At 45.6% G+C, this 72,089-nt stretch overlaps 2 protein-coding genes across 5 annotated transcripts; both read right to left on the bottom strand.

Moving 5' to 3' along the window:
* Positions 1 to 44,554: 44,554 nt before the first annotated feature.
* On the bottom strand, positions 44,555 to 50,618 carry LOC109774968 (receptor-like protein 4). Of its 4 annotated transcripts, none has more exons than XM_020333730.4 (9): positions 50,334 to 50,594; positions 49,173 to 50,249; positions 48,860 to 49,004; positions 48,197 to 48,268; positions 47,169 to 47,237; positions 46,411 to 46,479; positions 46,227 to 46,304; positions 45,504 to 45,712; positions 44,555 to 45,150 (listed from the first exon to the last, which is right to left on the bottom strand). In XM_020333730.4, exons 1-9 carry the CDS (start codon positions 50,416 to 50,418, stop codon positions 45,029 to 45,031), a joined length of 1,926 nt encoding a protein of 641 aa, XP_020189319.1. In that variant the 5' UTR covers positions 50,419 to 50,594; the 3' UTR covers positions 44,555 to 45,028. The 4 variants fall into 4 exon arrangements, with proteins under 4 accessions (XP_020189319.1, XP_045090514.1, XP_073365972.1 ...); XM_045234579.2 differs by having other exon boundaries at positions 49,173 to 50,244; positions 50,334 to 50,556; XM_073509871.1 differs by having other exon boundaries at positions 44,630 to 45,150; positions 48,860 to 50,249; positions 50,334 to 50,618.
* Positions 50,619 to 55,391: 4,773 nt separating this feature from the next.
* LOC141042634 (uncharacterized) lies at positions 55,392 to 56,582 on the bottom strand. The gene is made up of 2 exons (XM_073511485.1): positions 55,982 to 56,582; positions 55,392 to 55,804 (listed from the first exon to the last, which is right to left on the bottom strand). Exons 1-2 carry the CDS (start codon positions 56,580 to 56,582, stop codon positions 55,392 to 55,394), a joined length of 1,014 nt encoding a protein of 337 aa, XP_073367586.1.
* Between the last annotated feature and the right edge of the window lie 15,507 nt (positions 56,583 to 72,089).

The raw sequence follows: 72,089 nt of genomic DNA, 5'->3' as shown, positions 1-72,089 counted from the left end.
TATATCATCGAATGTCTCACAACCACCAATATTCACACATACACATGTATATATATATATACAATTAGGTACATATACAATTTCTCCTACATGTTGCCTTGGTGCCTTCGGAGCATAATGACAGTTGGGAGTGGTTCATGGGGGCGGTAGCGGGTAATGGTATTCTCCTTTGGGATCTATGACCTGGTCGAGCAAAAATCCTGTTATTTCCTCTTGAAGTGCTCGTATGCGCTCCGTTGGTAGGAGCTGCTCCGGCACGTCTTTGAACTGTTAAGAAGGAGATCAATATGCATGTGTATTAGTTGTGTGACTAGATACCGATAATCATGTAAAAATTATGAATAGTGTTCTGTCAAACGTACCCATTGCTGTCTATCCGATTTGCTCCTTTCGGATGCCATCATGCGAATATTCTCGCAAACGTAGTATGCACACACTTCAGTCCCCGGCGCCTGCTTCAGAGCCTTTACGAGAATAGAATTTAATCAGATAATAATTAATCAAGCATGATAATTAATTAATGGTATTGAAACAAGAATTAAAGAGATGGTAGCTAGCTAGTACTACTTAATTACTTACCTTGGGTCGATACCAAAACAACTTTTGTCGCCATTTGCCTGGAGTCACCTTGATGAACTTTGCCCAAGCCCTGCCCGCCGGCAAAGAAAATGAATAAAGGGGTTATTAAATAGTTGATATCAGGAAATGACAAACTAAATAGGCTGAGATATAGTTAATAATGATTGAAATTACCTGTCGACTATCCCCTTCAAGATGGTGAAGTCACTTTCTTTTTTAAGTACTGAGTCCAGTACTTCAACTGCTCCTTCTTCAACTTTAATGATTAACAAGATCTAGTGGTAACTGCATGCGCACACGTTTGTATGTCTTAATTAAGCGGGCATGTGCATAACACTAATCAACATCTAGCTAGCTAGTAAGCAAAAACAGAATTTGTAGTACAAGATAGTGTGACTCACAAGAAGTTGTAAGAAAGTAGTATATCTTCATTGGTATTGAGGCGCTTCAAGAACTCTAGCATTTTATTCTCTACATCTGCTTTATACCAATCCAATTTCCATGTGTGTTCATTAATGGTATTTGGGTCAATGAACCCAATGCCATAGCGTCCAGCTTTTTTCATTTCATACATCTTCATCCTGCATAATACCACAGAAAAGAATATGGTGAGGATAATTACAGGTAATGATCGATCAATGAGCACTACAGCTAGCTTGAGACTTCAATTACAAAAAGAGATCACTTACAGACAATAGCAACTGACGAGAGATTTGTCGAGTGCTTCTTGATTGAATAACTGAAATAGTTCTGAATACTCAACGGACAGAGCTAGCTTATGGAAGTAATGCTCTTCCTTGACGTTCACCATGAGGGACTCTCGATTGGAACTCTTGGTAATTTTCATGTACCAACCATGCAATTCATACATTCTCGTTGGGAGGTTCTTGAACTCCTCAGGCTCGACCAAAGGTTGGCCGCGGACATATTTCTGTTTTATGTCCTCCTCTCTAAGCGGAGACATGGTCTCGATCTCGAGGAGTTGTCCAACAGTGATACCGAGCATTTCAGCCTGCCTTCTATGCTCGTCGGTTATTACCAGCTGACCGGCGCCGGTACTCTCATGTGTTGGTACAACAAGCGGGGGGGTCGATTGCGCCGCCTGTTCTCCCAGCTGGGGAACGGTTTTCCCGCATTTTTTGCCAGCTGCTTGGCTCGAGCTCGACTCCTTCTGCAGTCGTGCTCGATGTGCCTTCCTGATTTAGCGCTCATAGTTTGAGTCAACAGGCTTGGGAGCTGGTGGTCTAGCCATACGAATAAAGTGGTCAATCTTTTCCTCAGGCACTTTCTCCCTTGGCGGAGGTGCCGGTTTCGGTCCAAAATGGGCGTCCACTTGGGCCTTCACTATGGCTGCGTTTTGCTCCTTGGTCATGTCGTAAGGCCTCTGAGGAAGAGGAGTGAGGCTTGGACCATATTTATATCACTTGCCTCCGCCTGTACCTCCTGTACTACCTCGACTCGTACCCCTACGCACCATAGCTGCGGCGGCTCTCTTCCCCAATTGCTGAGGCGGCGGAGACGGCTGACGTGGCTCAGTTGGAGCAGGAGGAGTGGCCTGACGTTGTGCCGGACTTGAAGCAGGAGGAGTGGTCTGGCGCGGTGTCGGACTTGAAGCAGGAGGATGGTCTGACGTTGTGCCGGACTTGAAGTAGGAGGAGTGGTCTGACGCTGTGCCGGACTTGAAGCAGGAGGAGTGGTCTGACGCTGTGCCGGACTTGAAGCAGGAGGAGTGGCCTGACGCTGTGCCGGACTTGGAGGAGGAGGAGTGGCCTGACGCGTTGGTGGACTTGGAGGAGCGGGAATCTGCTGACGCGGTGGCGGACTTCGAGGAGGAGTCGGCTGACGCGGTGTCGGTGGCCTTCGAAAGATGATGCAATCCTTTCTCCATAGGATGATACGATGTTTGGCCTCTCCCAGTGTGTGCTCGTCATCACCTCCAGGAATGTCAAGCTCTAGCCCCGAATATTGGTCCACCACCTCATCAACCACGACACAAGCATAGCCGGCTGGAATCGGGTTGCAATGGAAGGTTGCATCGGGGGAATTTGTATAAGCAATGGCGTCCGCCACCTTCATGGATATGTTCTTCATTTTGAAGTGTAGCTCACAGTTAGTGCTCTCCATGATGTCATCCACAGGGTATCTATCCAGCAGTGCGTCGCCCGGGGCGGAACCAACGCTGCTTCTCGGCATGGATGGGACGGTGCTATCCAATGCTGGATCATCCGCTAGCTACTGCCACTGCTGAGACCCCCTTCCTGGCTAAGTGAGTCGATCTGCTGCTGCTGCCGCTGGAATTTGAGTGCCAAGTCCGCGTGCGCTAGCCATGACGGAGAAGATAAAGGGCTAGCCATGATGGCAAGGCAAGCAAACGGAAAAGAGAGGGCGAATAAAACGGCAAGGGTGAAGTGGGGGAGAGGCAAATGGAAAATAATGTAATGCGGGAGATAAGGGTTTGTGATGGGTACTTGGTATGTTGACTTTTGCGTAGACCTCCCCGGCAACGGCGCCAGAAATCCTTCTTGCTACCTCTTGAGCACTGCGTTGGTTTTCCCTTGAAGAGGAAAGGGTGATGCAGCAAAGTAGAGTAACTATTTCCCTCAGTTTTTTAGAACCAAGGTATCAATCCAGTAGGAGGCTACGCGCGAGTCCCTTGCACCTACACAAAACAAATAAATCCTCGCAACCAACGCGATAAGGGGTTGTCAATCCCTACACGGTCACTTACGAGAGTGAGATCTGATAGATATGATAGGATAATATTTTTGGTATTTTTATGATAAAGATGCAAAGTAAAAATAAAAGCAAAGTAAAAAGCAACGGAAATAACTAAGTGTTGGAAGATTAATATGATGAAGATAGACCCGGGGACCATAGGTTTCACTAGTGGCTTCTCCCAAGAGCATAAGTATTTTACGGTGGGTGAACAAATTACTGTTGAGCAATTGACAGAATTGAGCATAGTTATGAGAATATCTAGGTATGATCATGTATATAGGCATCACGTCCGAGACAAGTAGACCGACTCCTGCCTGCATCTACTACTATTACTCCACACATCGACCGCTATCCAGCATGCATCTAGAGTATGAAGTTCATAAGAACAGAGTAACGCCTTAAGCAAGATGACATGATGTAGAGGGATAAATTCATGCAATATGATAAAAACCCCATCTTGTTATCCTCGATGGCAACAATACAATACGTGCCTTGCTGCCCCTACTGTCACTGGGAAAGGACATCGCAAGATTGAACCCAAAGCTAAGCACTTCTCCCATTGCAAGAAAGATCAATCTAGTAGGCCAAACCAAACTGGTAATTCGAAGAGACTTGCAAAGATAACCAATCATACATAAAAGAATTCAGAAGATTCAAATATTGTTCAAAGATAAACTTGATCATAAACCCACCATTCATCAGTCTCAACAAACACACCGCAAAAGAAGATTACATCGAATAGATCTCCACGAGAGAGGGGGAGAACATTGTATTGAGATCCAAAAAGAGAGAAGAAGCCATCTAGCTACTAACTATGGACCCGAAGGTCTGAGGTAAACTACTCACACTTCATCGGAGGGGCTATGGTGTTGATGTAGAAGCCCTCCGTGATCGATGCCCCCTCCGGCGGAGCTCCGGAACAGGCCCCAAGATGGGATCTCGTGGGTACAGAAGGTTGCGGCGGTGGAATTAGGTTTTTGGCTCCGTATCTGATCGTTTGGGGGTACGTAGGTATATATATAGGAGGAAGAAGTACGTCGGTGGAGCAACAGGGGGGCCACGAGGGTGGAGGGCGCGCCCCCCTACCTCGTGGCTTCCCTGTTGGTTGCTTGACGTAGGGTCCAAGTCTCCTGGATCATGTTCGTTCCAAAAATCACGTTCCCGAAGGTTTCATTCCGGTTGGACTCCGTTTGATATTCTTTTTCTGCGAAACTCTGAAATAGGCAAAAAACAGCAATTCTAGATTGGGCCTCGGGTTAATACGTTAGTCCCAAAAATAATATAAAAGTGAATAATAAAGCCCAATAATGTCCAAAACAGAAGATAATATAGCATGGAGCAATCATAAATTATAGATACGTTGGAGACGTATCAAGCATCCCCAAGCTTAATTCCTGCTCGTCCTCGAGTAGGTAAATGATAAAAACAGAATTTTTGATGCGGAGTGCTACTTAGCATAATTTCAATGTAATTCTTCTTAATTGTGGTATGAATATTCAGATCCGAAAGATTCAAGACAAAAGTTCATATTGACATAAAAATAATAATACTTCAAGCATACTCACTAAGCAATTATGTCTTCTCAAAATAACATGGCCAAAGAAAGTTATCCCTACAAAATCATATAGTCTGGCTATGCTCTATCTTCACCCACAAAATATTTAAATCATGCACAACCCCGATGACAAGCCAAGAAATTGTTTCATACTTTTGACATTCTCAAACTTTTTCAATCTTCACGCAATACATGAGCGTGAGCCATGGACATAGCACTATATGTGGAATAGAATGGTGGTTGTGGAGAAGACAAAAAGGAGAAGATAGTCTCACATCAACTAGGCGTATCAACGGGCTATGGAGATGCCCATCAACAGATATCAATGTGAGTGAGTAGGGATTGCCATGCAACGGATGCACTAGAGCTATAAGTATATGAAAGCTCAACAAAAGAAACTAAGTGGGTGTGCATCCAACTCGCTTGCTCACGAAGACCTAGGGCATTTTGAGGAAGCCCATCGTTGGAATATACAAGCCAAGTTCTATAATGAAAATTTCCCACTAGTATATGAAAGTGATATCATAGGAGACTCTCTATCATGAAGATCATGGTGCTACTTTGAAGCACAAGTGTGGTAAAAGGATAGTAACATTGTCCCTTCTCTCTTTTTCTCTCATCATTTTTTTATTTGGGCCTTTCCTTTTTTTATGGCCTCTTTTTTTCGTCCGGGGTCTCATCCCGACTTGTGGGGGAATCATAGTCTCCATCATCCTTTCCTCACTTGGGACAATGCTCTAAAAATGATGATCATCACACTTTTATTTTCTTACAACTCAACAATTACAACTCGATACTTAGAACAAAATATGACTCTAGCTGAATGCCTCCGGCGGTGTACCGGGATACGCAATGAATCAAGAGTGACATGTATGAAAGAATTATGAACGGTGGCTTTGCCACAAATACAATGTCAACTACATGATCATGCAAAGCAATATGACAATGATGAAGCGTGTCATAGTAAACGGAACGGTGGTAAGTTGCATGGCAATATATCTCGGCATGGCTATGGAAATGCCATGATAGGTAGGTATGGTGGCTGTTTTGAGGAAGGTATATGGTGGGTGTATGATACCGGCGAAAAGTGTGCGGTATTAGAGAGGCTAGCAATGGTGGAAGGAGGAAAAGTGCATATAATCCATGGACTCAACATTAGTCATAAAGAACTCATATACTTAATGCAAAAATCTACAAGTTATCAAAGCAAAGTATTACACGCATGATCCTAGGGGGATAGATTGGTAGGAAAAGACCATCGCTCGTCCCCGACCGCCAGTCATAAGGAAGACAATCAATAAATAAATCATGCTCCGACTTCATCACATAACGGTTCACCATACGTGCATGCTACGGGAATCACAAACTTTAACACAAGTATTTCTCAAATTCACAACTACTCAACTAGCATAACTCTAATATCACCATCTTCATATCTCAAAACAATTATCAAGCATCAAACTTCTCATAGTATTCAACACACTCATAAGAATTTTTACTATTCTTGAATACCTAGCATATTAGGATTATTTAAGAAAATTACCATGCTATTTAAGACTCTCAAAATAATCTAAGTGAAGCATGAGAGATCAATAGTTTCTATTAAACAAATCCACCACCGTGCTCTAAAAGATATAAGTGAAGTACTAGAGCAAAAATTACATAACTCAAAAGATATAAGTGAAGCACATAGAGTATTCTAATAATATCCGAATCATGTGCGTCTCTCTCAAAAGGTGTGTACAGCAAGGATGATTGTGGTAAACTAAAAATAAAAGACTCAAATCATACAAGACGCTCCAAGCAAAACACATATCATGTGGTGAATAAAAATATAGCTCCAAGTAAAGTTACCGATGGAAGTAGACGAAAGAAGGGATGCCTTCCGGGGCATCCCCAAGCTTTGGCTTTTTGGTGTCCTTAGATTATCTTGGGGGGTGCCATGGGCATCCCCAAGCTTAGGCTCTTGCCACTCCTTGTTCCATAATCCATCAAATCTTTCACCCAAAACTTGAAAACTTCACAACACAAAACTCAGCAGAAAATCTCGTGACCTCCGTTAGCGAAAGAAAATGAAAGACCACTTCAAGGTACTGTAATGAACTCATTATTTATTTATATTGGTGTTAAACCTACTGTATTCCAACTACTCTATGGTTTATAAACTTTTTTACTTGCCATAGATTCATCAAAATAAGCAAACAACACACGAAAAACAGAATCTGTCAAAAACAGAACAGTCTGTAGTAATCTGTAACTAACGCAAACTTCCGGAACTCCAAAAAAATCAGCCAAAATAGGAAGACCTAGACAATTTGTTTATTGATAAGAAGAAATTGGAATCAATATTTTATCACGTTCTGGTGATTTTTAACAATTGTTTTCGTGAACAGAAAGTTTCTGGAAATTTCTGCAAGATCAAATAACTATCATCCAAGAAGATCCTATAGGTTTAACTTGGCACAAACACTAATTAAAACATAAAAACACATCTAACCAGAGGCTAGAATAAATATTTATTCCTAAACAGAAGCAAAAAGCAAAAAACTAAAAATAAAATTGGGTTGCCTCCCAACAAGCGCTATCGTTTAACGCCCCTAGCTAGGCATAAAAGCAAGGATAGATCTAGGTATTGCCATCTTTGATGGGCAATTATTCAATAAGACATCTATCATCCGTTAGAGTTTCTTTCTTTCTATTAATTATCAAACTTTTAGGAACAAGATCGAAAAATTCATTTGTAGCAAATGGTTCCTTAATGATAGCAAAAAGATTGGGATGAATACTTATAGATTTAAGATCCGCAGTTTCTTTACTAGAGGATTCACCCTTATTTTTAGGAACATACATAAGCTTGGCAATTTTAGTTGGAGGATTTGGAGTATTCTTTACGGAAGAAAAAGTGGTTCCCAAGTTGGTAATGATACCCTCAAGTTTATCGATTCTAGTGGAATCTTGATTTATTATTTCATTAACTATGGGTTCCTTCTCCTTAATATTTTTCAAAGTGACTCCTACCTTAGATCCATATTGGGTAGTTTGGTTGTGGATCTTTTTATCAAGATTTTCAATTAACTCTACGGTAGCAACTTTGTTTTCAATAATTTCAAGTCTTTGCATTACATGCTCCAAAGTTAACATAGTTCCATTAACCAAGAGAGATGGTGAGCCAAATAAATCTATCATAGCATTATAAGAGTCAAAAGTATGGCTACCCAAGAAATTCCCTCCGATAATGGTATCAAGAATATATCTATACCAAGGATTAGCGCCTACATAAAAATTGTGGATAAGAACGGAAGTAGATTGCTTCCTGGTAGATCTATTTTGAGCATTGCAAATTCTATACCAAGCATCTTTTAGATTTTCTCCCTCCCTTTGTTTAAAATTGAGAACTTCATTTTTGGGAGACAATGGAGAAGATAAAGGGCTAGCCATGACGGCAAGGCAAGAAAACGGAAAAGAGGCAAACGGAAAAGAGAGGGCGAATAAAACGGCAAGGGTGAAGTGGGGGAGAGGAAAATGAGAGGCAAATGGCAAATAATGTAATGCGGGAGATAAGGGTTTGTGATGGGTACTTGGTATGTTGAATTTTGCGTAGACCTCCCCGGAAACGGCGCCAGAAATCCTTCTTGCTACCTCTTGAGCATTGCATTGGTTTTCCCTTGAAGAGGAAAGGGTGATGCAGCAAAGTAGCGTAAGTATTTCCCTCAGTTTTTGAGAACCAAGGTATCAATCCAGTAGGAGGCTACGCGCGATTCCCTCGCACCTACAGAAAACAAATAAATCCTCGCAACCAACGCGATAAGGGGTTGTCAATCCCTACACGGGCACTTACGAGAGTGAGATCTGATAGATATGATAGGATAATATTTTTGGTATTTTTATGATAAATATGCAAAGTAAAAATAAAAGCAAAGTAAAAAGCAACGGAAATAACTAAGTGTTGGAAGATTAATATGATGAAGATAGACCTGGGGACCATAGGTTTCACTAGTGGCTTCTCTCAAGAGCATAAGTATTTTACGGTGGGTGAACAAATTATTGTTGAGCAATTGACAGAACTGAGCATAGTTATGAGAATATCTAGGTATGATCATGTATATAGGCATCACGTCCGAGACAAGTAGACCGACTCCTGCCTGCATCTACTACTATTACTCCACACATCGATCGCTATCCAGCATGCATCTAGAGTATTAAGTTCATAAGAACAGAGTAACGCCTTAAGCAAGATGATATGATGTAGAGGGATAAATTCATGCAATATGATAAAAGAAACATCTTGTTATCCTCGATGGCAACAATACAATACGTGCCTTGCTGCCCCTACTGTCACTGGGAAAGGACACCGCAAGATTGAACCCAAAGCTAAGCACTTCCCCCATTGCAAGAAAGATCAATCTAGTAGGCCAAACCAAACTGATAATTCGAAGAGACTTGCAAAGATAACCAATCATACATAAAAGAATTCAGAAGATTCAAATATTGTTCATAGATAAACTTGATCATAAACCCACAATTCATCGATCTCAACAAACACACCGCAAAAGAAGATTACATCGAATAGATCTCCACGAGAGAGGGGGAGAACATTGTATTGAGATCCAAAAAGAGAGAAGAAGCCATCTAGCTACTAACTATGGACCCGAAGGTCTGAGGTAAACTACTCACACTTCATCGGAGGGGCTATGGTGTTGATGTAGAAGCCCTCCGTGATCGATGCCCCCTCCGGCGGAGCTCCGGAACAGGCCCCAAGATGGGATCTCGTGGGTACAGAAGGTTGCGGCGGTGGAATTAGGTTTTTGGCTCCGTATCTGATCGTTTGGGGGTACGTAAGTATATATAGGAGGAAGAAGTATGTCGGTGGAGCAACAGGGGGGCCATGAGGGTGGAGGGCGCGCCCTGGGGGTGTAGGCATGCCCCCCTACCTCGTGGCTTCCCTGTTGGTTGCTTGACGTAGGGTCCAAGTCTCCTGGATCATGTGCGTTCAGAAAATCACGTTCCCGAAGGTTTCATTCCGTTTGGACTCCGTTTGATATTCTTTTTCTGCGAAACTCTAAAATAGGCAAAAACAGCAATTATGGGCTGGGCCTCCGGTTAATAGGTTAGTCCCAAAAATAATATAAAAGTGAATAATAAAGCCCAATAATGTCCAAAACAGAAGATAATATAGCATGGAGCAATCAAAAATTATAGATACGTTGGAGACGTATCAGGGCGCGCGTAAGCTCGTTGTTCTCTCTGTTGGGCATGAACACCCCCTTTCGAGCATCTTCTATTGCTTGAAGTAACTTATCTTCGGCTCCTTCTAGACTTGCCTTCTTCGAAACCAGGCTTGTCTTCGGGTCCAACGCCCCCCCATGCGCATAGAACCAAGTTCTGCACCTAGGGGGCCAGCTCCTAGTAACAGGAGTGACCTCTCCATCCAGCATCTCTTGCTCAGACTTATCCCACTTAGGCATTGCCACCGCGTAGCCACCTGGCCCCAGCCTATGGAACTGCTCCTTTTTTGCGGCATTGGCCTTGTTTTTTCTCGATCATTCCTTAGATAATTCTGATTCCTTGAATTTCACGAAAACGGGCCAGTGTTCTCTTTGCTTCTCCAGTGTTCCCTTGAATTCTGGAGTCTTCTTTCCTCCTTCGACGTACTTGACCCATATAGTTTTCTTGTAGGTGTTGAATGCAATTGCCATCTTCCTAAGAGCAGCGTCCTTGACTTTCTCCACATCTGCATCAGTGAAATGATCTGGTAGGGTGAAATGTTCCATGAGAGATTCCCAAAGCGGTTTTTTTGCTCTGTTGTCGACCCAAGTAAGATCTGGACGTTTCTTTGTTGGCTCTTTCCATTCTTGAATGGAGATCGGGAGTTGGTCCCTCACAAGAACTCCGCACTGACGAATGAACTTGTTCGCAATATTCTTAGGCGTGCTTGGTTCGCCATTAGTTTTGATGGCATCGATGTTGTACTTTACACCTTCCTTCAACTTTTTGCCCGGGCCTCGCACTGTCCTGCTGCCTGTAGAAGCAGATTTGCTCGATTCGGAGGGCTGAAAGAAGAAAGATCGATTCGTTAATATATCTTCAAATCAAAAAACATGTGATGATCACCAGATGCCTGCTTATATAAATATACCTCGCCGGTCTCGTATATTTCAAGATCAACATTGTCGGCGTCATCATAATCATAATCATAGTTCATGACTTAATCAATTCGATCGTCGTGATCGAATATCATATCATCACCCTCCCCGGTATTGTTCAGATATTAGGAGACGTCATCTTCTTCATTCTGATCATCTGGCCCGCGAGGGCTGCGTATGATCTCGAACAGGGTCTCTTCTCCCTCTCTGTCGGTATTGTCTGCCATAGCTTTTATTTAACTAATCCAGAAGAAATATTAAACAATTTAGTATTCAAATTACAATGCATGGATGCAATCAATAAGGAAAAACTGAATCATAGTACATAATATGCATCGTCTTGAATAATATATAATCTCGAATACATCATCTCAAATAATATATAATCTCGAATACATCGTCTCTAATAATATATATAATCTCGAATACGTCATCTCGAATATTATATAGTGAGTACATCACTAGCTAGCTAGCTAATAAAGATCGAATACTACAGAAGAATCTAGGCCACTCGCGGTTCCTGAGGCGCGGGCGGTGGACACCCAAAGAGAAGGAACCATCACAGGATCATAGCTCCGGTCATCTCTCCAAAGAACCTGCCAGGTATTGGAGAACCTGACATCCATAGCAGCCATGTAACGACGGACGTGCTCGTCCTCCTCCCTGACATGGCGACGCACCACCTCCGGCGGGGCCGGCTCCCTCTGCACCGAACGGTATCGGTGTACAAATAGAGGGGTGCGTTTTTGTACCCCTTTTACCTGTGCACGGGCAGTCGGAGCCGCGCCTACGGTCACGCTAAGCAGAACAGGGGAGGTGAGCCAAGGTAAGACCGAAGCCCAAGATGATCAGAGCAACGCCAAGACCAAGACCACAAAGAGCAGAGGGACGAAGCAGGTTCCCCCGGCAAGACCCTTGCCGGGGGCAGCCTCAGCAGCCCCGGCAAGACCCTTGCCGGGGCAGCTCGCCCCACACCAACAGTGCGAGCCACCCTTGAGCCCACGGACCCCAATGCCATCATCCACGTGGGGCCAGGGCTCGGGAAGACGCCTCTGTGGCGGCATGCAGATCTTTGTGAAGACATATTCAAGATCAGACGAGGATTAGAAGACGAGGATCCTCAGCAAGATCCTTGCCGAGGAAGGCCACCAGACCCCCGGCAAGACCCTTGCCGGGGACGACAGCGCGCCACGGCAAGACCCTTGCCGGGCCACCCAGCAAGGCCCTCGCCAAGGACGCCAGCAGGGCCACCGCCAGGCCCACGTCAACCAAGCTTCCACCGCCGATCACATGCAGCTGCCAGCCCAACCAGCTGGGCGGGCACCTGCGTGGCAACATGCAGCTCCCCAGGCCAACTCATCGAGCGCCTGCGTGGCGGCATGCAGATCTTCGTGAAGGCTCCACCACCGCGCCACCTCAGCTGCCTGCCTGCCTACATGGCACCGCACGCATCACTGGCCGAGGTGCGTGTCGAAGCGAGGAGGAGCGGCGACGGACGGGACGGGCCTCGCCCCCATCCCCGATAAAGCAAGGGGACACCTAAGCTACGCATTAAATGCGTCTTGTCCTATAATACGAGTGATAAGCTCAGGGCACTGTACGCCTTTCCACCTCCTGTGTGCCACTGTGGCAGCCCCTTCTGACTACAAAAGGAGGCCCATGGCATACTGGAGAAGGATTCGTCTCTTTCGAACCACGCACTCACCACAGCTAGTTCGAGAGCTTAAGAACTCTCTGAAATACACCCACCAAAGCAGGACTAGGGTTTTACGCATCCTCGCGGCCCGAACCTGGGTAAACGATTCTTGTGCTGTCTACTAGCCCTGCTCTTCTCGCAACCCTGCGCCCCGGCAATTGTAGTAGGGATTCTTGTGATCCCATAGGTGTCGTTCCACACCGACATCTTTGGCGCGCTAGGTAGGGGGCGCAATTGTGAGAATCTGGTCTAGTAGTTAGCCTAGCAGTTCTTCGCCGCCCTTGGCTCCTGAGAAGAAGGCGGCCGGAGGAATGACGCCGGCTCGGCAACAGAAAAGCTAAGTTATTCAGAGCTTTGAGTTATTTCCTCCTTTACCTAAGCTTATTGTCCTCGAAGATCTCGCCTATGTATAGGAAACCTGCACGCAAAGGGGCCCTCCCGTGATTGGCAACGCCCTTGTTTTGTTTCGAGTCCGCTCAACAACTCAAAGCGGCCACGTTGAGAGTGGCAGGTAGCCTTCCGCACTTGGCAACGCTCCCGACTCTAACTCGAGTCAAGCTCGACAGTTCGGGCGGCCACGCTAAGGGCGGCAAGGTGGTTCGCTCGGCAGCAAGCACACCCGGCAGGCCAATGGGGATACGTCCCCATGATGCCGCCTTGGGTTTACGCGCCAGCGAGCCTACCCAGTAACGTAGGGTGGACATACAAAGAAAAATCAAACAGGAAAATAACATGCATAATACTGAAAGTGCTGCAGAGTTATATTACATCAAATTGTTGTTGCGGTTCTAACTAGAGATAGCGATTGTCTTGGTTGTGAACCTGTAGCGGCAATAAAGAACGGGATGCCTAATCCCGGCGCTGGCCCTCCACCCTCAGAATTCCGCTGACACGGCTGATGATGGGCTTGATGCGCTCCCTGAGCGGCGCGTGTCAGTACCCTCCGGCAAGCTCTCCAGCGCGGTGTCGAAGTCGAGGTCAGGGTACCAGTGCGCCACCTTGGTGAGAACCTTGGTCATGGCACCCTGGCAAAGCCTCCGGGACTCCTCGTCCAGTGAGGCCGCCCGATTGGCGTGGCGCCGCTCCAGGGCGCCGACGACCTTTTCAAAGAACATGGTCAGGCTGCAATTGGCGCTCACGCTCCGCTCCGGGACATACCTCACGTCCGGCATCCCCATGATGGCCAGCTGCGCGGTGGCTTGGTTGGTGATGGTGGCAAGGCGATCGAGCAAACGGTTCTCGCCCGCCACGTGATCCGCGAAGTTGACGCCCTCGTTCGTCCGCAACTGCTTCTCGGCCTCCAGCTCCTTGGCCAGGATCCCCTCACGGGTTTTGGCCTCCGACAGCACCTTCTCGAGACCCTCCAGCTTCAGCTGGAGGTCTCTGATGGAGTTGTTGGCCTCGGAGAGCTCCCCGGCCTTGCTGACGACCGCGCCCTGCGCCTCTGTTAGGGCACTGTTAAGCGTGTCCCTCTCCTGGGACAGCTTCAGGGCCTGCTCCTTCAGCCCGTCGCGCTCCGCCTCCAGCTCCTCCACCTTGCCGGCGTGAACCTGGGCCTGGGCATTGAGTGCCTCTTCGTGCCTCTGCTCCAGCTCACTGGTCCGCTGTAAGACAAGCTTCTCCACCTCTGCATCCTTGCCGCGAAGCATGGCGGCGAGCTTCGCCTCCCATGCGGCAAGGTCCTCCTCCTGGGAGTTCAACGTGGCCTCGCGCTGGGTCCGAGCGGCTTCGGCGGCCGCGGCCAAGTTCTTCGCCGCCTCCTGAGCTTTCTCGACGTCGGCGAGCTTCATGGTGAGCTCCACGTCGCGCTTGGCCTACTCACCCTGGGCAGCCTTGAGCTCCTTGTGGGCCTCGCGGAACCAGTCCTGCGCCTCGGCAACGCGCTTCTGGAGGTCCGCCTCCGCCTTCTCCACCACCGCCGTCCTGGACTTAGCCTTGTCCAGGCGGCCGCGGTGGAGCGCCTGGAGCTTCCGGAAGCTGGCGCCCATGGCGTGGAGGAGCCGCTCTTCCTGCGAACCGTCGCTGCCAACGATCGGCTCGTCGACGACTTCAAGCCCGACAGCGGCAAGCACCTCGTCGTCGAACACCTCTCCCTCAACGGGTGTCCTGGTGCTCGACGCGCCTGAAAGGTGGACGAACAAGTCATCGCTCACCCTCAGGTACTTGCCGGAGCCGGAAGCAGCAGAAGAGGAAGGCTGGTCATCAGCCACCTGCTCCTCCTCCTCGGCAGCGCCCCCGCCGGCCTCTCCGGCAGGCCCCTTGCCGGTCTCCTCAACGGCAGCCTTGCTGGCCTCCCCGGTAGGCCCCTGGGCGGCGTCCTCGGCAGCACCCTTGGCAGCCTCCTCGGCGGCGATCTTCTCGGCGTCCGCCTCGGCGGCCTTGGCAACGTCCTCGATGACAGCGTCCACGTCCTCTGGGTTCACCGAGGAGGAATCTGGATGCCGAAGAAGGGGATGAGGCAAGGCCAGGACCAAGAGCCGGAAAGAAAAAGAAGCAGGGACGAACGGCGGACGACTTACCTGTGCCAGTACCCGGCTGGGAGACGGAAGTCCCCTCCCCGCCAACATTTGGCGTCGAGGCAAAGCCGCCGGCGCCCAAGTTCTCCTCCTCCTCCTCCATGTGCGTGGGCCTGGTGCTTGGTGCCCTTGCCGGGGACGCCCCTCGGGGCGGCGTGTTGGGAGTAGCCCTCTGTGGCTCCTCCTGCTGCTGCGCTCCTCCTGCATACCTGGCAAGGTCAGCACCAAAGTGTCGTGCCCCTGACACATGTCGACAAGGGAAGAGTGATGAACTTACGCTGGGGGCTGTGTCGGGGGCTGTTGTCCGGGCTTCTCAACACCACCAGTGGCGCTCCCGAAGTACCAACTGGGGGCTGGCCGCCCGCCGAGACCTTGGCCCTCTTCACTCTCTGGGCCAGCGTCTCCACGCTGCAAAGATGAAGACAAGTCAAGACGAGCAACACAGATTTAGGAGGCAGAGATAACGAAAAGGAACCAGATACTTACTCGTCGTCCGCCTCCTCCTCTGTTGTTTTCCTCTTCCTCCTCGGGCTGAGGAATCCATAATCAAAGGTGACCTCCATATCAACATTCGCCGGAGGAGGAGAAGGAGGTGGTGTCTGGACACGCGTGGACGAAGAGGGGGCGGCTGTCTTCTTCTTCACCACAACCTTCGCCGGCTTCTTTGCCGCCGTGGCCCTCGTGTGGCATCCGGACCCCTCCAAGGTCAGTTGTGGCCACGCAGCCCTGCCGGGCCGGACCGGCTCGCCGGAACTGGCCCGCCGCAGGACTTGCCCTCTCCCCGTAGCCGGCGTCGGGCCTGCGGTCTCGGCCTCCTCCGACGACGACTCGCCGGTCACATCTTCAACCAGAGGAGCCTCAGTGCCGGCGCTGCTGGATCCCCCAGCGGCCGCCGCCGACCAGGCGAGCTCCTCCTCCTCCGCAGCCATCGCGGCCTTGTCCTCCACACCAGCGGCGCTGCCGGCCTCCCTGGCAAGCTGTGCCTCCCTCGCCCTGGTGGCGATGTAGTCCGGCTCTGCCTGGGTGGTGTCCTAGACAAGCAGCTGCTCGGCGTCGGCGTTGACATACCCCTCGTGCAGAGTGTCAAAGAACTGCTGCACCTCGGCGTCCTCCGGCTCCTTCCAGCTCGGTTCAGGGCCATGTGCGTTGCAGTCCGGCATCATGGCAATGATCTTGGACCGGTGCGAGTTATTGCACAACGGGACCACCCCCGTCGGCAGCTTGAACAGAGGCCCTTTGAGGACCTTGCCGGCCTTCGCGGCGGCCCTCGCGACCTTGCCGGTCCGCTCGACCTCGCCGTCGCGGCCCACGTCAAGCTGGAAGAGCCGCTGGCAGAAATGGGCATGTCCCATCACTGTGAAATTGTGGTCGAGGCCGGGACGAAGCCGCATGATGTCGGCGGGGTTCGTGAAGAGCCAGGCTGGCCTCCCCTTGTTATGCAGTGGAGCGATCCGGCGGCGGATGAAGTCCGCCCCGATCATCTCAAGGGTGAGGCCGGGTCGGTGAGCCAGAGGATCCTGGTGGTGGCGACCGTGAGCTTCTCGTCGTCAGCATCGACGTCGCTCCAATCGCTTCTGCGGACCGGCGGCGCCCGGCGAACTTCACAGAACGCCGGCGGGTCCTCCTCCTCAATCCAGCACCATCGGCCCCGCCATTCTTCCCACCTCTCCTTCATGGCGCCCTCCGGATACGCTCCCTTGGATCTTGAGACCCAGGCGATGCAACCAGAGATGGCGCCCCCTGGTTGGATCCGAGGAGAGAAGTAATGGCGGAAGAGCGCAGTGTTGGGGTGCACCCCGGCGAAGCCCTCGCAGAGATGCGTGAAAAGGGCGATGCATGCCACCGCATTCGGAGTAAAATCCAGGAGGCGGAAGCCGAAGGTATGCATGACGTCACTGAAGAAATCGGAGAAGGGAGGACAGAGCCCGCAGGAAAAATAATCGACAAAGAAGGGGTACCGATTTGGGGCAGCCTCGGCGCAGTCGGCGGGGATGACACGCATGGCTGGATGCCCCGAATTCTCACCCCCCCCCCCGTCTTCACTCCCCACAGGGGCCTGAAGGAGTCTCGAAGCTCAAACACGTCAACCGTCGAGGGGAAGAAGGTGGACTGCGTCCGCTGCACCGCCAGCGCACTCTCCGGCGGCTTTGCCGTCCTTGGCCACTCCCTTGCCCTTGGTGGATTTTGGCGCCATGGCGGCTGGGGGAGGAAGGCAGGACAAAGGGCGGCGGAAGCGCAACGGCGGCGAGCAGGAACGAAGCTTGGAGAAGAAGAGGAAGGAAAGCGGAGGTTTCTGAGATTGGGGTTGCGCGAAGGGTAAAAGGAACAGTGCGCCCGCGGTTATCCCTTTTTATGGGGAAGCCGCGGGTCGCGCTGCCCATTTACTGCGACGTGACGCATGCATGCAGGAACCACCCCACGCATGCCGCCCACGTCATGCACACCCCCCCCCACGCCGCGCCACGCACGCGGGTCGTGGGAAGCGAAGCGCGCGAAAAGTCTTACCGCGGTAAAAACTGCCCCGCCTGCCCGCGCACCGTTTTGGGCCTGGCCCAACAACATGTCACGCTTATGTGTGGCCCAGGCCCGGGGGCTCCTGTCGGTGTACAAAAAGAGGGGTGCGTTTTTGTACCCCTTTTACCTGTGCACGGGCAGTCGGAGCCGCGCCTACGGTCACGCTAAGCAGAACAGGGGAGGTGAGCCAAGGTAAGACCGAAGCCCAAGATGATCAGAGCAACGCCAAGACCAAGACCACAAAGAGCAGAGGGACGAAGCAGGTTCCCCCGGCAAGACCCTTGCCGGGGGCAGCCTCAGCAGCCCCGGCAAGACCCTTGCCGGGGCAGCTCGCCCCACACCAACAGTGCGAGCCACCCTTGAGCCCACGGACCCCAACGCCATCATCCACGTGGGGCCAGGGCTCGGGAAGGCGCCTCTGTGGTGGCATGCGGATCTTTGTGAAGACATATTCAAGATCAGACGAGGATTAGAAGACGATGATCCTCGGCAAGATCCTTGCCGAGGAAGGCCACCAGACCCCCGGCAAGGCCCTTGCCGGGGACGACAGCGCGCCACGGCAAGGCCCTCGCCAAGGACACCAGCAGGGCCACCGCCAAGCCCACGTCAACCAAGCTTCCACCGCCGATCACATGCAGCTGCCTGCCCAACCAGCTGGGCGGGCACCTGCGTGGCAACATGCAGCTCCCCAGGCCAACTCATCGAGCGCCTGCGTGGCGGCATGCAGATCTTCGTGAAGGCTCCACCACCGCGCCACCTCAGCTGCATGCCTGCCTACATGGCACCGCACACATCACTGGCCGAGGCGCGAGGAGGAGCGGCGACGGACGGGACGGGCCTCGCCCCCGTCCCCGATAAAGCAAGGGGACACCTAAGCTACGCATTAAATGCGTCTTGTCCTGTAATACGAGCGATAAGCTCACGGAACTGTACGCCTTTTCACCTCCTGTGTGCCACTGTGGCAGCCCCTTCTGACTATAAAAGGAGGCCCATGGCATACTGGAGAAGGATTCGGCTCTTTCGAACCACGCACTCACCACAGCTAGTTCGAGAGCTTAAGAACTCTCTGGAATACACCCACCAAAGCAGGACTAGGGTTTTACGCATCCTCGCGGCCCGAACCTGGGTAAACGATTCTTGTGCTGTCTACTAGCCCTGCTCTTCTCGCAACCCTGCGCCCCGGCAACCGTAGTAGGGATTCTTGTGATCCCATAGGTGTCGTTCCACACCGACAAACGGGGCCCACGCGAACGCCACCAAAGGAGATCAGGGTCGACGACGGGACCTGGGGCCGGGTTCCTCACCAAGCGGCACGCCCCTGAAGGTAGCACCTCCCAGTGCCAGCCCGGCAGAGCCCAGTCCCGGACATGGGTCCTCTGAAGCAGGACATCGTCGCGAACGGGTCTACGGCGAGGATGCGGGCCGGGCATCGTCGAAAACAAATACGAAATGCAAATGTAACATTTTTTAAATTATTGGATTGTGATTTCTTATATTCAAATTCTAAATTTCTATAACTAACATTATAAGAAACTAAAAAAACATCGATCATCGTCTAACAATTTGAAAATAATCTAATTCATCTAGCTAAAACTAACATTTCTATAACATTTGTATAAAAAACAGAAAAAACCTTTGACATTATATATATTATAACTAACATTTCTATATACTATTTGACATTAATCTAATCTAATTAATTAATTCATCTAAATCTTTGTATGAAAAACAGAAAAACAGAAAAAACTAAAAACAGAAAAATTGTGTGTGTGCGCGCGCGTGTAGTGTGTGTGTGTGTGCACGCGTGTAGTGTGTGTGTTTGTGTGTGTGTGTGTGTGCGCGCGCGCGTGTGTGAACTAGCTATGGCCGGCGCCGGCGGCGCGGTGGCTTAGATTGGAGGGAGGAGAGGGGCCGGCCGGGGGAGGGGCTCACAGCGCGCGCGGGCGAGGTCGAGGCGATGGCGACGGAGGCAAGGTCGATCCAAGGCGATGACGACGGCGAGGCGAGGGGACGGCGACGGGCCAGTGCGGCGACGGGGACGGGCCGGCGACGTGGGCGGCGCGGAGTCGACGGGGACGACGCGACGAGAACGGGGGCGGCGCGACAGGGCGGCGACGGCGCGGGACGGGTGATACGTCTCCAACGTATCTATAATTTATGAAGTATTCATGATATTATATTATCTATTTTGGATGTTTATGGGCTTTATTAAACACTTTTATATTATTTTTGGGACTAACCTATTAACCGGAGACCCAGCCCAAATTGTTGTTTTCTTGCCTATTTCAGTGTTTCGAAGAAAAGGAATATCAAACGGAGTCCAAACGGAATGAAACCTTCGAGAGAGTTATTTTTGGAACGGAAGCAATCAGGAGACTTGGATTAGACCTCAAGGAAGCTTCGAGGAAGCCACGAGGCAGGGAGGCATGCCCTACCCCCTGGGTGCGCCCCCCACCCTCATGGGCCCCTCGTGGCTCCCCTGACCGACTTCTTTCGCCTATTTATGTTCATATACCCTAAAAACATCGGGGAGCACAATAGATCGGGAGTTCCTCCGCCGCAAGCCTGTGTAGCCACCAAAAACCAATCGGGACCCTGTTCCGGCACCCTGCCGGAGGGGGATCCCTCACCGGTGGCCATCTTCATCATTCCGGCGCTCTCCATGACGAGGAGGGAGTAGTTCACCCTCGGGGCTGAGGGTATGTACCAGTAGCTATGTGTTTGATCTCTCTCTCTCTCGTGTTCTTGATTCGGCACGATCTTGATGTATCGCGAGCTTTGCTATTATAGTTGGATCTTAGGATGTTTCTTCCCCTCTACTCTCTTGCGATGGATTGAGTTTTCTCTTTGAAGTTATCTTATCGGATTGAGTCTTTAAGGATTTGAGAACACTTGATGTATGTCTTGCATGTGCTTATCTGTGGTGACAGTGGGATATTCACGTGATCCACTTGATGTATGTTTTGGTGATCAACTTGCGGGTTCCGTTTGTGAACTTATGCATAGGGATTGGCACACGTTTTCGTCTTGACTCTCCGGTAGAAACTTTGGGGCACTCTTTGAAGTTCTATGTGTTGGTTGGATAGATGAATCTGAGATTGTTTGATGCATATCGTATAATCATACCCAAAGATACTTGAGGTGACATTGGAGTATCTAGGTGACATTGGAGTATCTAGGTGACAATAGGGTTTTGGTTGATTTGTGTCTTAAGGTGTTATTCTAGTACGAACTCTATGATAGATCGAACGGAAAGAATAGCTTCGTGTTATTTTACTACGGACTCTTGAATAGATCGATCAGAAAGAATAACTTTGAGGTGGTTTCGTACCCTACAATAATCTCTTCGTTTGTTCTCCGCTATTAGTGACTTTGGAGTGACTCTTTGTTGCATGTTGAGGGATATTTATATGATCCAATTATGTTATTATTGTTGAGAAAACTTGCACTAGTGAAAGTATAAACCCTAGGCCTTGTTTCAACGCATTGCAATATCGTTTGTGCTCACTTTTATCATTAGTTACCTTGCTGTTTTTATATTTTCATATTACAAAAACCTATATCTATCATCCATATTGCACTTGTATCACCATCTCTTCGCCGAACTAGTGCACCTATACAATTTACCATTGTATTGGGTGTGTTGGGGACACAAGAGACTCTTTGTTATTTGGTTGCAGGGTTGTTTGAGAGAGACCATCTTCATCATACGCCTCCCACGGATTGATAAACCTTAGGTCATCCACTTGAGGGAAATTTGCTACTGTCCTACAAACCTCTGCACTTGGAGGCCCAACAACGTCTACAAGAAGAAGGTTGTGTAGTAGACATCAAGCTCTTTTCTGGCGCCGTTGCCGGGGAGGTGAGTGCTTGAAGGTATATCTTTAGATCTTGCAATCGAATCTTTTTGTTTCTTGTTTTATCACTAGTTTAGTTTATAAAAGAAAACTACACAAAAAATGGAATTAAGGTTGCCTCATATGCTTCATATTTTTAATGTCTTTCGTGATAATGACGGGAAGGAAAATTGTGCTCAAGTCCTAGAAGAAGAATAACATTGAATGCTTGGCACAAAATATGTGAATGATGAGCATGATTGCAATGTTGTTAGTATGAATTCTTTGAATACTGATACATCCATTTTGCATCATGCTTTTATATCGATATTTATTGCATTATGGGCTGTTATTACATGTTATGTCACAATACTTTTGCCTATTCTCTCTTATTTTGCAAGGTTTACATGAAGAGGGAGAATGCCGGCAGCTGGAATTCTGGGCTGGAAAAGGAGCAAATATTAGAGACCTATTCTGCGCAACTCCAAAAGTCCTGAAACTCCACGGAAGTCATTTTTGGAAATAATAAAAAATACTGAGCGAAGAAAATACCAGAGGGGGCCCACACCCTGGCCACGAGGGTGGGGGCGTGCCCTACCCCCCTGGGCGGGCCCCCTGCCTCGTGGGACCCCTGGCAGGCCTCCGGTGCCCATCTTCTGCTATATGAAGTCTTTCGTCCGAGAAAAAATCATAAGCAAGCTTTCGTGAAGAAACTCCGCCGCCACGAGGCGGAACCTTGGTGGAACCAATCTAGGGCTCCGGCAGAGCTGTTCTGCCGGGGAAACTTCCCTCCGGGAGGGGGAAATCATCGCCATCGTCATCACCAATGATCCTCTCATCGGGAGGGGGTCAATCTCCATCAACATCTTCACCAGCACCATCTCCACTCAAACCCTAGTTCATCTCTTGTATCCAATCTTTGTCCCAAAGCCTCAGATTGGTACCTGTGGGTTGCTAGTAGTGTTGATTACTCCTTGTAGTTGATGCTAGTTGGTTTATTTGGTGGAAGATCATATGTTCAGATCCATTATGCATATTAATACTCCTCTGATTATGAACATGAATATGCTTTGTGAGTAGTTACGTTTGTTCCTGAGGACATGGGAGAAGTCTTGCTATTAGTAGTCATGTGAATTTGGTATTCGTTCGATATTTTGATGAGATGTATGTTGTCTTTCCTCTAGTGGTGTTATGTGAACGTCGACTACATGACACTTCACCATTATTTGGGCCTAGAGGAAGGCATTGGGAAGTAATAAGTAGATGATGGGTTGCTAGAGTGACAAAAGCTTAAACCCTAGTTTATGCGTTTCTTCGTAAGGGGCTGATTTGGATCCATATGTTTCATGCTATGGTTAGGTTTACCTTAATACTTCTTTTGTAGTTGCGGATGCTTGCAATAGGAGATCATAAGTGGGATGCTTGTCCAAGTAAGGACAGCACACCCGAGCACCGGTCCACCCACATATCAAATTATCAAAGTACTATTTGGATATACTCTTCGTTTATGCGTTGCTTCGTAAGGGGCTGATTTGGGATGCTTGTTAATGCTAAGATAGACTGCGAAAAGGATGTTGTTACTATTGGTTTGGATGATATGTCTCATGAGTTTAATTTTGCTAAATTTCGTAGACAACCCCGTGATGAAGAATCGCCTAGTAAAGATGAAATCATTGGTCTTGCTTCTATTGTTGTGCCTCCTAATGATCCTTTAGAACAATATTTGCTTGACCATGAAAATTATATGTTTATGAATGAAAGAAGAGAAATAGATGAAGTATTCTTTAAACAGGGACCCATTCTGAAACACAATTTGCCTGTTGAAATCCTAGGGGATCCTCCTCCACCCAAGGGTGATCCCGTGTTTGAGCTTAAACCACTACCTGATACTCTTAAATATGCTTATCTTGATGAAAAGAAGATATATCCTATTATTATTAGTGCTAACCTTTCAGAGAAGGAGGAAGAGAAATTATTGAAAACTCTGAGGAAGCACCGTGCTGCTATTGGATATACTCTTGATGATCTTAAGGGCATTAGTCCCACTCTATGTCAACACAAAATAAATTTGGAGAAAGACGCCAAACCAGTTATTGATCACCAATGACGGCTGAATCCTAAGATGAAAGAAGTGGTAAGAAAGGAAATATTAAAGCTCCTTGAGGCAGGTATAATTCATCCCGTTGCTGATAGTCAGTGGGTAAGTCCTGTCCATTGTGTCCCTAAGAAGGGAGGTATTACTGTCGTTCCTAATGATAAAGCTGAATTGATCCCGCAAAGAATTATTACAGGCTATAGGATGGTAATTGATTTCCGCAAATTAAATAAAGCTACAAAAAAGGATCATTACCCCTTGTCTTTCATTGATAAAATGTTAGAAAGATTATCCAAACATACACATTTTTGCTTTCTAGATGGTTACTCTGGTTTCTCTCAAATACCTATGTCAGCTGAGGATCAAGCAAAGACCACTTTTACTTGCCCTTTCGGTACTTTTTCTTATAGACGTATGCCTTTTGGTTTATGTAATGCACCTGCTACCTTTCAAAGATGCATGATGGCTATATTCTCTGACTTTTGTGAAAAGATTTGTGAGGTTTTCATGGACGATTTCTCCATTTATGGTTCCTCTTTTGATGATTGCTTGAGCAACCTTGATCGAGTTTTGTAGAGATGTGAAGAAACTAATCTTGTCTTGAATTGGGAGAAATGCCACTTTATGGTTAATGAAGGCATTGTCTTGGGGCATAAAATTTATGAAAGAGGTATTGAAGTTGATAAAGCTAAAGTTGATGCTATTGAAAAGATGTCGTGTCCTAAGGACATCAAAGGTATAAGAAGTTTCCTTGGTTATGCCGGTTTTTATAGGAGGTTCATTAAGGACTTCTCAAAAATTTCTCGACCTCTGACTAATCTATTACAAAAAGATATTCCTTTTTGTCTTTGATGATGATTGTGAAGAAGCATTTGAAATACTTAAGAAAGCTTTGATTTCTGCACCTATTGTTCAGCCACCTGATTGGAATTTACCCTTTGAAATTATGTGTGATGCTAGTGATTATGTTGTAGGTGCTGTTTTAGGACAAAGAGTTGATAAGAAATTATATGTTAGTCAATATGCTAGTCAAACTCTAGACAATGCCCAGAGAAATTATGCTACTAGTGAAAAAGAATTTTTAGCAGCTGTTTTTGCCTGTGATAAGTTCAGACCTTATATTGTTGATTCTAAAGTAACTATTCACACTGATCATGCTGCTATTAAATACCTTATGGAAAAGAAAGATGCTAAACCTAGACTTATTAGATGGGTTCTCTTGCTCCAAGAATTTGATTTACATATTATTGATAGAAAGGGAGCTGAGAACCCTGTTGCAGACAACTTGTCTAGGTTAGAGAATGTTCTTGATGACCCACTCCTATTGATGATAGCTTTCCTGATGAACAACTAAATGTCATAAATGCTTCTCGTACTGCTCCATGGTATGCTGATTATGCTAATTACATTGTTGCTAAGTTTATACCACCTAGTTTCACATATTAGCAAAAGAAAAAGTTTTTCTATGATTTAAGACATTACTTTTGGGATGACCCACACCTTTATAAAGAAGGGGTAGATGGTGTTATTAGACGTTGTGTACCTGAGCATGAACAGGAACAGATCCTACGCAAGTGTCACTCTGAGACTTATGGAGGGCACCACGCTGGAGATAGAACTCCACATAAGGTATTGCAATCCGGTTTTTATTGGCCTACTCTCTTCAACGATGCCCGTAAGTTTGTCTTGTCTTGCGATGAATGTCAAAGAATTGGTAATATCAGTAGACATCAAGAAATGCCTATGAATTATTCACTTGTTATTGAGCCATTTGATGTTTGGGGCTTCGATTATATGGGACCTTTTCCTGCCTCTAATGGGTATACACATATTTTAGTTTCTGTTGATTACGTTACTAAGTGGGTAGAAGCTATTCCAACTAGTAGTGCTGATCATAACACCTCTATTAAGATGCTTAAAGAAGTTATTTTTCTGAGGTTTGGAGTCCCTAGATATTTAATGACTGATGGTGGTTCACATTTTATTCATGGTGCTTTTCGTAAAAATGCTTGCCAAGTATGATGTTAATCATAGAATTGCATCTCCGTATCACCCACAGTCTAGTGGTCAAGTGGAGTTGAGTAATAGAGAGCTCAAATTAATTTTGCAAAAGACTGTTAATAGATCTAGAAAGAATTGGTCCAAGAAACTTGATGATGCATTATGGGCCTATAGAACTGCATATAAAAATCCTATGGGTATGTCTCCGTATAAAATGGTTTATGGAAAAGCATGTCACTTACCTCTCGAACTAGAACATAAGGCATATTGGGCCATTAAAGAGCTCAATTACGATTTCAAACTTGCCGGTGAGAAGAGGTTATTTGACATTAGCTCACTCGATGAATGGAGAACCCAAGCTTATGAGAATGCCAAACTGTTTAAAGAAAAAGTTAAAAGATGGCATGACAAAAGGATACAAAAGGGTGAGTTTAATGTAGGTGATTATGTGTTGCTATACAACTCTCGTTTGAGATTTTTTGCAGGAAAACTTCTCTCTAAATGGGAAGGCCCTTACGTTATCGAGGAGGTCAATCGTTCCAGTGCCATAAAAATCAACAACTTCGAAGGCACAAATCCAAAGGTGGTGAACGGTCAAAGAACCAAACATTATATCTCAGGTAATCCTATAAATGTTGAAACTAATGTTATTGAAACCGTAACCCCGGAGGAATACATAAGGGACACTTTCCAGAACGTTTCAGACTCCGAAAAGGAATAGGTACGTGGTACGGTAAGTAAACCGACTCCAAAACAGTTCTAATGGCAATTTTTCTCCGTTTTGGAATATTTAAGAAAATAGGAAAATAAGAAGTAGTCCGGGAAGGACACGAAGCTTCCACGAGGGTGGGAGGCGCGCCCTACCCCCTGGGCGCGCCCCGCTGCCTCGTGGGCACCTCGTGCGCTCTCCGGACTCCGTTTTCTTGCACAATACTTATTTTGGTCGGTAAAAATTAATTATATAATCTCCCGAAGGTTTTGACCACCGTACCACGCAATTATCATCTGTTCTTGTTTCGAGCTGTTTTTCTGACAGATCTAGATCACCATGACGACTCCAAGTGCCCCCATGGACAAGTTCTTCGAGAAGGTCATCAGCCCCTACCTCGCGGAAGTGCTGCAACGTCCTCAAACCATATGCGTGAGGGGTTGCTGCATATCCGCGATGTTGAGGGACCAAGGAGGACCGGAAGCGTGGAGACAAGACTCGAGGCAATGGAGCAACAAGTTTTCAAGTGTCAGGAGATGGTGGAGCGCGGACTTGAATCCAATCACATAATGATCACGGAGTTCACCAACAACCACAAGCTGGATGCCAAGGACATTGGGGAGGCCATCTTCAAGCTTCACGAGAAAATCGAGCACCTCCATGCCCAGATCTATGACCTGCAAAACCAAAACTGTGAGTATGAATATAGATTCAAGAGGATGAGTTTGGCTGCAGATTTAAGGATCCCGGAGACTCGATCATCCTTCTATGATGGTGAGCCTATGCCTTGGAAGATGGACGACAAGCCTACATCATCAACAACCCCTTCACCAGCAAAAGAGATATAATCACATGGGTATGGGCACTCCCCTTGGCAACTGCCAAGCTTGGGGGAGGTGCCCCGGTATCGTATCACCATCACACTCCTATCTTTACCGTTTTTCTTAGTTCGATCCTTTTGGTAATATCTTGATCTAGTAGAATAAAGTTTTAGTATGATTTAGTTTTGAGTTTTGCCTTATGATCCTTCTATGTAATCGAGTCCGTGAGCTATATATAATAAAGATTAGTGTTGAGTCAAGGGCTTGATTATCTTGCTATGATCGTGAGGGAATTAAAGAAAAAGAAAGAATAAAAAGAAGTAAAGAGATCATATTGATCTTATGGAGAGTAATGACTTCACATAAAAAGAGTATGATGACTAAAAGTTGTTGAGAGTTGACAAACATAGTTTTGGTCATCGTTGCAATTAATAGGAAGTAATAAATAAAGAGAGGTTTCACATATAAATATACTATCTTGGACATCTTTTATGATTGTGAGCACTCATTAAAATATGACATGCTAAAGAGTTGATGTTGGACAAGGAAGAAAACGTAATGGGTTATGTTTTCTTATATCCGAAATAAAGTATATTGTCATGGATCATCCAACATGTTGAGCTTGCCTTTCTCCCTCATGCTAGCCAAATTCTTTGCACCAAGTAGAGATACTACTTGTGCTTCCAAATACCCTTAAACCCAGTTTTGCCATGAGAGTCCACCATATCTACCTATGAATTGAGTAAGATCCTTCAAGTAAGTTGTCATCGGTGCAAGCAATAAAAATTGCTCTCTAAATATGTATGATTTATTAGTGTGGAGAAAATAAGCTTTATACGATCTTGTGATGTGGAAGAAATAAAAGTGACGGACTGCATAATAAAGGTCCATCACAAGTGGCAATATAAAGTGACGTTCTTTTGCATTAAGATTTCGTGCATCCAACCATGAAAGCGCATGACAACCTCTGCTTCCCTCTGCGAAGGGCCTATCTTTTACTTTTATCTTCTACCCTTATGCAAGAGTCATGGTGATCTTCACCTTTCCTTTTTACATTTTATCCTTTGGCAAGCACATTGTGTTGGAAAGATCCTGATATATATATCCAATTGTATGTAAGTTAACATGAATCATTACTGTTGACATTACCCTTGAGGTAAAAGGTTGGGAGGCGAAACTATAAGCCCCTATCTTTCTCTGTGTCCGATTAAAACTCCGTAACCACAAGTTTTGTGTGAGTGTTAGAAATTGTGAAAGACTAAATGATAGTTGAGTATGTGGACTTGCTGAAAAGCTCTTACATAGACTCTTTCCGATGTTATGATAAATTTCAATTGCTTCAATGACTGAGATTATAGTTTGTTGGTTCTCAATGAAGTTTCTGATTCATACTTGACATTGTGAATAGACTATTACTTGAGCATAAGAAATCATATGACAATATATATATATATATATATGTTGCTGTTATAAGAATGATCATGATGCCCTCATGTCCGTATTTTATTTTATCAACACCTCTATCTCTAAACATGTGGACATATTTATCGTTATTGGCTTCCGCTTGAGGACAAGCGAGGTCTAAGCTTGGGGGAGTTGATACGTCCATTTTGCATCATGCTTTTATATCGATATTTATTGCATTATGGGCTGTTATTACACGTTATGTCACAATACTTATGCCTATTCTCTCTTATTTTGCAAGGTTTACATGAAGAGGGAGAATGCTGGCAGCTGGAATTCTGGGCTGGAAAAGGAGCAAATATTAGAGACCTATTCTGCGCAACTCCAAAAGTCCTGAAACTCCACGGAAGTCATTTTTGGAAATAATAAAAAATACTGAGCAAAGAAAATACCAGAGGGGGCCCACACCCTGGCCACGAGGGTGGGGGGCGTGCCCTACCCCCCTGGGCGCGCCCCCTGCCTCGTGGGCCCCCTGGCAGGCCTCCGGTGCCCATCTTCTACTATATGAAGTCTTTCGTCCGAGAAAAAATCATAAGCAAGCTTTCGGGAAGAAACTCCGCCGCCACGAGGCGGAACCTTGGCGGAACCAATCTAGGGCTCCGACAGAGCTGTTCTGCCGGGGAAACATCCCTTCGGGAGGGGGAAATCATCGCCATCGTCATCACCAACGATCCTCTCATCGAGAGGGGGTCAATCTCCATCAACATCTTCACCAGCACCATCTCCTCTCAAACCCTAGTTCATCTCTTGTATCCAATCTTTGTCCCAAAGCCTCAGATTGGTACCTGTGGGTTGCTAGTAGTGTTGATTACTCCTTGTAGTTGATGCTAGTTGGTTTATTTGGTGGAAGATCATATGTTCAGATCCATTATGCATATTAATACTCCTTTGATTATGAACATGAATATGCTTTGTGAGTAGTTACGTTTGTTCCTGAGGACATGGGAGAAGTCTTGCTATTAGTAGTCATGTGAATTTGGTATTCGTTCGATATCTTGATGAGATGTATGTTGTCTTTCCTCTAGTGGTGTTATGTGAACGTCGACTACATGACACTTCACCATTATTTGGGCCTAGAGGAAGGCATTGGGAAGTAATAAGTAGATGATGGGTTGCTAGAGTGACAAAAGCTTAAACCCTAGTTTATGTGTTGCTTCGTAAGGGGCTGATTTGGATCCATATGTTTCATGCTATGGTTAGGTTTACCTTAATACTTCTTTTGTAGTTGCGGATGCTTGCAATAGGAGTCAATCATAAGTGGGATGCTTGTCCAAGTAAGGACAGCACCCAAGCACCGGTCCACCCACATATCAAATTATCAAAGTACCGAACGTGAATCATATGAACGTGATGAAAACTAGCTTGACGATAATTCCCATGTATGGTTAGGTTTACCTTAATACTTCTTTTGTAGTTGTGGATGCTTGCAATAGGAGTTAATCATAAGTGGGATGCTTGTCCAAGTAAGGACAGCACCCAAGCACCGGTCTACCCACATATCAAATTATCAAAGTACCGAACGCGAATCATATGAACGTGATGAAAACTAGCTTGACGATAATTCCCATATGTCCTCGGGAGCGCTTTTCTCTATATAAGAAATTGTCCATGCTTGTCCTTTGCTACAAAAAGGATTGGGCCATCTTGCTGCACTTTATTTACACTTGTTACTTGTTACCCGTTACAAATTACCTTATCACAAAACTATCTGTTACCGATAATTTCAGTGCTTGCAGAGAATACCTTACTGAAAACCGCTTGTCATTTCCTTCTGCTCCTCGTTAGGTTCGACACTATTACTTATCGAAAGGACTACGATAGATCCCCTATACTTGTGGGTCATCAAATACCCATGATGCTAATGATATGCAAAGCCACAAGCTTGGGGATGGTATGTTTGATGAAGATGATATGTTTAGTCCCCCAAGTTTTGATGATCAAATTTATTATGAGGAAAGCATGCCTCCTATTTATGATGATTATTGTGATGACACGTATGCTATAAAGAATAAAGATAACCATGAAACTTGTCATCATGATTTTAATTTTCAATTGGATTATGCTTCACATGATAGTTATTTTGTTGAGTTTGCTCCCACTACTATTCATGAGAAGAAATTTGCTTATGTGGAGAGTAATAAAATTTCTATGCTTTTAGATCATGAAAAGAATGCTTTAGGTGCTGGTTATATTGTTGAATTCATTCATGATTCTACTTAAAATTATTATGAGGGAGGAATATATGCTTGTAGGAATTGCAATAATATCAAGTTTCCTCTCTATGTGCTTAAAGTTTTGAAGTTATGCTTGTTTTGCCTTCCTATGCTAGTTGATTATTGTTTCCATAAGTTGTTTGCTCACAAAATCCCTATGCATAGGAAGTGGGTTAGGCTTAAATGTGCTAGTCATATTCTTCATGATGCTCTCTTTATGTTTCAATTCTTATCTTTTATGTGAGCATCATTGAAATCATCATGCCTAGCTAGGGGCGTTAAACGTTAGCGCTTGTTGGGAGGCAACCCAATTTTATTTTTGTTCTTTGCTTTTTGTTCCTGTTTAGTAATAAATAAATCATCTAGCCTCTGGTTAGATGTGGTTTTATTTTTTAATTAGTGTTTGTGCCAAGTAAGACCTATAGGATCTTCCTGGATGATAATTATTTGATCTTGCTGAAAAAGACAGAAACTTTCTGCTCACGAAAACAATTGTTAAAAATCACCAGAAAGTGATAAAATACTGATTCCAATTGAAGTAGATCAATAATCAAATTATCTAGGTCTTCCTAGTTTGGAATATTTTTCTGAGTTCCAGAAGTTTGCGTTTGATACAGATTACTACAGACCATTCTGTTTTTGACAGATTCTGTTTTCTATGTGTTGTTTGCTTATTTTGATGAATCTATGAGTAGTATCGGAGGGTATGAACCATAGAGAAGTTGGAATAAAGTAGATATTGCACCAATATTAATTTATAATGAGTTCACAACAGTACCTAAGTGGTGATTTATTTTCTTATACTAACGGAGCTTACGAGTTTTCTGTTAAGTTTTGTGTTGTGAAGTTTTCAAGTTTTGGGTAAAAGATTCGATGGAATATTGAATAAGGAGTGGCAAGAGCCTAAGCTTGGGGATGCCCAAGGCACCCCAAGGTAATATTCAAGGACAACCAAGAGCCTAATCTTGGGGATGCCCCGGATGGCATCCCCTCTTTCATCTTCGTTCATCGGTAACTTTACTTGGAGCTATATTTTTATTCACCACATGATATGTGTTTTGCTTGGAGCATCATTTTATTTTGTTAGTATTTTCTTTCTGTTATTTATAATAATGTTTTGCATCTCTATTTACAATAAAAATGTCAAGGATAGCCTTTACCATGCTTATTTTGCAAGTATACATGTTGCTGTTTCAAAACAGAAAGTTTACCGCTGTTGCAAAAATTCCCTAGAAAAGTAAGAATGTGATAAAATGTTAAAACCTTTTGCATAATAATCTCTGATAAATTTACTACAGTGGGAATTTTCTTTCATAATTTTTGGAGCTAGGGAAGTATGGATCTTGCTGCATTCTTTACAGACTGTCCTGTTTAGGCAGATTGCTGTTATGTTTGCATTGTTTGCATATGTTTGCTTGTTTAATGATTCTATTTGAGGATAGGACTAGTAAATATGCAGAGGCATTTAGTATGCAATGTTGAATAATAATTTTAGTGATTTGCTACAGTAGAGTATGATAAGGTTTTTGCATTGGTTTATACTAACTTATCTCACGAGTTCTTGTTGAGTTTGGTGTGGATGAAGCTTTCGAGATTTAGGAAACCGTGATATGAGAGGAATTAAGGAGACACAAAAGCTCAAGCTTGGGGATGCCCAAGGCATCCCAAGATAATATTTCAAGAAGTCTCAAGCATCTAAGCTTGGGGATGCCCCGGTAGGCATCCCACCTTTCTTCTTCAACAATTATCGGTTAGTATCGGTTGAGCCTAAGTTTTTGCTTCTTCACATGATGAGTGCTATCCTTGAAATGTCATTTTATTTTGTTTTGCTTGCTGTTTGAATAGTATCCCAAGATCTGAAATTCTTAAATGATAAAGAGTCTTCACAAAGCTACATAATTATTTAACTATTCATTGATCTTCACTTATATCTTTTTGGAGTAGTTTGTCATTTACTCGTGTGCTTCACCTATATCCTATGAGTAAATAGTTGAATGATTTGAATATCATAAATCTGAAATTATATATGTTTCATATGCTTATCCCATGGGGAGTAATGACTTCACATATAAGAAGTAGAGGTGGTAAATTTGTTGAAGGTTAGCAAACATTGTATTGGTCACTTGAACAATTCATGAAAGAATATTGAGGGAAGAGAGAATTCACATATAAATATACTATCTTGGACATCTTTTGTAATTGTGAGCACTCATTAAAATATGACATGTTAAAAGGTTGATGTTGGACAAGGAAGACAATGTAATGGGTTATGTTTTCTTATATCTGAAATAAAGTATATTGTCATGGATCATTCAACATGCTGAGCTTGCCTTTCCCCCTCATGCTAGCCAAATTCTTTGCACCAAGTAGAGATACTCCTTGTGCTTCCAAACATCCCTTAAACCAGTATTGCCATGAGAGTCCACCATACCTACCTATGGATTGAGTAAGATCCTTCAAGTAAGTTCTCATCGGTGCATGCAATAAAAATTGCTCTCTAAATATGTATGATCTATTAGTGTGGAGAAAATAAGCTTTATACGATCTTGTGATGTGGAAGAAATAAAAGCGACAGACTGCATAATAAAGGTTCCTATCACAAGTGGCAATATAAAGTGACGTTCTTTCGCACTAAGTTTTTGTGCATCCAACTATAAAAGCGCATGACAACCTCTGCTTCCCTCTGCGAAGGGCCTATATTTTATTCTTGTCTTATACCTTATTCAAGAGTCATGGTGATCTTCACCTTTCCTTTTTATATTTTATCCTTTGGCAAGCACATTGTGTTGGAAAGATCCTGATATATATATCCAATTGGATGTAAGGCATCATGAACTATTATTGTTGACATTACCCTTGAGGTAAAAGGTTGGGAGGCGAATCTATAAGCCCCTATCTTTCTCTATGTCTGATTAAAACTTTGAACCCATAAATATCGCGTGAGTGTTAGCAATTGTGAAAGACTAAATGATAGTTGAGTATGTGAAGTTTTCTGAATTAAAGCTCTGACATAGACCCTTCGTAAAAATAAGATGAATTGTAATTGTTTGATGACTAATAACACGGTTTGTTAGTTTTCAAGAAAGTTTATGATCTATACTTTAACATGTGAATAGCTTGTTACTTGATCATGAGAAGCTTTATATGAGCTACTGTTATGACATATAATGATGCTAGAAAAGGTGACTGAAATTATCATTGATCAAACTTGTGCACCTGCTAGCATTCACACTTCATAAATTATTTCTTTTATCAATTACCTACTCGAGGACGAGCAGGAATTAAGCTTGGGATGCTGATACGTCTCCAACGTATCTAATATTTATGAAGTATTCATGCTATTATATTATCTGTTTTGGATGTTTATGGGCTTTACTAAACACTTTTATATTATTTTTGGGACTAACCTATTAACCGGAGGCCCAGCCCAAATTGTTGTTTTCTTGCCTATTTCAGTGTTTCGAAGAAAAGGAATATCAAACGGAGTCCAAACGGAATGAAACCTTCGGGAGAGTTATTTTTGGAACGGAAGCAATCCAGGAGACTTGGAGTAGACGTCAGGGAAGCTTCGAGGAAGCCACGAGGCAGGGAGGCGCGCCCTACCCCCTGGGCGCGCCCCCCACCCTCGTGGGCCCCTCGTGGCTCCCCTGACCGACTTCTTTCGCCTATATATGTCCATATACCCTAAAAACATCGGGGTGCACAATAGATCGGGAGTTCCACCGCCGCAAGCCCTGTAGCCACCAAAAACCAATCGGGACCCTGTTCCGGCACCCTGCCGGAGGGGGAATCCCTCACCGGTGGCCATCTTCATCATCCCGGCGCTCTCCATGATGAGGAGGGAGTAGTTCACCCTCAGGGCTGAGGGTATGTACCAGTAGCTATGTGTTTGATCTCTCTCTCTCTCGTGTTCTTGATTCGGCACGATCTTGATGTATCGCGAGCTTTGCTATTATAGTTGGATCTTATGATGTTTCTCCCCCTCTACTCTCTTGCGATGGATTGAGTTTTCTCTTTGAAGTTATCTTATCGGATTGAGTCTTTAAGGATTTGAGAACACTTGATGTATGTCTTGCATGTGCTTATCTGTGGTGACAATGGGATATTCACGTGATCCACTTGATGTATGTTTTGGTGATCAACTTGCGGGTTCCGTTTGTGAACTTATGCATAGGGGTTGGCACACATTTTCGTCTTGACTCTCCGGTAGAAACTTTGGGGCACTCTTTGAAGTTCTATGTGTTGGTTGGATAGATGAATCTGAGATTGTTTGATGCATATCGTATAATCATACCCACAGATACTTGAGGTGACATTGGAGTATCTAGGTGACATTAGGGTTTTGGTTGATTTGTGTCTTAAGGTGTTATTCTAGTACGAACTCTATGATAGATCGAACGGAAAGAATAGCTTCATGTTATTTTACTACGGACTCTTGAATAGATCGATCAGAAAGAATAACTTTGAGGTGGTTTCGTACCCTACAATAATCTCTTCGTTTGTTCTTCGCTATTAGTGACTTTGGAGTGACTCTTTGTTGCATGTTGAGGGATATTTATATGATCCAATTATGTTATTATTGTTGAGAGAACTTGCACTAGTGAAAGTATAAACCCTAGGCCTTGTTTCAACGCATTGCAATATCGTTTGTGCTCACTTTTATCATTAGTTACCTTGCTGTTTTTATATTTTCATATTACAAAAACCTATATCTATCATCCATATTGCACTTGTATCACCATCTCTTCGCCGAACTAGTGCACCTATACAATTTACCATTGTATTGGGTGTGTTGGGGACACAAGAGACTCTTTGTTATTTGGTTGCAGGGTTGTTTGAGAGAGACCATATTCATCCTACGCCTCCCACGGATTGATAAACCTTAGGTCATCCACTTGAGGGAAATTTGCTACTGTCCTACAAACCTCTGCACTTGGAGGCCCACCAACGTCTACAAGAAGAAGGTTGTGTAGTAGACGTCAACGGGGCGGCGGCACAGAGAAGTGGGAGATGAGAAACTGAAATTTTTTGAAGTGTTTCTTATATAGGAGGCACCTTTAGTACCGGTTGGAGCCACCAACCGGTACTAAAGGCCTGTTTTGGCCAGGCCAAGCGGCGGGAAGGGCGGGCCTTTAGTACCGGGTGGTGGCTCCAACCGGTACTAAAGACCCCCCCCCCTTTAGTACCGGTTTGAGCCACGACCCGGTACTAAAGGGGGTGCGCTGCCAGGCGAGGGGCGCTGAAGTTTAGTCCCACCTCGCTAGCCGAGGGGCGCTCGCACCTGCTTATAAGCCCCGCCGCTGCTGCGGTCTCGAGCTCCTCTCTAAAGCAGGCCTTCTGGGCCTACCTCTTCTACGATGCCCTGTTGGGCCAACTAGTCTAGCGGGCCTGCATCCTGGCCCAAGTAGAATATGGGCTTCTAGTCGTATGCAGGCCGATGTGGCCCAGTAGGTGGGCTTTTTTATTTAGTTTTTTCTTTTTTTTCTTTTCTGCTTTATTTATTTTTTAGTTGTTTTTTCCTGTATTTAGAGTTTCTTTGTGAATATTTTTGCTTTAGGTACAAAAAATTACAAACTTTCTATTAGTGCCGGTAGTTTTCAAATTTGAATAGTTTAAATTTTGAATTATTTGAAATTTGTGTGAATCACTAGTTTGTGAATAACTTAGCTTTAAAAATAGATTTTTCGGTGATTCTTTTTTCTTATGTTTAATATTAGTGTGTTTTATCATTATATTCAATTTGATAATACTTAGGTTATTTAAAAAATGAAATGCCTTTGTAACAGATGAGTTTTCGTTCGAAACCCTGATACTTCGAAAGAGATTGTCCATTTTGTACACGAAGTGCATCCAGTTTTTGCTGTAACCCTCTCTACTTTTTTGCACATGCTATGTAGGTGAAATTATGATACCATGCCAACTTTCAACCTTTTCGGAGTTCATTTGAAGTTTTTTTCAATTTCAGGGTCATTTACCTGAAAAAATTAGTAAATGCATGAAAGAAATTTGTTTGCACATCAAATTTCTTCGCGTTTCAAATGCCAAAACACATAACTACCCTAACTATTACAGAGATTCCCTCCTGGGTGTGAAACACAGAAGAAAGTGATGATAGTGAAGCCGGTCACATCCCAGATCTTTGGGTGTGAAACTTTTTCTTCGCGTGTATCCCTTTGCGCCGTAACCATGGAAAATCTTCATCATTTAATTGGATGCTCGGGTCAATATTCACTGTGAATGGAGCAATTTCATCAAACTTTTCATAATCTTCTGACATGTCTGTCTTGTCATCCACTCCCATGATGTTTCTCTTCCCAGAAAGAACTATGTGGCGCTTTGGCTCATCGTATGATGCATTCGCTTCCTTATGTTTTCTTTTTCTCGGCTTGGTAGACATGTCCTGCACATAGAAAACCTGTGCCACATCATTGGCTAGGACGAATGGTTCGTCTGCATACGCAAGATTGTTGAGATCCACTGTTGTCATTCCATACTGCGGGTCTTCCGTTACCCCGCCTCGTGTCATATTGATCCATTTGCACCGAAACAAAGGGACCTTCAAACCACGTCCATAGTCAAGTTCCCATATGTCCTCTATGTAACCATAATATGTTTCCTTTCCCGTCTTGGTTGCTGCATCAAAGCGGACACCACTGTTTTGGTTGGTGCTCTTCTTATCTTGGGCGATCGTGTAAAATGTATTCCCATTTATCTCGTACCCTTTGAAAGTCATTATATTCGAAGATGGTAACTGGGACAGCAAGTACAGGTCGTCTTCAATAGCGGCATCATGCATGGCACGTGTCTGCAACCAGCCGGCGAAAGTCCCCATTTGTTCACGTGTAATCCAGTCATTAGACCGCTCCGGGTGTTTGGAGCATAGAAAATTCTTGTGTTCGTCCATATACGGAGCCACCAAGGCGGAATTCTGTAGAACTGTGTAGTGTGCTTGAGTGAGAGAATGTCCGTCCATACATATTATTTGATCCCCTCCTAGCGTGCCTTTTCCATCCAGTCTGCCCTTATGCCGCGATTCAGGAACACCAATCGGCTTAAGGTCAGGAATAAAGTCAATACAAAAATCAATGACCTCCTCATTTTCATGGCCCTTGGAGATGCTTCCTTCTGGCGTAGCACAGTTATGAACATATTTTTTTAAGACTCCCATGAACCTCTCAAAGGGGAACATATTGTGTAGAAATACAGGACCCAAAATGTTAATCTCTTTGCATAGGTGAACTAGTACGTGCGTCATGATGTTGAAGAAGGATGGTGGGAACACCAACTCGAAACTGACAAGACATTGCACCAAATCATTCTCTAACCTTGGTATGATTTCTGGACCGATTACCTTCTGAGAGATTGCATTGAGGAATGCACATAGCTTCACAATGGCTAACCGAATGTTTTCCGGTAGAAGCCCCCTCAATGCAACCAGAAGCAGTTGCGTCATAATCACGTGGCAGTCATGAGACTTTAGGTTCTGGAACTTTTTCTCTGCCATATTTATTATTCCCTTTATATTCGACGAGAAGCCAGACGGTACCTTAATACTGAGCAGGCATTCAAAGAATATTTCCTTCTCTTCTTTTGTAAGAGCGTAGCTGGCATGACCCTGATGTATGCCGTCTTTTCCGTGCATACGTTGCTGGCCCTCCTGTGCCTCCGGTGTATCTTTTGTCTTCCCATACACGCCCAAGAAGCCAAGCAGGGTCACGCAAAGATTCTTCGTCACGTGCATCACGTCGATTGCGGAGCGGACCTCTAGGTCTTTCCAATAGGGCAGGTCCCAAAATATAGATTTCTTCTTCCACATGGGTGCGCGTCCGTCAGCGTCATTCGGAACAGGTTGTCCGCCAGGACCCTTTCCAAAGACTACCTTCAAATCCTTGACCATATCATGTACATCAGCACCAGTACGGTGGCGAGGCTTTGTCCGGTGATCCGCCTCACCTTTGAAATGCTTGCCTTTCTTTCTTACGGGATGCCTGCTCGGAAGAAATCGACGATGTCCCAGGTACACATTCTTCCTACAATTATCCAAATATATACTGTCGGTATCATCCAAACAGTGTGTGCATGTGCGGTATCCCTTGTTTGTCTGTCCTGAAAGGTTACCGAGAGCAGGCCAACCATTGATGGTCACGAACAGCAACGCCTTTAGGTCAAATTCTTCCTGTCCGTGCTCATCCCACGCACGTACACCTGTTCCATTCCACAGCTGTAAGAGTTCTTCAACTAATGGCCTTAGGTACACATCAATGTTGTTGTCGGGTTGCTTAGGGCCTTGGATGAGCACTGGCATCATAATGAACTTTCGCTTCATGCACAACCAAGGAGGAAGGTTATACATACATAGAGTCACAGGCCATGTCCTATGGTTGCTGCTCTGCTCCCCAAAAGGATTAATGCCATCTGCGCTTAGACCAAACCATACGTTCCTTGCGTCACCTGCAAACTCCTCCCTGTACTTTCTCTCGATTTTTCTCCACTGCGACCCATCAGCGGGTACTCTCAACCGTCTTTCTTACGGTCTTCTCTGTGCCATCGCATCGCCTTGGCATGCTCTTTGTTTTGAAAGAAACGTTTCAACCGTGGTATTACAGGAGCATACCACATCACCTTGGCAGGAATCTTTTTCCTGGGGCGCTCGCCCTCGACATCACTAGGGTCATCGCGGCTGATCTTATAGCGCAATGCACCGCATACCGGGCACGCGTTCAAATCCTTGTACTCACCGCGGTAGAGGATGCAGTCATTAGGGCATGCATGTATCTTCTGCACCTCTAACCCTAGAGGGCAGACAGCCTTCTTTGCTTCATACATACTCTCGGGAAATTCGTTGTCCTTTGGAAGCATATTCTTTATCATTACCAGCAACTTTCCAAATCCCTTGTCAGATACACCATTCTCTGCCTTCCATTGCAGCAATTCCAGTGTGGTGCCCAACATTTTCTTGTCACCTTCGCAATTCGGGTACAATAATTTCTTGTGATCCTCTAACATGCGCTGCAACTTCTTCTTCTCCAAATCACTTGTGCAGTTTCTCTTTGCATCGGCAATGGCCCGACCTAGATCATCAGCGGGCTCATCTGATGCCTCTTCTTCAGCTTCTTCCCGCATTGCCGGCTCAGCTTCTTCCCCCATTGTTGTATCATCGTATTCAGGGAACCCATGGCCAGGATAGGTGTCGTCGTCCTCTTCTTCTTCATTGTCTTCCATCATAACCCCTCTTTCTTCGTGCTTGGTCCAAACATTATAGTGGGGCATGAAACCGGACTCAAACAGGTGGATGTGAATGATTCTTGAGTTAGAGTAATTGTGATCATTCTTACAGCCAGCACATGGACAAGGCATAAAACCATCCGCTCGCTTGTTTGCCTCACCGCAAGCAGAAAAGTATGCACGCCATTAATGAACTCAGGAGAGCATTGGTCATCGTACATCCATTGTCGGCTCATCTTCATTACACAACACCGAAAAGACCATATTAATACAAGTTCATACATAAAGTTCATACAACACTTAAATGCAACAAACAAATAACTCTCTAGCTAAAGCATTTAAATGCAACAACAAATGCGATCAAGACGCAACTAAGGTAACAATTGATCAAACAACATAATGATACCAAGCCTCACTATCAATGGCATATTTTTTAATCTTTCTAATCTTCAAGCGCATTTTCTCCATCTTGATCTTGTGATCATCGACGACATAGGCAACATGCGACTCCAATTCCATCTTCTCCCCCTCAATTCTTTTCAATTTTTATTTCAAATACTCGTTTTCTCTTTCAACTAAATTTAACCTCTCGACAATAAGGTCGGTTGGAATTTCCGGTTCACATACCTCCTAGATAAAAATATCTATGTCAACTTGATGGGCATAATTTTTCATAAACACGAAATGCAACAAATAGTTTTAAAAGAGAATATACCACATCCGAATCATAACACGGACGAGGGCCGACGAGGACGGATATCAAAACCATGGCACTATGTATAACAAACAACTTACGGGTAAGATAATTATACGAGTAACTATATATCCAAATCACACAAACATGAATTTTTTATATAAAAAAGATAAGAACAAGAGGCTCACCACAAGGTGGTGCCGGCGACGGGACGGTGCGGGCGATCGACGGTGGTTACGACAGAGATTTAGAAGGCACTAAGTAAACCACACCTACATATGCAAACTAAGTGTTATTTTGACCTCAAATTGCATATAAATCAAATACTACTACATATATATAATTCCTCCCAAATTACTAAAACCCACAAATTAATCACTATATAAACCATTGCAAGAGCTAATCTAGCAATGAGAGATGAAAAGACAAAGTTGCTAACCTTTGTGATCATTTGAATGGATGGGGGCCTTCAAATCTTGACAAAATTTGGGCAAAATTTGTGATGAGCTCGAGAGGAAGAAGGGAAGAACAGAGAGGAGAGGGGAAAGGGGAAAGAACAGAGCGCGGGTGGACGAAGGGTTTATATAGGACGACCTTTAGTACTGGTTCGAGGCACGAACCAGTACTAAAGGTGCTGGAGGGGCCCCAGACTGACAACATCTTGCCACCACTCTCTTTAATACCGGCTCGTGGCACGAACCGGTGCTAAACGTTCGGCATAAACCGGTACTAATGAGAGCGGCCCGCCTAGCCGTTGGAACCGGCACTAATGGTCACATTAGTGCCGGCTCAAATTCAAACCGGGACTAATGAGCTGAACATTTGACCATTTTTCTACTAGTGGGTTGTGCTTCTCGAAAAGTGAAAAAAATAGCGCTTTCGGATCTGGTATTCCTCATTTTGTGTCATTTTTTTGGTTGCCTTCTTTTGGGGGGATTTTTTTCGTTTCTAATTTGTCGAGAAAAAAAGATTGATGAAACCTATTAACATGGGATCTAGTTTCAAAGATCTTGACGTGAGAAATTCAGAGGCGAAAACTATTCGGAATTTAGACGCACAACTCGAGAGATAAAACATTTTGAATAAACAAAATTTACGAAAAAAATAAAAAAACTCACAGGTTGTAACAAGTGACGCACATGTAGTGTGCCACTTGTCAGCGTATGAAAAGGTGGAAGTAACCTTTGTGTGGGCCAATCCTTAACTACTGACCGTAGCGCCCAAGCAGCTAGGGCTATATGTCGCCCGTAACAGGCCAGCCCATTTTAGCGCGGGTGTGCAACGCGCATAGGTTCCTTTTGTTCTGGCTCATAGTGATCGATGTAGGGTTCACTCGCTACGGTTTTCTTCTTCTTTTCATTTTTTTCCGTGGGGTTGAGTTGGTGTTGGTCTTCGGTGAATCTATGTGGATAGTCTTCATTCATGTGTTTATAGACTTGATCGTTTTGACCTACGACTCTCTTCGTCTGTAATGGTTGTTGCTTTGGTGCGTTGATCATGTGAGACCTTAGAACAACGACTTTCTAACTGTTTACTGTAACAAGGTTTTTCCGGCTCGGATGAGGGAGTGACGACGTCAACAGCATACCTTCAACTTGCTACAGTGTTTGTAGTGGTTGATAGATGATCCATGAACCTAACTATAACTTTTGTTATCTCTGATGTTCTTTGTACTGTCACAAATAGGTTGAAAGTTTCTTGAAAAAAAGAGATCGATCGATGATGCGGTCAGACGGGTGCTGATCAGGTCATGATATCTAGTAGGTGCGGCCGTGTAAGTGAGGTATCCAGGGAAAAATGCTCACGGTCACGGTCTGGTGATTAGCATGTGCTGTCCACGAGCAGCGAGGATGACTGAATGAGGACCCGGTCGACGGAACCTTCCTATCGCGCGAGTCGCGACCTTCCGTCCGCGTATGCTGAAGACAGAGACCTAGAAGGGTGCAATCATGGATCAATAGACGCTGCAGATAACAATCACGTCAACTTCACCAACTTGAGTATCTTTTCTCTTTTCCCCCTCTGTAATGAGATGACAACAACTTACAAATTGACCAACCTGAAGGAAAGCTATTTGTCTATTTATCCTTGAAAAGTCAAGACATCCTCGTCAGTTTCTTGTTTACGGGAGCCCATATATGATGCTATGCACGCTCAAGTCTCGTGTACCGCACGTGGGCCAATCCTACTCCATGTGTATCCTGGCGCGGGAGCTGTGGCGCTATGAATCATTTTTTTTTTCTATTTTTCATTGTTTTTCTTCTTTCTTTCCTTTTCTTTTCAGTCCATTTCTTTTTCTTCTTTAAAATCAGCGAACATTTAAAAACTGATGAACATTTTTTGAAATTGGGAAACATTTTCTAAATTTCAAATACTTCAACAATTTTCAATATGTGGACATTTTTAAAAATCTACAAACATTTTTCAAATCAGTGAACATGTTTGAAATTCGGAATGTTCTTTTGAAATTCAGAACATTATTTTGAAATTTGAGAATATTCTTAAAATTAGAGGAAACAATTCAAATTCATAAACAATTTTTGAAACCCACAAACATTTTTAAATTCTTAATATTTTTCAATTTGGAACATTTTTTTAATCTCCTGAACAATTTTTGAAATCCAGGAGCAGTTTTTAAATTCGTGAATAATATTTGAAATTTACGAATAATTTTTCAATTCATGAATTTTTTCGAAATCCAAGAAATTTTTAAAATTCCAGAAACATTATTCCAATTCATGAAATTGATATTTTTTTAAATCTTGAAAAATTGAAGTTAAAAAGATCTAAAAAATGAAAAAGGAATAAAAAAATCTGGGGCGCCACGTGCCCGCACACGAGCAATCCCAATCGTGCGCGGGAGGAGGGAGGGGGTGCACGTTTGTGTGTTGTCCTCCGCATAGGTCGCTAAATAGGAGGACCCCCGCACGTGAGGGTTCCCAAAGAACTGTCACAGCTGCCAAAGAAATTTTGATCCCTTCACCTTCCCTGTCATTTTGGCGCTGAGATGTGAGGGAAGCTCAGATCTTCAAGAGTTATATGTTTCTTCGTCAGGCGTCAGCGTTTAGTGGTGATTGTTATTTTATGAGAACAAAATTACTCTTATTCTTTTTTGGTCGTGCCAGAAAGTAGTTTTGTGTCCTTACAAATCCGGTTATTCGGGTCTGGTGAGTTTATGTTAGCATGTCAAGTTTTTTTGTTGGTTTAATTCTCTGTGGAGATTAAATATTTCATTCACATCATGGTGAAGATATTGTAATTCTACGACATGTGAGCCAAAGTATATTCATCGCTCAAAGCTTCCCATCTTTTTGGATGGAAGACTCAAGGGGGTTTTAGAAATCTTTATTGGTGATGCTCGTGCGCGGGTAAAAGAGTGACATCATCGCTGCTCCATTCTAATTGCAGCCTCCTTATTGAAGTTTTGGGAGTATTTCGTCTCACAGAGATTGACACCACGAAGATATTCCAAAGAGATATCACTGTAATTCTTACTCATTTTTTAGAGTTACTTTGTTTTTTTTATCTTAAATTCCAATTAGTGTACCTGTAACCATTATGAGGAATAAAATTACATGTGTTTTCTCTAAAAAAAAGTCTCATGTACCGCAAAGCTGATTAAGGCACCAAGCAATAGATTACAGTCCCTAAAAAAGCAGTCCAATAAGAAATACAGATATTCAGAGACATTGCCAAAACAACTCACATTTGGAGACACTTATGGCCCTTAAAAATACACTTCTGGCAAGAAAAAACACATGCAAACTCTGGGCCGTTAAGCAAAACATGATCACACACGAACTGATGTTTTCATTGTCCTTGCCTCCTTTGTCAGTAGCACCATGTCAGGTTTTTATACAACAACAAAAATATAGATACCCCCGGTTGCCTTTACATGGTTCACACAGTGGACATCACATCCCTAAGCTAAAACCAACACAAGAATACTGGACCAAAGCCTCAGGAAAAAGAAGCAAGGCCCCCTACTACTAACTACCACCACCAGCTCATACTATAGTAGAGTAAACATGACATAAGCTACGCCTCGCATAGCTCAGTCGTGTATGGGAGTATCTGCAAGAGAGTGGCGACGAAGCTGCTGCTGCTGACCGAAGAAGCTATTGATGTCGATGATGCTGGCAAAAATCAATTCACAACGTACAATCCCTGCTCTGACCATGCAGCCTGTTATGAGTGTTTCTTCTGGGTGCATGCGACAACCAGTCCATTTCCAGCGTGCATGCGTCGCTTATCGAGTGTTCCCGTTCCCATTCGTGTAGAAACCGTCCGTGTTGTGGGCGTCCATCTCTGCCAGCATCACGGACTTTGCCCGCTGATACCTGTTCCTTTTCGCGGAGATTGCTGATATCGCTGCAGACGTAAATCCAACTGATTAAATGCGTTGCCTTCACACAATCACACAAGTGCTAAATGAACAAAGACAACTGGGCCATGTGTTGTGACTTCTGTTGACTAGTTCAGGAATAACCAAGATCATATAGTTAACTGAGGCACTATAAGTAGGTAGATAAATCTGCTATACTGCAGTTTCAGTAAGTATAAACCCAACTAAAGTTTCAGAACCATCATGATAAAATCGATAACTGATACAAGTGGCCTGAGCTACAGTTTGTGAAATACAGCACTAGCCTAAAACATCAAATATGGTCGTTTCAGTAATTTAATTCATATATGAAGGCAGTAGAGTCAAATGAGATACTTACAAGTCAAATCTTGAGGGAATTCGAAATCGTAGTCGTATGGTCCCCGTCTTATGCACACTATGTAGACCACTATAAGTATAACAAGCAGAAGAAGTCCAAACGAGGCTCCAAGTGCAATTTTGCCGGTTTTATTCAAGCCTCCTTTCTCCCAGAATAATGCACAAGCAGGTAGAGTAGGCACCCCACATAGGCCTTTATTACCTGACAGACTGCCAACATAATGCATATTTGTAAAAAACAAGAGAATGAAATGGAAGTTACCACATCTAGTTATCCACAATCTATTTAGTACATTAACACATGGCTCTTAATCTATCCGCTCACCCCTTGCACACATATTCTCTCCTTGTTTGTTGCAAGTAATAATTTATAACAGAACATAGTAGACCATGTCCTGGAACTCACCCCAGGTCTCCAGTTTTACTAATTGATACCTGACACATTATCTCAAATACAGCTTCTATATATACGGTTGGCGTGCACCCAGTTCATCTTTGGGTTTGCACACTTGCATCATGCTAAACTGTTGAGGAAAGATAAAGAATATACTTCAACCTAGTTATCGATAAGTCACTAAGTGTGACAGAATGAGCTAAACCCACAACTCTTTGACCTCGTTTGTAGGGCTGGAACAAATAGCATGAGTACAATAACTCTTCCGGATGGTCATCCTGCGGAAGAAAGTGAGAATTCTGTTCTATGAAAATAGTGGAGATATCTTACTCTATCACGCCACCATGCACGCCAACTGAATAAAGTCTTTCTGGAACTTGCCCATCAAGTTGATTGCCGTTTAGTAGACTGCATAAGAGGTAGTACCTAGTAAGTCGGCATTGTTGCATACATATGCAGGATAGCTAAAAATTGCATGAACAAATTGAATAATACTGTGGAAAACTCTGCTTACACAGTCTGTAATTTAGACGAGCCTATGGTGCCAGGAATACTCCCAGTAAACTGGTTCGAGGACAGATCCCTAAAAATCAAACAAAAAAAAACTGATGAAAGTGACTCAGATTGTTAGAGAATCAGGCTTGTCGAAGCATTAGATAGAACTACAGGAATAGAAATACACTATGTTAAAGAATTGGCAGACAATGATGAACTGACATTGTAATCCAGAATGAGCAAGCAGAGCTTAGAAGCACGTCTACTAATTCAATGCTATTTTTCAACAAAAATAACATGCTGAAGTTACCTAATAATCTAAGATACATCTGGACCACTTAAAACATCCCTCCATCCAGGTACACAGACAGAAAAAAACTGAGACCAAGGATCATTGATAGCCAGTACAGATGCTATACCATCCCGCAGATAAATATTATTATGTATTGTTTAGTCAGTCCATAGACGACTTACCAGCTAAGATGATGTCATCAAAGCCATTAGGAACTGAAGCTCACAGAAAGAGTTCCTAGACCTACTTTCTTGGTACTGTCCTAGCTTCATGATTCTACATAAGAATGCTACTTGTGTGGTGTGGAGCAGGTAAACCCCACCAAATTATAGTTTTAAAGATTTTATGATGAACATACAAAGTAAAATTTTGTATCATGTATCTACCATGATCATGTCAACAGAAGAATGTGGGTGCAATAACAATGAGCCATATTTCTAGCATGAAACAGTACAACTTTGCATGCCATGACCTATTGTACTCACAGTGTCGCAAGTGAAGGTTGGCCTAAACCTGGTGGCAAGCTTCCGGTCAAGGAATTAGAGCTCAAGTTCCTGGTCAGACAAGATCATAAAATTTATTAATGTTCAATAAGGAAAGATGACAAATTGTAAACTGCGTAAGTAAAATAACACCATTTCTATAGCTTAAAACCAAGTATTTTGAAAATAATATGAGCACATATAAAAACATGAAATGGTAAAGAATTTAAACTTGATATCATGGACGATATATCTGGAACACAGAAGTATCAATTGAACGGGTTCTGGAGAAACAATTACGTAAATGAGATAATGGCATGATGCAACTAATGTTGTCCATTGTTTAATATTGTAGTCATGATCTGCATAGATGTATCTATATCATTCCAGATTTGTGCTGAAACCTCCTAGAAGTTCCATAGAAAAACAGTGAGGGGAAGCCCACTTGAAAGATTTTTTTTCATTAAACCAACAAATCCATACAAAATGGGTCCAATGCAATCTGGTGAAGCCAGTAAATGAGGAAATAGCTAGCGTATTTTTGTTGAAATATTGCGTTTCTATTGTACGTGTGGTTGACAGCTGCAGGTTTTTTTTTTTTTGAGAAAGCCACTCGCCTCATTCCAGATGCATATTATAATGTCTGTCCAGGTCAAGGGTTGCTACTCATAGTGCTCTACCACTCCTTGACATACTGTCATAATATACCCATGTGCAGTTGGTCCTATCATCCTATGTTGACACTGGGACCTTACAATATTATATTTCACACTGAATTTGAGATTTCCTTTATGTCCAGGTGGCACCCTGTACTCTTACCTCTATTTTTTAGATTTGTACTGCTCCTTGTTTTAGTATCCAAAAAGGAAATAGCACTAGGAAGTTTTAAATTTCAAAGTTACAGTTCATATGCTCCTGTAGAGCTAATGCAAACATGAAACTCAAGAACCATTGATATGCGGAAACTAGAAATACCAATGATGACCAGGATCAAGCTGAAACCAACTTTAAGTGTGTGCAATGATACTTACAAGCTTACCAAGTCTGTCAGATAACTTATTTCATCAGCAATGAAGCCTTTCAGTCCTTGACTTGCAAGATCCCTGTCGGTCCAAATCATAAAACATGAGTTATAACAACAGCCACTCAACTTTTCATAAAATATAATGAGAAGAGGCCTGCAGTTTATTTTCAATGTCCAATTGGTACTTCCATCGTGAAATTTCATTCAAGTACACTCAGTGATACTGATGCAGAAGCAGAAAGAGTGCTATGTTGTAGGAAAACACAATTTTAGGTACTAGCACTGAAGTTTGAACAACACTTCAGCAGTAACTCAAAGTAAAAGCACAATTAGGACAAAAACATTTAGACGTAATTAAAATTTTGCAGTTCAGCTTTCTGGTACAGCTGAGATTGGTACAGTAGTAAACAGGCAGCAATCACTGAGGCAGATATGTTTGCTGCTAGCTCTGTGTGACTGTCAAGATATTTTTCCTCTACAATGATCTGCAAATACTACCAGTCTACCAGTGCTTTTGAAAGAAAATTCTATGGTCGTCTTTCGGGAGAAAAACAGAAATATACTTGGTAAATCAAACATAGGTAAATGACAACTTGACAGCAAAGCAGAGACACCCTAATAAAACAGAGAATATGTCAAAATAGCATTGCGATATCGAAAGTGCACTCACAGCTGAGTGATCACAAGCCCTTTGTTACCGGGATGGCAAGTAACTCCCTCCCATGCATCCCACGTCCTCGGCGCGCATGGATCCCCGTTCCACCCCATCCTTGCTGGAATTTTCAGTGAATCCTTCAGGGCCTTCATCGCAGCCGCTGCCAAAACCAGTGCAACAGGCTCAGCAAATGTAGGCTGGTTTGTGATAATGAAAATTGGAGAGCTCAATCGACCCATCTTGTTCAGGAAAACAAAACAAGCTCGGAGAATACGCAGGGAGCATCCAATTAGCTTGTCCCAAGGAAGGAAGGTCTTCAAACCATTACCTTGATGTGGCACCGTCCTTGTCTCAAGGGGCACCATTGCGTAATTCTCGAGCCCGCAGAGAATCGGCCGTCCCACCACCGGCACAAGCCTGACGCTCATGGTGGAGCTGGTCAGGTTCTCCACAATGTATGTCCACTTGAAGGCCGTGAACCCTCCGACCTGCTTGAAGATGTCGATCCTGGTCACGTTCCTCCCGGCAAGCATTACGTCGAACACCCTCTGGCCAGGGGCCCTGACCCCGGCGTCGATCTCGGCGAAATGCAGCCAGACCATGTAGGACATCCTCGTGTCCACCGGCATCAGGTACTCGATCTCCTTGGAGGCGTCCCCGCCGGTGGTCACCGCCGACCTGTACATCTTGGTGGGGAAGTAATTGGGCGGCTGGTTGCTGCCGAAAATCTTCCTCCCGCCGGCAGTGATGGCGTCGTAGGTGAGGTCGTTGTTCCGGAAATCTGTCCCGGCCTGCCACACCCTGGAGAAGGCGTCGGAGTCGTTGGTGAAGCCGGGGCCGAAGAGGCCGTTGCCACAGGTGAGGCGGCCGTAGTTGACGAGGACGACGTCGGCGCCGGTGGTGGCGCCGTCGTAGGCGAGCGGGTGGACGGGGGCGACCTCGATGGAGGCGACGACGGGGGCGTCGGTGGAGAGCGAGTAGAAGCAGACGTCGGTGGCGGCCTCTGCGTCGGAGGAGGCGGGGAAGATGAGGTCGGAGTAGGCCCCGTAGCGCGCGGCGGTCTCGGGCCACGGGGAGCGGAAGGAGAGCACGAGCGTGGCGGCGGCGGAGACGTCGAAGGACGGGGAGCGGAGCTTGGAGTCGTAGTTGTCGTAGACGGAGAAGACGCGGAGGTAGTAGCGGCCGGGCGCGAGCGGGAGGGAGTAGCAGGAGGACTTGCCGGCGGAGGCGGGCGGGAAGAAGCGCAGCGTGCGCTCCTGCGGCTGCGGGAAGCGGTGCGGCTCGGCGACCATCCCCGCGTTCCCGCCCGCCGAGAAGAAGCGGTCCGCCAGCCAGCGGCGGCCGAAGGCCGAGGTGAAGTCCGCCGCGCCGCCACAGTCGATGTTGTAGCTGTGGTTCGCCTGCGCTGCACGGACAGAGAGAGCGCTTCAATGCGGTGCACGCAGGTGCTGTATAGGAGCTCGATTCGTGCTTAATTGAAAGTGCTTACCGCCGGAGAGGAAGGGGTCGTCGGAGTCGCGTGCGGCGCCGGCGGCCGCGACGAGGAGTGGGAGCAGGAGGAGGAGGAGCCGCATTGCCGCTCCCGGGGCTGGCCGGAGGAGCGGCGGGCGTCCCCTGGCCGGAGAATCTGGTGGGGAGTTTAGGAGCGGAGCGGGTGTGAACGGAGCTGCAGCGGAGTGGAGGAGACGTGGTGGTACAGTTGAACCGTGGAAGGAGGGAGACGAGGCTGGGAATGCTGGATCTGGCCGCGCTGGAGGATCGGACGGCCAGGGAGCGTCCTCCGCGCCGCGCCGTGGCCGCAACGGCCGTCCGATGAACGGTAAATGGCGGACCCCAGTAATAAAGAGCGAGGGATAGCGACAGTGCGATGCGAAGCTCTTTGACCCTTTTGCTTTTTCACATTTTATCACATCTCTTTTCCTCTCAAAAAAAGCCTCGAGCTGTTTTTTGCTGCAAAAGAAAAAGGGTCCCGTTGTTCGCTCACGTGACAAGGCGCCGCAAGTAAATAAATAACGGAACTGGCAATGGATCCACCGGGCCGCATTCACCCGCTTGTACGGTACGGGATCTATGGATCTATCTACTCTCTTTTTTTTTCTTGCGGGGATGGATCTATCTACTCGGCGAGTCACGGAAGCACTGTTCGACTCGACGGCTCGTATTGCCACCAGCATGCATGTAGACAAAAATTATTGCTGCAATTAGCGAGGGAACGTACGTAAGATTCGAGTAGCAGTAGATGATGGCGAGACATGCGGACAAGCAGTGCGTGTGGGTGGTCACGGGGTCGGCTAGGCCAGCTGAGTGCCGCGGCAACGACCACCAAATCAGGTAATTAAGCGTGACGTAGTGTAGGTGGTGCATTTCCGTCCCCCGACCCGACCCGACCCCATCGCCGATGGGAGGGCCCGGGCGGCTTCTCCATGGGTTCCTTCGTTCGTGCCGCGACGTGCGCTGTATAATGCGCGGCGCGTCTTGCCGTGGCTCCGGGTGCTGCTGGCCACGGGCCACCGCACGTACGCGCCCGTATATGCAAGTTCAGGAATCAGGACTTTTTCATTTCCTCCGTATTTCCCTTCTCTCCAAGGTTGACGAGAGTCAGAGGCATACGAGTAGCAGGACTGTCATCGGGAGCGGCGCTCTTTTTTCCTGCAGGACAGCACTAGGACCAGCTATAACCGATGACTGACTGTATTTATTTATACTGACGAGGACCGACTGTATTGTTTTTTTTCTCCATGCATATCCAACACGGACTCTCAAACCACTAGTAACCAATCTGGACGTGTTTTGTCGTTCAAACCGGTTTGTGTCGGTCTGAAGACCAGTCCGAATGTGTTTTATCCCACAAACCGGTGACAAACTGAGGGGCTTACTGCCATCCCTGCTCTTGACTACCCTAGCCCACAAAAACCCCTCCCGCCCGTGTGCTTTTCCGCCCAAGAAGGTCAGCGCCACTCCAGAACACCGGTGCCGCATTCATGCCGTCTCAGAGCGACGTGCCCTTTCACCCTGCGCCGGCATTGAAACGGCGCCCCGGCCAAGAGCGCCGCCCTCGCCGCTTCCCAGTGCATGTGACTGCCCTGAGTTCAAACGACAGACCGTCCGTCTGCCTGATTACATTAAACATGCGTCATGTTGCCGAGGAACGGTCGTTTGCCGCCCATCATTAATCACGATGTCGGCTGTTCTGCAACCCCCCTCTCTATATAAACCGCAGGCCGATCCTCCACACACTTCCTCCTCTCTGCACCATGCCCACCATGACCTCCTCGAGCTCCAATGCCGTGTGGGACAGCCTCTCATCCAAGCAGCAAAGGAAGATTGCTGACATTGCAGCTGGCTAGCAGGCGGGCTGGCAGACGGAGCACGGAGCTGCAAACATCCCAATGGAGGACGTAGCCGAGGATGAACCGACGCCACCCTCCTCGCCGGTGCATGCCGGCATCGCCATGGGCGAGGCTCGTGCCGACTACATGACATGGTGCGGGAGGAGCGGGAGGCCAAGTTTCGGCAGACGCAGGCCGACCAAGCCTATAACCTCAGCCTCGTCGACGAGCACCGGCTTGCGGACGAGCAACTCGCCACCGGCACGACCATAGTGTCAGACGTGGTCGTGGCCGAGCAGGAGGCGTTGGTCGACTCCTACCGCACGACCCGTGAATGCTGGCGGTACATCCAGTATCAGGCGGATTTGCAGGACACCTACAAGGAGATGGACGAGGCGGTAGATGAGGTGTTTGGCAAGAGCGACGATGAAGAGGACATCACCAGCTCTGCACTGGCCGCACCCTACCGCCACGATCAAGAAGCCAACATGTCCGCAACCGCCGCCGGCAATGAAGAAGAGTAGAGCATGAGAGGTCACCGGTGGCCGGTGCTTGGGTCTCAGGAAGGCCACCGCTCTTCCCCTCCCGTTGAAGCCAAGGTTGGCGGGCTAAACATCATCGGCCGATTTGTCACTTGGCAGCGACATCAAGACGGATAGTTTCAGTTCCCGGGGCTCATGGCAGCGGAAAAATGAGGCGAAGCTTCATTTTCTGGGGCTCATTGCCGCCGGAGATAGAGAACGGGCGTCGGCGGTCATTTTAGGCTGGGTCTAAAGTCTGGTCTAGTTGAAATACGTGTAAATGTAATGAATTTGCTCCATTTTAGATGAAAACCATCCGGTTTTATGTAAAAATAAGTGCGAATGAATATTATCCGGTTTGTTTAAGGTTGAACCAAATTTATTCATCAGTCGCAAAAAAAAGAATCAAATTTATTAAATTTTATTTGAAATATGATCAGATATATGCGACTAGCTTTGCACGTCGGCTCGTGCATCCGTACCCGAGGAAAGATTCGAGTGGTAGATGATGACGAGACATGCGGACAAACAGTGTATGTAGCCTTCCCTTTGGGCTGCTGCGGTCACGGGGTCGGCTGAGTGCCGGGGCACCCACCACCAAATCAGGCAATTAAGCGTGACGTAGGTGCTGCATTTCCCTCGCCTGCCGACCCGACTGGATCGCATCGCCGATGGGAGGGCCCGGGCGGACTCCTTCTCCATGGGTTCGTTCGTGCCGCGACGTGCGCAGTAATCCGCGGCGCGTCTGCCGTGGCCCGACGCTCCCACCACCCACACCCACACCCACACGTACGTACGCGCGCATCCGTGCAAGTTCAGGAGTCACGACTATGGTACAGGTTCACTTCCTCCGTAGTGTATCTCTCTCTCTATTCTCCAACACGCAGCATATGAACTTCTTGACTACGTACGTGCCGTCCTACTGGGTGCTTGCTTGCTTGCTCCAAGAAGGTACGGTGCTGTCATCGGAAGCAGCTGACGTTTCCTTCACACGGACAGCACTAGGACCAGCTACTGTAACTGATGACTCATGACCGACTGTATTTATTTACTGACGACCGACTGTATTCATGACCGATTGATCAGGCAGGACCCACTTACACCGACGCCCTCAAGCTGTCTGTACACATCCAGCAGGGCCCAAAGCAGAATAAGGAGGAAAAAAAGGACTTGCAACCGCATTCTTCTTTGTGTGGGTGCCGAACGCATTCAACGTCCATAATCTAGCGGAAAAGTTGACGTCAACTGGGATCAAGTAACCTACAGGCTACAACCAGACACGACACAGCCATGACAGTACTCTGATCCTTTTAACATATCGATCAACTTGAACCAAAATACTACTGTGTACTACTCCCCCGATCCATAATAAGTGTCGTAGTTTTAGAAACCTTCAAAACTGCGACGCTTATTACGAATGAGACCAAAGGAGTACTAAGGGCATCTTCAACGGCAACCTGCAAAAAATCTCTCGCATCCTATCCGCGGACAGGGGGACAAGTCCGCGAACACAGATGCGGGAGGCAGCCATCCACCCGTAGCCGAATTCTGTCTGCTAGCAAATTCAAATTCAAATCTACGCTGATCCACACAACGCGCCGGATCGCATCCCCGATCACAACCAAAATGAGGCAAATATGCTTAGTTTTTACATGTCCGAATCCAAAAGAACATATGTCCTGCAATCCGTGCATTTCTGTCCTGTCGGGCCGGCCATCCCAACAAGATGCTTCCCGATCAATGAGGTGTCGTCGCCGCCGCGTAGGCAGCCTCCGCATCCGCTTCCACCTCCGCCTTCGCCGCATCCTCATCTTGCGCTGCCGCCAACTGATCTTTCTACCGCTCCAGCACTTAATAATGGACGGATTGCACGATAATTTTAGCATCGACATCCAAAGAGTCGATATTTAAGGTCAGGGGGATTTTGGCGCGGAAACAGTGCGGGATGCTACAAAAAGCGCAAGCTCGGCCCTCCTTTTGGGTGGGCCAGGGAGACGGAGAGCGACGTTTCGCATGTCCGGACTCCCGCAACACCCCCCTCCCTCCTCACGTTTGTCTCTGGTTTATGGAAGAAATCGCGTCCGGACCGTTCCGCGGACGGATATAGGTCGGTGTTGGATGACTTATATCCGTCCGCGGAAGGTCTACGGTCGACGTTGGAGATGCTCTAACTTGGCAAGTAGACAGCTTTGGAATCTGCATTACAATATTATAGTACTACAATACCAGCTTTCATTGATTCATTCCTTGATTCACGACGGTACTGTACAGGATCAAGCTAAGGCCAACTCCGCTGCGCGATCCCAAACGGACGTCCGTTTTGTCCGGATTCTGTCCGTTTGCGTAGGGCAATGGGGTCGTGTCCGGGCGTGTCCTGGGATGCGGTGGCCGTGCGCCCAGCGCGCGGCCGCATCCGTTTGCCCCATCCTGTCCGTCAGGGCCAAAAATGCCCATATTTTCATCAAAACTAGTTTGCACGTCCAAATATTTGTCTGAAAATTAAAGTAGTTTTACAACCCAATTGAAATTGTCTCTAATAAAATAGTTTTACAACCCAATCGAAATTGTCTTGACTGAAGATAAAATGAACCAATACATCTATTGGTTGCCAATGTGATCCCACACGTGCTCAGCCAAGTCATTTTGAAGATTCATATGAGTGTGCCAATCACGCAGCTCATGGTGGAATTGGACAAACTATTCAAATGTGGCCGGGTCTTGGTGCAGAGGCTCAATATTTTCACCTTGATAATCAAATCCTTGGTTGAAGATACTCTCATCACATTCGTCCTCGACGATCATATTGTGCATGATCACATAAGCATTCATCACCTCCCAAAGCTTCGTTTCATCCCATGACAGTGCAGGGTTTCGAACGATACCCCATCGAGATTGAAGCACACCAAAAGCACGTTCCACATCCTTTCTAGCACTCTCTTGCATTTGGGCAAATCTCTTTCTCTTCTCACCTTGGGGTTCCGAGATTGTCTTCACAAAAGTTGACCACTGAGGATATATACCATCAGCTAGATAGTATCCCTTGTTGTACTGGTGGCCATTGATTTCAAAGTTGACAGGTGGGGAGTGGCCTTCTGCAAGCCTTGCAAAGACTGGAGAACGTTGCAGCACGTTGATATCATTGTGAGAACCTGCCATGCCGAAGAAAGAATGCCATATCCAAAGATCCTGCGAAGCCACCGCTTCTAATATGACAGTGCACGCCTTGACATGCCCCTTGTACTGGCCCTGCCAAGCAAATGGACAGTTCTTCCACTCCCAGTGCATACAATCTATGCTGCCAAGCATGTCTGGAAAGCCTCTAGCCGCGTTGGTCGCCAACAATCTCTCTGTATCGGCGGCAGTTGGCTGCCTCAAGTACTCTGGGCCAAACACCTCGATCACAGCCTGGCAGAAGTTGTACATTGACATCAGACATGTTGTCTCACTCATACGCACATACTCATCCACCAGATCGCCTGGAATTCCATATGCAAGCATGCGGATGGCCGCGGTGCATTTCTGGTAAGAAGAGAATCCAAGCTTGCCAAGGGCATCCATCTTGCACTCGAAGTATGGGTCATGAGCAACCACTCCCTCTCGGATACGATTGAACACATGCCTTGCCATTCGAAAACGGTGACGGAATTTATTCGGCTTGAAGAGCGGGGTGTTGGAAAAGTAATCATCATAGAGCAGGGCGTGGCCTCTCTCCCTGTTGCGGTTCAGGTTGGGAGCACGGCCAGGGACTGACCCCCTGTACCGAGGAAGCTGCCGTTGAATGTGGTCGTGAACGACCAGTGCAGCCACCACAAGATCTTCATCATCCGACGACAAATCGTCCGATGAACAAAGGAAGTGATGGAAGAAAAACTGATCTCCACTGTCCATACCTTTGTGGGCAAAATGTCGAACACCTTGCGGTCGTGGTGGCAAAGAGGCCGCGATGATCACCTCGACGCAGCAGGGGTGGTTGCCGGCTGGCTACTGGCCGCTCTGGAGCTCTCGTCGGAAGCTGTCGCGGCCGCCGTGGTACGTCGCCGGCGGTCGTGTCCCCTCTGCCACCGGCAAAGACGGCGACGGCCAAACCTCCTCCGATCGACAGCCAAAACTATGGCGAAAGCTCGGGCGTGTTGGCGGCCATGTCGAGACGTTGTTTGGTATGGACGCCCGTGGCCTGCGCAGTGAGGAGGTGGCCGGAGAATAGCGGCGGCGCCGGCGGGGGGCGGGGCGGGGAGAGGGGGTGGAGGCGTTGGAAGCGAAGGGACTGCTAGTGTCCCCGACAGGCGGGCCACGGAAGGACAAGGGCGTGCGGCGAGCCAGTCCACGCGATGTCCGTTTGACTCCAAACTCCGCGCAAGTTTGGGCCGGGGATGGATCGAAAACGGACGAAATCCAGACATTTTTTCGTTTGAGGCCGCACTATTTGTCCGTTCTACCTCAAATGGATACATCCGGACAAGATGGGGTCGCGTGGTGGAGTTGGCCCTAGCCCCGTGCCACGGAAGACGCCAAAAGGAAAGCGTCGTGCCTCGATCTGCACCGCAGGTACTTGCATGATTTTTTTATGTGCATGAAACTCAGAACTTTACGTACTACTCCAGTTAATGTGCAACGACGTACGTATACCGCTTAAACGACCGTGTTCGTTTGGTTTCGTTGCAGCACACCTGCGCTTTGCACCAAGCCAAAGCTGCACCACATCCCGATCAGTGCATTGCAAACACAGCTCATGGTCATAGCGCGATTGGATCGGTAGTTGGGTATTGGCTGCAGAGAACCGGCCAAAAGGTAGTTAGGACAAGGAGCTACTTCACCATCGATGGTGATTATATCGTGGTGGGCTCACAGAGGCAGCAGCCAAATTACTCACTGTAGTACTGTACAGCGGGTGGTACTCCTGCCGCGCCATGATTACCTTAAATGACGATCGATGATCCGTAGGCTGGTCATAGTGGGGGAGTAATTTTGAGTAGTGTCATGTATATGACATTAGTCTAAGTTACTATTTTCATAATGCAAAGTAACATAATAATAGTATCATAGATAGCTTCATTTATTAGCTCGTAGACTTGTCTTGTCTTAAAAAACGCTATTTTACTGTAACATATTATGTTACCCCCTCTCATTAATTACTTGCCACATGAGCAGAATTTTTTCGAATATGTTACTAGCTAAGTTAGTCCACTATGACTAGCCTAACCTGCTCGCGCCATGATTGATGGCACCAATCATCTCATTTCTCCACTTCCACGCGTCCATCGTCAAGATTCCCGGCCGCGGTTCGTGCCGCGACACGCTGTTCGATCTCTTCTAGCTTGCTGCCACCACACCGCGCAGCCTGGGGCAGTGGTCACCCTGTGAGACTTCAGACGTCCCCTTGAGTAATTACAGCAGCCAGATTGATCTGAAGCCAGCCGAAGGCCAACTACTCAACAAGTTGATCAAGTACGTACTAACAGTAACGGCCTCAACAAGTTGAAGCCAGGGACACTTGAATAGGATTGTACAGAAGAATATGGACATGATCAAGACGCGATGCGTACGTGCCGGACAATGACTTGGCAACCGCTATCCTTCTTCTTTCTTGATTCGGCGGAGTACGTATCGGTCGACATCATGCAACAGAATCATACTACAGTAGTTCACATCAACGAAGCTCACATGCAGCTTTGGATCCGGCCGAACTAAAATATGCAAGGTACTACCCAACAAGCTTCGGAATCCGCGTAGATAATACAAGTACTGGCTTCATTCCTTCACGAGCGAACAGCAGTACAACAACAACTCACCCGTGGCACGGAAGACGCCAAGACGCAAGCGTGCGCCGTGCCAGGATCTGCGATGCAAAGGTTGCACTGATATGATTTTCTATATATGCGGGCAGTACTCTGCACCGGTCCAATCCTGGCCGTCAGATGTGCCCCGCATAGCCGTCGGATCGTGCCCTTCCCCCAGTGCTTCTCACCCCCGCACGTTTTCAGATCTGAAGAAAGCACCGTCGTAGATCATGGCGGCCGCCCCCGTCGCCGCATCGCGCGGACACCCTCCCCCGTTTGCCCTCACCATCGATAGTCGCCGCCGTGCTCGATGTCAACGCTCGCCATCGACGCCCGCAAACAAAAAAAGTTGTCGAAAATGATGCGCTGTGTTGCCGCCCTTGTTGAATCAATTGAAAACCTTGGTTCCAGCAAATTAAAGATATGGTTGTGGCAAAAAGTCGCTGGTCCAGCAAAGAACTAACTCTGGTGGAAGCATTTTTGGGTGCTGGTTTCAACAACAAAAAACGTGGTTGTAGCAAAAAAATCGATGGTCTAGAAAGAACGAACTCTGGTGGGAGCATTTTTGGTGCTGGTTCCAGCAAACCTGGTTATGGTTGCAGCACCCCCTGCCCCTCGGCACAAACTTGTCGTGGTGACCCTGCAGCTCGCCGCGGTCACCGGTTCCAGCAAAAAACAGGCGCGGTTGCAGCTCCTGCATCAACGGATGTTGCATCCGTCTGCTCCGTCGTCGCGCCTGTCGGTCGAGGTAGTAACAACTCCATTGCCGGTTGCGGCTCGCCCCCGGAACGGTTTGTATCATTAGCACCAGTTCGTAGTAGCTTGCCAGCTTGGGGCTGCAGCTCGGTCGTTCCCCGGTTCCACCGCTTGTGCCGGGTGTACTCGCCGGCGACGCCCTAGGCAGGGGGAAAACAACGACAGAAGGAGGGACCGCGGGGGAACAGCAGAGCGCGGGTGGAGGTGCGAGGGGAGGGGAGAGATTGGGACGACCCCGTGACGGGGCGGATAAGATTGCACGGGCCCATATGGATGAAACATGCCTCTCTGTGCGTGGGCGCTGTGCGTGACGAGGCACGCGACCGGCCAAAATTTCGGTCGGTGCGCCGCACACAAGAGTTTACCTTTCTATGCGTGTGGACCCGAACCTTTATTAAATTAAAAAAAGTAAGCTCAGCTACCTTTTTTTTTTTTCAAATGAGGAAGCTCAGCTACCTACAAGCCTCCACAGCGATTTGATGTTCTTAGCTGTTAGATCACCCTCACATATGTTCTAGATTTTATGACATTTTTGCAGTAATGTACATTCTAGATTATCCGGTCATTGGCTATTTTTGGCGGAAATCGAACTCGGTGCCCAAACTCATCTGCTTCCGCTCAAAATCAAAACGAATACTAGATTTTTTCAAAAACAATTCCAATTTTTGTGTGTGGTAGATAATTTGATACGTGAGGTCGGCTGCAAATTTCAACTCATTTAGACATCTGAGTAGCTCTCGGCAAAAAAGACAAATCGGCTCAGAACAGTGCGTGAACAGTAAACTTTTTACGTACCCTGAATATGTCTTTTTTGCCGAGAGTTGCTCAGATGTCCAAATGAGTTAAAATTTGGAACCGACCTCACACATCAAATTTCTACCACACAAAAAAATTGGTTTTTTCGAATTATTCTAGTATTTGTTTTGATTTTTTTTCTGAGCACGGATGCAGATGATCCCGAGAGCAGAAACTCCGTGTCCCGCCTATGGAACCGAACTTCTATTTGGTGCTTATGGCGCCATCCAAAGGATAATTTCCTACACCGCGCACACCCCCTTTGAACTAACAGGTCACTCATGTAAACAGTAGCTTGATTTTTCGGTTTTGGGAAGCTTCAAGATGCTTCTGGCTGTTTTATTTTCTTCTGCCGGTCTATTATATGTTCGCTTTACCCAGATTTTCTAAGTGTTTTTTCAATTTATTTTTCTTTAATATTTCCCCTCTCTTTTTACCTTTTTTTTTATTTCATTTGTTTAAAAAAATTGAAATCCACGAACACCTTTCGAATTCATTAGCTTTTTTCAAATTAGAAAACCTTGTTTCAAATTTGCAATTGTTTTCAAATTGGCGGATGTTTTTCAATTCCGTGAAGTTTTCCAAATTCGCGAAGTCTTTATTCAAGTGCATGAAATCCTTTTAAATTCGTGAATGTTTTTATATCCGCTACCTATTTTCAAATTCGTCAACATTCTATTCAAGTTCAAGAACCTTTTTCAAATTATTAAACCTTTCGTGAATGTTTTTCAAATGCATGATTTTTTTTCAAATCCATGAACTTTTATTCCAATTCATGAAAATTTTCAAATTCATAAATATTTTTCTTATCCACTAACTATTTTCAAATTTGTGAAATGTTTATTCAAGTTTATGAACTTATTTCAAATTTGTGGACATTTTTATATCTGCAATTTGTTTTTCCAATCCGTGAAACATTTTTCGAATGCATGAACTTTTCCAAATCCGTGAATTTTTATTCAAGTTCATTAAAATTTTCAAATTCATTAACATTTTGTATCTGCCAACTCTTTTTGAATTTGTGAATGTTTTTTGAATTCATGAGTTTGTTAATGCATGAATTTGTTATTCAAGTTCCTGAATTTTCTTTGAATTTGTAAACATTTTTTAAATGCGTGAATTTTAATAAAATTTGTAAATATTTTTTAATGCATGGAAGTTTTTGAAAACCGAAGAACTTTTTTCTAATCCGTGAGTCTATTCAGATTCGCCTTTTTTCGAGGATGTGAGCTTTTTGGTGGTGAAAATCAATGAGTCAATGGTGTGGTTAATGGTCAGGCAACAACCAAATTAGAGTGTTGTTCTTTCAAATGGTCAACTGCCAGATGCGAGAGCTATATCTCGCATTAAGCGAGTCCGAAGGCCCATTCGTGCATGGTTAAGAAAGGATCAAGAAAGGAGAAAAGGGAGCATGCAGGGGATTCGAACATTGCTCTCCTAGTTTAGGGCAAGCATGGCTAGCCACTTGGCTTGCCTCGGGTTTGTCAAGGAGTAGTAGGGCGGGACTACTTAAGTCGAAACGAATCGCGTTTCCAATGTTTCTACTTCGTTTTCCCTTGGGTTTTTTGTTTTGTTTTTCTCCAGTTTTTCTCTGTTTTCATTTGATTTTTTTCTTTTCTTTTTTTGTTGGATTACTTATTTATTTTATTTTTTATTTTTTAGTTTTCATTCTTTTTGCATTTGTTTCTTTGGTTTTATTTCTCATTTCTTGTTTCTTTGGTTTGGTTTTTTTTTTTCTTTTATTGGTCATTCTACATTTTTTATATATGTGAACAAAATTTTAATAATACAGAATTAACATTTTTTCAATACAAAATTTAACATTTCTTTAATACATGGTCAACAATTTTTCTGTACACATTTTTAACATTCTTCAAATGCTTGATTGACATTTTTCAAATACAAGATTAACATTTTTTAATACTTCGCCAGCAATTTTAATATACACACTTTAAAAAAAATTCAAATGCTTGATTAACATTTTTCGAATACAAGACAAATATGGTATGGCTTTATTTCTCCACTTCAAGCAATAGAAGCACTTCCGAGGTCGACTATGAATCCATGACTAATTCTTTAAGTCTCTCGGCTTTCTGAACATTGCGTAACCCTGTTGATCTGAGCATGTCAGCAACCTATATCAGGGCATTGCATGCATGGATACACCACATAGCAACTGGATAAGTACAGAGAATGGTTCAAATTCAAGAATCCAATTTACATGCATAAGACTGCAAACTGAAGCCAAATTCCTGGAAACATGTCTCTAGAGTCCAGACCAAAGGGACAAACTATGCGAGTGCAAATTTGGCAGACTGAAGTTAAATCTTGTATCTACAAACATGGACGTTAAACAATAGAGGGCAAAATTGTATGCTCTCCAAAGAGACAAAGTCACCTAAAAATTCCTACAGGGAACTGCCGCCATACGTAGTTTCCTACCGGTAACGGTCGGCATACGAGCTGTATATTACGCAAACAGGTCACGCTGGTTGGTTGGTCATGTTCCTAGCCAAACCGAGTCATTCATATGTCCATGTCGATCAACGCATCTTCCTCCTCACCATCCGAGAGTGCACCAGCAAGGAAGTCATCTCCTGAAAATTTGCTGTGGTGGTACAACAACTGATAAGTAACTGATGTAGTTTGAGAACTCCTCATACAGTGTTCTTCCTAAGAAAGAAACGTGTGCATACCTAGTACAGCAGCAGCGAAAGCTCACTACTCGCTTTAGCTTTCGGTTGTAGAAGAAAAAGTTGACCGACCATCTGCAAGCAAAATAGAATGTCATTTACACATTAGAGCATCCTTCTAAATGCTTTTAAGTTCAATTCAAGCATGATTTCCATTGATAAGATCGTCGTACATGGCCCCTTTCTCTAGAAATGGATCTCCGTCAGAGTCTGGATTGTAGCTGTAGGTGTTACACTCCCAAATATTGATAACCAGTTACAAAATAATGTGTAGATGTATAATATTGGACTGCTTAAGCATTTACTGAATCCACGCCTCATCAATAGCTTTAGTCATATTGTCCAAAAGAGAACTACCTTCATATCCTGCTGCCTAGGGCTTAACAATAGTCCCATTCAGGTTAAGCATATAAAAGCGATGGCAGGAAAACAGACTCAGTATCATTTGTAAGTTGAGAACTTGTGCGAAAACGTGGTTGCAACTATATAACTTTCACTTTAACGTTCCATGACTTATTTGAGAAATATTCATGGAACTCATAAAAGCATTACCCTAGAAGCCTCCAATAAGTAGTTGTGTAGCATATGCTTGAAACTTTCCATGTCTTCTTCTTTGAAAAATAGGTGTGCCCGAACAACACTACTAAGTGAAACAGATGTTGACAAAGAGGATGTCAAATTTAATCTGAAGCTCATCCCATCATGCAAGTGTCACATAACAGTAAGGAGACCTTAAGAAAGGTACAAGTCTTCCAAATACATGTTCAAGGGAAATGGAGAGAATTGAACTCTCAGCTCAAAAGAGCAACAAATATTAATCTATTTGTCATGACATTTGACAACACTCCCTTAGGCTGGTTGGCAAGGACAAAAGCAGGTTGTTGAGTAAGGACCAGTGCCGTTTTAATCAACTTTTTTTACTTATCATCCCATTTCCAAAAGTCACAACCTTTTCCATGATTTCACATTGCTAAAATTGTAATAAAAATCTCGAGAAAATGCACAAAAAACCTGAGAAGTAAGATGAGAGTAGAGAATTACCACACATTTGTAGAAATCCTTCGTATAGTTGTCATCAGTCATTGAGGTGTACACTCTCACCACCCTAAACTGGCAAGACATGCAATTCACTAATGACATGTGTGGTGCCTTCCTCTGGCTTCGCACTTCACCTTGTTGTTTGGCCATGACGTCGTCCTTGGGTTGAGTGAGTGGAATAGGGAATAGGTGAGAAAGGAGTGACGTTTTTTACTAATGAGAGAGGAGTGACATGAGTACCGTCGCCACAAAATTTGGGGACGAGAGGAGCGCCAATTATGAGGATTTGGGGACAAGATGAATGGTGATTGAGGTAGGGATTTCACACTCGATTTGGGAATTGAGGGGAAGTGCCTATTTTGAAGACTAAATGATCAAGAAGGACCAAACTGATAAGTTGCAACTTCAAGTTTTCAGAAAACACTTCAACAATTAGAGGCGAATCGGTACAGAGCACACATCGCATGCCACGTCGGCCTCACACAACTGTTTTTTTCACCTATGCAACATCATATACCCAACTATAAAATTTGATACTTGATGTATGAAAGTGAACTTCCTCGACAACTTCCACAAAAAGAAGATATGTGATGCGTCGCAACAAGAACCAACAAGTAACCAACTTTGGTGGCCCTAGCCCATGGCATTTTTTCTCAGCACCAAGACATAATTATGCTCCTCAAGATTTGGTTATCTCAGATCTTACAGACTTCCTCATGCCTCTTAGTCCTATGAAAATGATAATTTGGCATTATGCTGTGCTTCTTGGAACAAATTTGTACCGACTTATCCAACAGGGAGATCAGAACAACCAATCTACATTTTGAACTCCAAGTACCATACGATGGCTTTGAGAGATATGTTGGATAGTGGTGGTGGGTTGGTGTTAGGGGGAAAGTGGTAGTGTGGTTGAGAGGTAGGAGGGAGCATGCTCCTTTTAAAGATGTGGTTCATCCATGCTCTTCATGCGGATCTTAACTACTAGTCATGTGATCAAAATCCTAATGGGCTACTATAATACTAATGTACACAACTTGCTTCTTGAAGAACCAACCTAACTGAGTCATGGCTCATTTGTTCCATACACGCGTATGGTAATTCATGGTTTGACAAGCTCGCTGTTGCATAGAAAAAACATATTTATGTTATTTCTATGGATAAGTTGAGGAAGTAGCAATGTTGAGCTTTCTAGTGTTGGACACCAGTATAGTTCGTACACTGCACCTCTAAAAGACACATTGAGCCCAAACCCGTTCATGGTGTGTGGGAGACGGCAATAGGAATGAATGTATGTGGTGTTGGAATTATTGTGCTAGATCCATTAACAATCACAATAATTCATGAATAATACCCTGAAGGTGAAGGAAATATGCCCTATAGGCAATAATAAAGTTGTTATTTATATTTCCTTATATCATGATAAATGTTTATTATTCATGCTAGAATTGTATTAACCGGAAACTTAGTACATGTGCGAATACATAGACAAACAGAGTGTCACTAGTATGCCTCTACATGACTAGCTCGTTAATCAAAGATGGTTAAGTTTCCTAGCCATGGACAAAAGAGTTGCCATTTGATAAACGGGATCACATCATTAGAAAATGATGTGATTGACTTGACCCATCCGTTAGCTTAGCACTATGATCGTTTAGTTTTTTGCTATTGCTTTCTCCATAACTTATACATGTTCCTATGACTATGAGATTATGCAACTCCCGAATACCGGAGGAACACTTAGTGTGCTATCAAACGTCACAACGTAACTGGGTGACTATAAAGATGCTCTACAGGTGTCTTCGATGGTGTTTGTTGAGTTGGCATAGATCGAGATTAGGATTTGTCACTCCGATTGTCGGAGAGGTATCTCTGGGCCCTCTCGGTAATGCACATCACTATAAGCCTTGCAAGCAATGTGACTAATGAGTTAGTTACGGGATGATGAATTACGAAACGAGTAAAGAGACTTGCCGGTAACGAGATTGAACTAGGTATTGAGATACCGACGATTGAATCTCGGGCAAGTAACATACCGATGACAAAGGGAACAACGTATGTTGTTATGCGATTTGACCGATAAACATCTTCGTAGAATATTGTGACGCCCCCGATTCAATAGTACAATAATCATACACGCAACCGTGTACGATCAAAATCAGGGACTCACGGAAAGATATCACAACGCAACTCTAAAAATAAAATAAGTCATACAAGCATCATAATACAAGCCAGGGGCCTCGAGGGGTCGAATACAAGTGCTCGATCATAGACGAGTCAGCGGAAGCAACAATATCTAAGTACAGACATAAGTTAAACAAGTTTGCCTTAAGAAGGCTAGCACAAACTAGGATACAGATCGAAAGAGGCGCAGGCCTCCTGCCTGGGATCCTCCTAAACTACTCTTGGTCGTCGGCGGCGGCCTGCACGTAGTAGTAGGCACCCTCGGTGTAGTAGGAGTCGTCGAAGGTGGCGTCTGACTCCTGGGCTCCAGCATCTGGTTGCGACAACCGAGAAGAATGGAAAGGGGGAAAAGAGGGAGACAAGCAACCGTGAGTACTCATCCAAAGTACTCGCAAGCAAGGATCTACACTACATATGCATGGGTATCTGTGTAAAGGGGCAATATCGGTGGACTGAACTACAGAATGCTAGAATAAGAGGGGGATAGCTAGTCCTACCGAAGACTACGCTTCTGGCAGCCTCCATCTTGCAGCATGTAGAAGAGAGTAGATGGTAAGTTCACCAAGTATCATCGCATAGCATAATCCTACCCGGCGATCCCCTCCTCGTCGCGCTGTGAGAGAGTGATCACCGGGTTGTATCTGGCACTTGAAAGGGTGTGTTTTATTAAGTATCCGGTTCTAGTTGTCATAAGGTCAAGGTACAACTCCGGGTCGTCCTTTTACCGAGGGACACGACTATTCGAATAGATAAACTTCCCTGCAGGGGTGCACTACATTACCCAACATGCTCGATCCCCTTTGGCCGGACACACTTTCCTGGGTCATGCCCGGCCTCGGAAGATCAACACGTCGTAGCCCCACCTAGGCACAACAGAGAGGTCAGCACGCCGGTCTAAATCCTATGCGCGCAGGGGTCTGGGCCCATCGCCCATTGCACACCTGCACATTGCGAACGCGGCTGGTGAGCAGACCTAGCAACCTCCATTACAAAGGAAGTTGCGTTACGCGGTCCAACCCCGCGCGCGCCGCTCAGTCGCTGACGTCAAGAAGGCTTCGGCTGATACCACGACGTCGAGTGCCCATAACTGTTCCCGCGTAGTTGGTTAGTGCGTATAGGCCAGTGGCCAGACTCAGATCAAATACTAAGATCTCATTAAGCGTATTATTTTGATGTAACCGCGGACGCCGATCAGGGCCAGGCCCACCTCTCTCCTAGGTGGTCTCAACCTGCCCTGTCGCTCCGCCACAAAGTAACAGTCGGGGGCCGTCGGGAACTCAGGCCCACCACTACCTGGATGGAGCCACCTGTCCTTTCAGCCCCCACATCAGAATCACATGCGGGTACTCTATGAGCCGACCCGACTTTAGTCACCACATGTATCATATAATATGAATGTAAGTATATACCCGTGATCACCTCCCGAGTGATCATGGCCCGATAGTATAGCATGGCAGACGGACAAGAATGTAGGGCCACTGATGGAATACTAGCATCCTATACTACGCATTTAGGATTAAAGGTAAAGGTAACAACAGTAGTGGCAAAGACATGCCATGCAGCAGAATAGGATTAACCGAAAGCAGCAACATGCTACACTACTCTAATGCAAGCAGTAGAGAGAAGAATAGACGATATCGGGTTGATCAAGGGGGGGGGGGCTTGCCTGGTTGCTCTGGCAAGAAGGAGGGTCGTCAACACCGTAGTCGTACTGGGTAGCGGCGGCGTCGGTCTCGCTGTCTAACGAGAGAAGAGGGGGAAGAAACAATAAATATAATGCAAACATAAGCATGACGGTGCATGACATGACAATGAGCGGTGCTAGGTATGACCTAACGTGGTAGTAGGTGATACCGGCGAAGGGGGGAAACATCCGGGAAAGTATCCTTGGTGTTTTGCGTTTTCGGACAGATGAACCGGAGGGGGAATGTTGCGTGTTCGCTATGATAGGGATGTGTGGCGGACGAAAGGGCTACGTATCCGGATTCGCCTCGTCGTTCTGAGCAACTTTCATGTACAAAATATTTTCATCCGAGTTACGGTTTATTTTATATTAATTTTTAAAGTTTTATTTCATTTTTAGGATTAACAGAATTAATTTAATTAGGAAATGCAGTTATGATGCCAGCATGATGTCAGCAGTCAAACAGTCAGTTGACTTAGTCAAACTGACGGGTGGGTCCTACTGTCATTGACAGACTATCTAACTATCATATTAACTAAATTAATTAGTTGATTAGATTAACTAACACAGGTTAATTAGGTTAGTTAATTGTCCTAATTAATTAATTATATTATATTATCTTATTATTATTATTTTAAATTCTTTTTCTATATCTTTTTTCTAAAACGTTCTGGGGGTGGGGCCCCTTTGTCATAGGCCCCCGGGGGCCTAGTGGGCGAAACGGGCAGCGGTTTACGGGCGCTGGGCGCACGGGCGTGGGCGCCCGAGCCTGGTCAGGTGCAGCCCATGCGGCGGTTGCGGCGGCCGGCGGCAGCGCACAGCGAGCGAGGAGATGGCGGACGGGGGGCCTCGGCGGTCGGCACGTGCAAGCGACGGCCGGAGCGGGGAGGCTGCAGGGCGCGGGCGGAGCGGCGAGTAGCGGCAGAACGGTGCGAGCGCGCGGTCTCACTGCAGGGGGAGGCGACGCGAGGAGCAGGGGTGGCCGGTGTTGGGGCGCACGCGGACGGCGCCAAGCGGCAGCGACAGAGGGAGGCGGGCCTGCAGTGGAGGGCGCCGGCAGGGGGGGCTGCACGGGAAGGGCGGCCGGGAGCAAAGCAGCAGCAGGGGCCCGACTACGGCGCGGGAGCGAGGCGGCAACAGGGCGGGACGGCGCGGAGCACGTAGCAGCAGGGGCAGGGAACGCCGCGGGGCGACATGCAGCGGGCTCCGGACGCAGGCGCGTGCGGCAGGAGGCGCGGACGGACGTGGTCTGCGCGTGGCGAGCGCGAGCGCGCGTGGAGGAGCGGGGCCGCGGTGAGCGAAGCCACGGCGTGGGCGGAGCGCGAGCATACGGCGGTGACCGCGGGGAAAGGAGGAAGGAAGGGGGGGGGTCTCACGAGGTAGTTGCAGGGCACGGGGCAGTGGGGCGTGGGAAGGACGACGGGGACGAGGCGTCGACGGAGAGGACGGCGATGATGGAGTCCGGCGAGGATGATGATGGGAACAACACGCGATGGGGAGGAGACGAGGTCGAGGCGGCGTTGGCGACGGCGGAGCGGTCCGGCGAGGGGCGCCGGCGTGGTGGCGACGGGAATCGGCGGCGGCGTGGTTCGTTCCCCTACCCGATCCAGATCTGGATCGGGGGAAGGAGGAGAGGGAGAGACCGAACGTGGGGGGGGGGGGATGGGGTGAGTGGGGGGTTGAACCGCTAGGGTTCTGTCGCCCAGGGGATAAGGTGGGGCGATGGGGGCGGTTGGGCCTGGCGGCCTAGAGGCCAGCTGGACCACAACCCAGCAGAGGGGGTTCTTCTCCTTTTTTTTAATTTCCTTGTTTGTTTTTCTTTTTTTTTCCGTATTTTCTTTTATTCTGGTTTTATTTTACTTTTAATTTCTTTAGCTTTGTGAAATCTGACAATAGCTCCTAAATTAATGTCTTAGAATAACCCACTGCCTTAAAAAGTTTGGTGACTAAATAAACTAGTTTAACATTTGTTTGTTATTTTAAAAGCATTCAAATAATTGTATTTGCTACTGTTTGTTTAGTTTAGTGCATTTAAACTTTTTTATAAAGACTTGGTTTATCCACCAATATTACTTATGAATTATTTGGCACATCCCGAACATTATAGTTTTAATATTTGAAAACCTTTATTGTGACTTGATTTTGAATTCGAAATTGAATCGGTTTCGAACTAACGCAAGATTAGTAATAGTAATCGAGGTGACGTGGCATCATTAGCAGAGGTTCACTGTAGCTTAATTGCCTGGGCGTCACAATTCTCCTCCAATACAAGAAATCTCGTCCCGAGAGTTAGGAGGTGGAGTTATGGAGGAAGTTTTGATTATGAAATTCTAACGGATCTTCTCGGTCTTAGTTGCTCTTCTCGAAGAGATCAATCCATTACATTGATGTCTTCATTTCTCTGCTTCAAGTCATCATGATGAAGTTGTCGCCCTACCTTCAGGATCTTCACCGTACTTATGAAAGGGTGAGGAGGGAAAACTCTATAAGGACGGATTCTAACAAGATCGAGCATCAGACGATTAACTCAGGGGAAGAAGCATAAGTATCTCTCGAATTGAAACTTAAGAAGATATCGAGAGCAAAGTAAGAAGATACCATGAGAAGTTTCAAACGGATAGGCAATCGTTTGATGCCTAATCAGAAGGTGAAAGGGTTTCAGGGCAACGCGAATAAGTATTGCGTCTGATACTAGAATAGATCAATAGGAAGGTTGCCCGTGCATTACATATGTAGCCATGCTCGAGAAAAAACTTTGGAGACAAGTATATAGAGAAGAGTCAGGTTTTGATCCTGAGGAACTGTGGGTTATGGGCCCACCATGTGGGTTAAAGTAAGAGGGGCAGCGACATCTTGCATGGTCATGATAGCAAGGCATGTCAGGGAATAACTTGTCAGTTATGTCGGCATCAACGCCGGTACCAAGGGCGAGGGACGGGGAGAACCATTTTCCTGCTCGTTGAACAAGTCGGACCAATAGGCAAGGTTCTCGTCCATCGGTGGCTCCCGGAATATCATCAACAATAGTAACAGGGTCTTATTGTCAGAGTTGTACAACGAGGTGCTTACCTAAGTAGGGAATTCTCACTACTCAGTTAAGTCAGATACAAGAAAGGTTAAACAAAACAATGGAAAGGAAACACGATTATTAGATCAAACAGAACAATGGAAAGGAAAATGTGTTTAAACACATATTTCAGGGGTATATCCTTCCCAAGGACAAGCAGAGCATGATATGCATGACATGATAGAAAGTAGAAAACCATTTAGGTAAGGGGAGAGGAATTTCATGACATAACCCAAACAACGGTGTGTGGATAATGAACAAAGAAAATTTAGCATTGTCCTTCAAATGCTCTTATTGAAAATAGGAGTACCACAAACATGCTTCGAGATAGCATTAGCATGGTCTTCAAGCAAAGGTCAGACTTTGGATACAAAGGATCCATCGGAAACAACTTATAGAATAATTCTTACAATTTCCTCATGGAAGAATGGATATCCTTGCTAAAAAGGAAACTATAACAATAGGTTCTTCGGCCAGGTGTGGTAGGCATGACATCACCTTACCGAGTCATATAAAGACCAATGTTATAACTCTTGGAAATATGTTCCAACCATCATATCTGACCGAGATTCAGATCTGATTGGTGTCAGGATACCTCAGACTCAGGATGCCCGAGAAGAAAAGGTGCAACAATAGTTGACGCAAAGAAAATGTAAGGTTCTCGGGAAATGAACGATGGAAGCAAGTTCCGAAACCAGAGTTCAACATTAAACCAAGGAGAGGATGAGGAGGTGGCTGGTGGACTCAGCGACATATCATCGAGATTTCCAAAAAGATGGTTTTCCACAATTATGTGAACAAGGCGATAACATTTGTCATATCAAATGATATAATGATGTATGCTAGAGGAAAACCATACACAATTAAACATTGGCTGAAAGGTGCACCCGAAATATGGGCTTAGGTAGTACGATCAATCTTAGAATGGTGATTCGATAACCAATGGCCTAAGAATGTAATGTCGACCATTAACTTCAAAGCAACAGGGTTACTATAACTTTTGACTTCGCACATCATAGTTCAATTGTCGGTTTTCCGGTTAGAAACAACACGGGGACCAAGGAATGAACGGAGATGGCAGGAAGTATCACTTGTACCAAGAATTCATAAGAGGTGGTGAAATTCTCACGACATTCTTGACATAAAATATGGTAATACTCCAAGGTAAAGAAGAACAATTGCTGGATAGCAAGGATCTCAAGGTATAAGACAAAGCACGAACAAGTTTGTGTTGAACGAAAGGCAATAAAGTGGTCGATGATAACACAAATCATGGAGAGCAAAGGGTGGTATTTCTCATCAAGAATTCGATAGATATCTTGGAAGAGCTCAGAATGTTGATGATGTTCACGACACATTTGTCGCGAGATTTCATGAAGATGTAATCGATCGGCGATGACATCA

Source organism: Aegilops tauschii, chromosome 3, assembly GCF_002575655.3.
Source record: "Aegilops tauschii subsp. strangulata cultivar AL8/78 chromosome 3, Aet v6.0, whole genome shotgun sequence".
Taxonomy (NCBI): Eukaryota; Viridiplantae; Streptophyta; class Magnoliopsida; order Poales; family Poaceae; genus Aegilops; species Aegilops tauschii.
This window is presented reverse-complemented; position numbering and strand designations above follow the sequence as displayed.

Excerpts from the sequence above, each read along its gene's own strand:
- LOC141042634 (XM_073511485.1), bottom strand. The coding sequence starts at position 56,582 with ATGGACAGTGGAGATCAGTTTTTCTTCCATCACTTCCTTTGTTCATCG. Across the intron at positions 55,805-55,981 it reads CATGCTTGGCAGCATAGATT|TCTTTGCAAGGCTTGCAGAA; the intron begins GTATGCACTGGG and ends AACGTTCTCCAG.
- LOC109774968 (XM_073509871.1), bottom strand. The coding sequence starts at position 50,418 with ATGCGGCTCCTCCTCCTCCTGCTCCCACTCCTCGTCGCGGCCGCCGGC. Across the intron at positions 46,305-46,410 it reads TCGTCTAAATTACAGACTGT|TCTACTAAACGGCAATCAAC; the intron begins GTAAGCAGAGTT and ends CCTCTTATGCAG. Across the intron at positions 45,713-46,226 it reads GTGCATGGTGGCGTGATAGA|TCTGTCAGGTAATAAAGGCC; the intron begins GTAAGATATCTC and ends TTATGTTGGCAG.